The 56,540-nt window shown below is 34.3% G+C and overlaps 7 protein-coding genes, 1 non-coding gene and 1 pseudogene across 12 annotated transcripts; 6 read left to right on the plus strand and 3 right to left on the minus strand.

Moving 5' to 3' along the window:
* The first annotated feature begins 7,884 nt into the window (after positions 1-7,884).
* On the plus strand, positions 7,885-11,594 carry LOC105802779 (mitochondrial adenine nucleotide transporter ADNT1). Its single transcript, XM_012634629.2, has 8 exons — positions 7,885-8,314; positions 8,465-8,513; positions 8,623-8,786; positions 9,104-9,141; positions 9,365-9,477; positions 9,768-9,881; positions 10,303-10,647; positions 11,222-11,594. The coding sequence occupies exons 1-8, from the start codon at positions 8,157-8,159 to the stop codon at positions 11,303-11,305; spliced, it is 1,065 nt and encodes a 354-aa protein (XP_012490083.1). The 5' UTR covers positions 7,885-8,156; the 3' UTR covers positions 11,306-11,594.
* Positions 11,595-15,664: 4,070 nt separating this feature from the next.
* LOC105802777 (protein SUPPRESSOR OF PHYA-105 1) lies at positions 15,665-22,618 on the plus strand. Of its 2 annotated transcripts, none has more exons than XM_012634624.2 (9): positions 15,665-15,827; positions 15,929-16,239; positions 16,815-18,042; positions 18,905-19,062; positions 19,430-20,282; positions 20,663-20,809; positions 20,954-21,274; positions 21,357-21,416; positions 21,590-22,618. In XM_012634624.2, exons 3-9 carry the CDS (start codon positions 16,816-16,818, stop codon positions 21,779-21,781), a joined length of 2,958 nt encoding a protein of 985 aa, XP_012490078.1. In that variant the 5' UTR covers positions 15,665-15,827; positions 15,929-16,239; position 16,815; the 3' UTR covers positions 21,782-22,618. The 2 variants fall into 2 exon arrangements, with proteins under 2 accessions (XP_012490078.1, XP_052479837.1); XM_052623877.1 differs by having other exon boundaries at positions 15,666-15,827; positions 20,957-21,274.
* Positions 22,619-22,899: 281 nt separating this feature from the next.
* LOC128034881 (serine/threonine-protein kinase HSL1-like) lies at positions 22,900-25,401 on the minus strand (annotated as a pseudogene).
* Positions 25,402-26,434: 1,033 nt separating this feature from the next.
* LOC105802778 (cytokinesis protein sepH) lies at positions 26,435-29,493 on the minus strand. The gene is given in 5 exon segments (XM_052623878.1): positions 26,435-26,775; positions 26,914-27,189; positions 27,192-27,233; positions 27,236-27,286; positions 27,289-29,493. Coding segments are annotated over 5 exon segments (2,022 nt in total). The 5' UTR covers positions 28,796-29,493; the 3' UTR covers positions 26,435-26,629.
* A 1,808-nt stretch (positions 29,494-31,301) lies between these two features.
* On the plus strand, positions 31,302-35,292 carry LOC105802775 (CMP-sialic acid transporter 1). The gene is made up of 8 exons (XR_008190568.1): positions 31,302-31,374; positions 31,537-31,620; positions 31,708-31,922; positions 32,031-32,109; positions 32,701-32,870; positions 33,075-33,261; positions 33,503-33,580; positions 34,750-35,292. It is a non-coding gene; the product is annotated as a CMP-sialic acid transporter 1 (transcript).
* A 76-nt stretch (positions 35,293-35,368) lies between these two features.
* On the plus strand, positions 35,369-37,887 carry LOC128034840 (CMP-sialic acid transporter 1-like). The gene is made up of 5 exons (XM_052623699.1): positions 35,369-35,506; positions 35,697-35,866; positions 36,071-36,257; positions 36,500-36,577; positions 37,630-37,887. The coding sequence occupies exons 1-5, from the start codon at positions 35,369-35,371 to the stop codon at positions 37,885-37,887; spliced, it is 831 nt and encodes a 276-aa protein (XP_052479659.1).
* Positions 37,888-39,707: 1,820 nt separating this feature from the next.
* Positions 39,708-45,241, plus strand: LOC105802774 (tubulin gamma-1 chain). Its single transcript, XM_052624279.1, has 12 exons — positions 39,708-40,007; positions 40,335-40,535; positions 40,977-41,088; positions 41,323-41,723; positions 42,049-42,102; positions 42,170-42,274; positions 43,210-43,284; positions 43,388-43,432; positions 43,612-43,740; positions 44,092-44,196; positions 44,273-44,371; positions 44,748-45,241. The coding sequence occupies exons 1-11, from the start codon at positions 39,879-39,881 to the stop codon at positions 44,336-44,338; spliced, it is 1,422 nt and encodes a 473-aa protein (XP_052480239.1). The 5' UTR covers positions 39,708-39,878; the 3' UTR covers positions 44,339-44,371; positions 44,748-45,241.
* Positions 45,242-46,768: 1,527 nt separating this feature from the next.
* On the plus strand, positions 46,769-47,552 carry LOC105802773 (arabinogalactan protein 20). Its single transcript, XM_012634614.2, has 2 exons — positions 46,769-47,012; positions 47,268-47,552. The coding sequence occupies exons 1-2, from the start codon at positions 46,889-46,891 to the stop codon at positions 47,369-47,371; spliced, it is 228 nt and encodes a 75-aa protein (XP_012490068.1). The 5' UTR covers positions 46,769-46,888; the 3' UTR covers positions 47,372-47,552.
* A 193-nt stretch (positions 47,553-47,745) lies between these two features.
* Positions 47,746-51,383, minus strand: LOC105802771 (mitochondrial carrier protein MTM1). Of its 4 annotated transcripts, none has more exons than XM_012634611.2 (10): positions 50,897-51,379; positions 50,698-50,757; positions 50,475-50,600; positions 50,040-50,099; positions 49,732-49,902; positions 49,515-49,614; positions 49,283-49,374; positions 49,033-49,182; positions 48,713-48,771; positions 47,746-48,229 (listed from the first exon to the last, which is right to left on the minus strand). In XM_012634611.2, the coding sequence occupies exons 1-10, from the start codon at positions 51,125-51,127 to the stop codon at positions 48,094-48,096; spliced, it is 1,185 nt and encodes a 394-aa protein (XP_012490065.1). In that variant the 5' UTR covers positions 51,128-51,379; the 3' UTR covers positions 47,746-48,093. The 4 variants fall into 4 exon arrangements, with proteins under 4 accessions (XP_012490065.1, XP_052480047.1, XP_012490066.1 ...); XM_052624087.1 differs by having other exon boundaries at positions 50,475-50,590; positions 50,897-50,986; XM_052624086.1 differs by lacking the exon at positions 47,746-48,229 and adding an exon at positions 48,276-48,592 and having other exon boundaries at positions 50,897-51,383.
* Between the last annotated feature and the right edge of the window lie 5,157 nt (positions 51,384-56,540).

The raw sequence follows: 56,540 nt of genomic DNA on the forward strand, positions 1-56,540 counted from the left end.
ATTTGAACTGGATAGATCAATCAAACTGGCAACCTAGTGGCTTGATTAGTTTGACCACCAGTTCGGTTCTAAAAATATTTATTAGAATATTTCATTCTGACATATGCTAATAGTTGGATAATGAAATTTTGGTCTGATAAAAATATTTAAAAAATAAAAAATCAGTTTAATTGACCAGTTCTCAGGTCAATCGATCTAATGGCTTTCCTCGGACCGATACCCTTGTTAATTTCGAGCTAATTGGCCCAGCTCAAGTTTTTATGACCTTTTTTTTTGTTTTTATAAGTTTTTATCAATTTTAATATTTTTTAATATTTTTAAAAAAATTCTAATATGTTTTTTAAATTTTTAAATATTTTAAATAAGTTTTATTAATTTATATTTTTTTATAAATAAGTATAATTTATTAGATTTTTTGTATTTTTATAATATTTATAAGTTTTATAGTTTCAATAAGTTTATATCAATTTTAATATTTTTAATATGTTTTGTTTTTTTCTAATTTTAAATTATTTTATGAGAAAAATATTAGATTAAATTAAAAGTTGTCACGTGTCACCATCCGATTAGTCTATTAATTTATTTTAATAATTAAAGTGATTAATGATGAAAACCATCAACCGAAGGGATAATTCATTATTTTAGTTAACAATAGAAACTTAATTAGTAATACATATATTTAATTCATTTTTTACATATAAGCCTAAAAGAAAATTCCAGCACTACTGCACTAGCCTAGCTGATTTACTCAATTTGGACTTTTTTTTAATGAAAATTAATTATTTCTATTTAATTTATAAATTATTTTAAAAATAAAAAATAAGAAAATAATTTTTTAATGTTCAATTATTAATTAATTTTTTAACAAAAATACAATACGAATATAATACTCGATCAAATAGTCACTTAACGTAAAATAAAATTATTACAAGATAAATATACTATAATTAAAATAAATGAACTAAAAACTCACAATTATATATTTTCGCCTTTTACGGACATAATCAATTCTTTGCTGAAAAGTAAAAAGAAGAAGAAGAAGAAACTATGGACATCTTAATACTATAATTATTACACATTGAATTCCGTTCTATTTATTTTTCAATTTTTAATCTCTGGTCCCTACCCCAGGGCTCTCGCTTTAATTAACCCCTCAATGATTGGGACACAAAATTGAGACGGATCATAAACACGCGTGCATGTGAGGTAAAGGATAAAAAGAAAATCTTCAAATTTTTTTGGTAAATTATATCAATATTCGTCTAATTATTATTGTACTTTTTGTTATCAAATTATAAAAATTGTCAATTTCGTCATTAATGTTTTACATTGTTTGCATTTCGGTTACTCTCTATTAAATAGTTAACAAAATGATGATATGACATTTTTTAACATGTATAATAATACTTACACATTTTATTAATTTGATTCTAATTTTAAATAATTTAATAAATTTAACCCTTCACCTTTATAAATTCTATCAATTTTATCCTTAAATATATATATATATATATTTTATTATTGATAATTCTATAAGAATTAAATAGTAAAATGTACTCACCCTTAACTCGACTTCACACACCGGCTGTTCCATTCATTTAATTCAATCTTAATAAAATTAAAATTAATGCATTTGCTTAAAAGAAAATAATGCAATATATAAATTTTGGTATCAACGAGTATTGGGTTTAATAGTAAGACACGATTCACACCTACAAATAATATTTAAGTTCAAACGCCAACATCGTTAAAAAATAATTACAAATTTTAAAAAATATATTTTTATAATGATGACGGCAATGTTAAAAAAATAAAAATAATCTAAAAAATATCGATAAAATAAATTTTATATACATCAGAGAGAAACAACAATTATTTTTTATATTTAAGATGGCACCAAAGTCATTGTCAGATATATTCATTCCCACCGGCCGATGCACCTTTCAATCTCGTTTTCAAGTTTCTAACCGAAACTTATTTAAGCACATGGTTTTTTCAAGTAGAGAAACAAGATTTTTTTTGATAGCTCAATCGTCCTGTGATTCAAAATTAGTTTTATATTTCTTTTGGATTTGAATTTAAATAGAAATAGTGTTATTGAATATCGTGTGATAGCTTAATGGTTAGGGTGTTTATTACTTCAAGTGTAGGTTAGATTCGAGTTACGCTAATTGCATTGTTAATAGGACTTTGTTCTTCTCTTATAATTCAAAAAAAAATCCGTTATTTATTGAATAATAATCTAGGTTACTGTAAAAGATCATATTCCAAATATAATTCTATAAGATGGATGGTCCGATAATTAGAAATGTCCATCCAATAAAAGACTTTTTTTTTTGAAAAAAAATCGATCGATGCATTGATTGGAACGGCTACAAATCCATCTGTAACGAGCAGTCTCAAAACTATTTACCATGAAGGCGGGTCTCAGCTAACTTAATAAAATAAAATTAAAGCTCCACCAAAGCTATTCCTAAAGAGAACCAAAGGATTAAACCCTAAAAAACCTAATCTAAACAAAACAAGCAAGACAAAAAGAAAGATCCGGTGGGTAACCAAATCGTCAATCTTCTTCCTTTTCCACCTTCGTCACTTCATGAGTGCCTGTAGCAAGAGTGGATCTACCTCAATTCTGATAAGTATGTTTCTTGTAATTTGGATCTAATCCTTCCCTCCTTGTTTTCTGAGTTTAACGCACCTAACCTCACAATTTCATCATTTTCATCAAATACCTCTTTTTTAATACTCAAAACATTTGATATAGTAAAATAAAATTTTCATATTTCAACATCAACAAACAATTATTTGTGGTTTTAGCTCACATTTATTATTTTTGTATTTATTATTATCCTATACAAATTTAATCATCCTTTAAAAATATAATTTTACAGATTGGTGATTATTAATATATAATAAAAACATAAAAACCAATTTACCTGGCAATGATTAGACCTTTGAACAATAAAGTAGACGTAAATGACACTTGTGTTCTACTAAAAATAAAATAACCCAAGACATTTTTATTAAAAGATTGATTGGGTAGGACCAGTGACTACCACTTGTTAGTCAAATGTGCAATAACAAGTAGGTTTTCAGTCAAAAAAGTAATGCAATAAACAAAGAAGAAAGCAACAATGGCTACTCGCGTGGATGGGCATAGTAAAATCACACAACAAGACCGACTCACCTTAAAACTTATAATCTTTGCTAAAATAATAGCACTTTTTTTTCCCTTATTCCTCACGTGTTAAACGTTTGCCTTTCTCTTTGCTTGGTTTGCTAATGCTCGAAAACATAACTGCCTGCCGCACTTGGAGGCTTTTGTCCTATAGCAGTGTAACCGACCAAAATGGCTGCTGAACATTAGCCATTCATAAAAATAACATATGCCAAAAGGCTTAAACCATACGTCTACTACGATCGTGGATCTGAACTCTCTCCACGTATTTGTTTTTCCTGCATGTCAACATTGGGAAAAGCTGTCAAACCAGACAAGTCCAAATTTGTTGGTGCACGAATGCTACATGCACATGCACATGCATACAGCTATACTAATTGAATTCTTAGCAGTTACAGTGATAGGATTTATTTTCCATGCAAAAACTACTGCATATTTAAAAGGAATGAGGGTAAATAAGATTAATGTTAATTTTATATATTACTATTAATATTTTAACAATACAACAACCATATTTTATCTATATTTTACTCATTTAGATCATGTCAAGTTTTAAGTAATTTTAAAATAGGCATAATGACTTGTTTGGCCCTCCAAACTCTACAAAAAAAAATCATTTTAGCCTTCCATTTAATTTTTCGTCTCTTTTAGCCATTGAATTTGCATTGTTTGTCAAATCACTAAAAAATGGATAAAAAAGTTAACACCTATTAACTTTGCTGATGTAGCATACACGTGAATTGCAACGTGAATGTCACGTCAACAATTATTTAAGTTTTCAAAGTTAACATACATATGTAATGGCAATTAACTTTAATGGTTAAAGGGCTTAATTAATTGTTCAAAGGCTCAAGTGAGTGTGAAAAAAAAAGCAGGGCTTTTAAGGCCCTTTAGCCTTAATATTTTTATACAAGTCAATGTTATTGTACAAATTGTTTCATCCACATTGTTTGTGTATGTGTGTATATATATACTATTATTTAAGTGTGTGACTAAGTTGGCTTATTAATTATGTTGTCGTTAACGAGTTAGTATCATAAGTCAATTTGATATTAACTCAAGAAAATGGCAATATCATGATAAACCCTTGAAGTGTGTTTGATATTCTTAATTTGATGTATTTACCTATTTTAATTTCTTTTAACTCACGATCTAAACTAATTTTTATCTTAATTGCATACAAATTGCATATGTGCTATTATTAATTTCAAACTTTATGCTTCATTATTTATTATATATTATTTTAAACGCATAATTAAATTCTAGATAAATCATTTTCACACATATGCCGATAATTTGCATGATGCGACAGTCAAAGAGAAGCAAAGTTGACAATATATTTTATTAATTACTTTAATAATTTAAATGATTTGGTTAGCAGGTTGATTTACAATTTAGTAAATAAATATTTTATTTCTAAAATTATTATTATTAATCCCTCTTAAAAGTAATATAATAAACTAAGTATTTAAAATGATTAATGCAAGTATTAACTTATAAATCGATTATCAATTATGTCATTGGCTTAATAATAAATTTGTGTGGGTTTCAAGTTGATTGGACTGAGACGCAAGATTCGATCACTGTGTTTGTAAACCCTTTCTCCCTTCCCATTGTAATTTCACTTGTATAAAGAAAAGCTTAGGAATTGATTTAAAAATTAACCTTGAAATATTATAGTTAAAATAAATTTTAAATATAAGTAATATTAATGTTATTAAAATGTAAAAAATATTAAATATTTTTTCAACTTAAAATTTCATGGCCCAAAAGAAATTAAGATTTCTTAAAACCTTGGGCGGATGCTGAGAGTAATTTTAGCATAATCAAAAGCTAGTGTTGATTAGAGAAATTAAAATGGAAGGGTTGCCCAAAGTACAAGATAACTTAAAGAAGGATACAAAACCTAAAAATGAACTTGGGGAAAAACTTGCATCCGTTTTTTATTGGGACGGAGCTTTAGGCCCAGATGTATAGAACTCTAAACCCTAGTTTTACCTAAACCCAAACCCTAATAAATTAAAGCCTAGCTCCAACCCTAACGAACTCTAAAGATTAATTAATTGTACATAGAAATTATTAAATCTCATTTGTCTTTATTGATATCTTTTGCTTTAGCTTTTCCTTATAAATATAAGGGTTAGTGCCTAGTGGACTAAATTGCAAATAAAGGTTAGAGAAACTGACCATCTACGTTACTCCTCCTCCCTGGAGTGTAGGGTTTTATGTCTTGAATTGAATCAACAAATTCCAAGCTTCTCCTGTGCTGGGGGACTTTCCAATACAACCAAACTTGACTCCAATGTTAAGAAATATTTTAAGGTTAGGGTTTGGATTCTTAAGCGGTGCAGTGAAGGCAAACTAATTAAGGGTGTATTTGAAAATTTGAAAAATATATAATTTATTTTAATCTTTTAATAAAATAAAATCGATTTAATATTTTTTACCTGCCTATCTACTTATTATTGGAAACTTTATATTAAGTAAAAATAAAATAATTATCAAACACAATTAAAATATTAAATCATTTTCAATCATTTATAAACACACCCTCAACTAGAAATTAGATGCTTTTCTGGGCTTTGAGAAATGGTTTTTTATGGATTCAAGAAATAAAAATGAAAAAACCCTTTAAGCTTTAAGGCTGTTGTTTGAAAATTTGAAGTTAGTCACAAGGCCCAATGTTGTTGCTTCTTTTGGGCTGACCTGACAACCTTAATCTGCTTTTTGTTTGATTCGAACAAGCCTATGAAAGTTGTTCATAATAATAACACTTGGGTTGGAATTAGAGGGTATTTGGATTGAGTGGTGACATGAAATGGTTGATGTGTTATGGGAATCCAAGAATGAAAATGGAGGTGGGCAAGTGGATGGAATGATGTTGAAGATGGTTCATTTGGTGTGTTAGCATCGACATGTGTGACTCCATTCCTTGTCTATTCCATAAATGCCTTTATATTGGTGAACGCTACCCTTATCCTCCTATATCAAAGTATTTGGAAATATTATATATATATATATATAAGCACTGCCTAAAACTTAATAAGGATATTTTTAACTATCTTTTAATTTTTTTATAATTTTTTAAATAAATATTACCTAATAACATTTAAATTCAAAAATGTATTTTTAAAGTTTCAACTCAATCATTTTAACCATAGTCTATTCTGATATATATATATATATATATATTTATCCACATTTTATAATCTAAGATTATTATATACCCTTTGTTTACAATTAATAAAAAACATTTTAAAAGTCGTATTATTTTAATAAAAAATAACATTTTAATTAGTACTCCATTGAATTCAATCACATCAAATAAACATATAGTCGTATCATAAGTTTCATGTGTTGTGGTATAATATTGACATTTAATATATTTATGTTTGTTTCATAATATATATCCAAAAACAGTGACCACATAATAAAGCAAATTTAAAATTAATGCAATTTAAGTTTTTTTTTTTTTTGGTAAGAAAAAAAATCCAAGGATGAAATCATAGATGCTAAACAGTAACTTGGTGGCATTTGGTGCAACTGCTCTCCTAATCCTCTTCCTCGTGCCAATGACGCCATACAGTCTGCAATCGCATTTCCTTCTCTGTAGACATGCTGCGCTGAAACCTTCCAATGCTGGCTAAGCATTTGCTGTAGTTCGCGCACCACTACTGCATTATGGTGCAGTTCTCCGTCATCGCCTTTTGGTAAGGTTGTCAACTTCCAAAATAACCTTCGTTAATCCGAGATTCCATGCAAGACGCAAACCAGCTTCAAGCACCGAGCAGTACCCAACAGCTATTTTAAATTAAATATTATCAGCAATAAAATATTTATAATGACAATTTAAAAATAAATAGAAAGTAATAAGTTTATTTTTTGAATTTATATATTATAAGTTAATTATTTTAAATTTATAACAATACATTTTATTTCATCTTTTTTATAGTTATTATTTTATAATAAATTTAGATAATTTATTTAATTTTAACCTAATTTTATTTTAAAATTAATAAATTGAATTTTATTGAGTTTAGTAGTGAAACCTAAAATATAAAAATAATTTAAAATCTAAAATGATCTGGTTCAACATAATATTAAATTAAACTCAAAAGAATAATTAAATACGAAATGATTGTAACAAAAAATGATTCAACCAAAAATTCAACTTTCAAAACTTAAATAATCCGAATCTAAAATTATTTGAACTTAAAATAACTCAATTTAAATTGACTCGACTAGATATCAATTCGACATCAACTAATAGATCTAATACATTAAGAAAATCTAATATCAAAATCACATTTAATTTTTATCTCAAATATTTTCATAGAATGGCGCTGAAATATAGTAAAACAATAAACCATTTTGAGACTCCTAAATTACCAATAACCAAAACCAACAATTTAGTGGGCTTGAATTTTAAAGGACTTAGAACCGTTTTGGAGAGATATTTATCTTTAGTGTTGTGCGTTTAATCTTTTTTACCTTCTCATCTTCATAATTATTTTTATACTAATCACGTCTATTCCATTATAAAAATGTGACTTTAACACGGTTAACCCGTTTCTATTTAACCCAAACGCACCCATTAGTCTTGCACGAATCTCACCTAACAAAAAGCACTATGTATGAGCTGCCTCCACGTGACACACCAAATGCCTTTCTCCTTCCGCATAATAAAACTTCACCAAACCCACGCGCTGTTAATGCAACATTCCCACACGCTCTCTAATAGTTGAGGTCTCACTTCCTCCAGCCGTCACCACCACACCTCTCTCACAAACTAACCAACACAAGCACTAGGATACAAGGGCAACTGTGGAATGCGGAGCCTCTTTTTACTGTAAATCGCTTCACAGATCTGATTCTCTTGACCGCCGGATAATCCTTCTCGACTTTCCGATATACTTCGTCGGGTTTTTGTGGCGAGAGACGGACTTTCAAAGTTTTCTTCCCCCGTTTTTGTTTTTCCATGGCTTCAGAGGATGTGAAGACTAGCGAATCGGCGGTGTCCACGATCGTGAATCTGGCCGAGGAAGCAAAGCTCGCGAGAGAGGGTGTTAAGGCCCCTAGCTATGCTATTCTTAGCATCTGCAAGTCTCTCGCGGCTGGCGGCGTCGCCGGTGGAGTGTGAGCTCTCTCTATTTCTTTGACTCTTTGGACTTTTGGTTTGTGTCGGTGGAAAATGTCTCCCAAAACACTGATTTCACAACTTTTGGAGGAAAGTGAAAATGGAGAATGGAAATGGATCGCTTGTTTAATTTGTCTTTTTACATGCAGGTCACGAACTGCTGTTGCTCCTTTGGAACGTTTAAAAATCTTACTTCAGGTTTTTAAAAAAAAAAAATTATTTTCATTTTATTTAGATCAATGAAACTAAAATTTGGAATTTCTTAATTGATTAACTTCTTTTTTTTTTTTTTGAAAAAAAAATGCAGGTTCAAAATCCACATAGTATTAAATACAATGGAACAATTCAAGGCTTGAAGTACATTTGGAGAACAGAAGGTTTTCGCGGATTATTCAAAGGCAATGGTACTAATTGTGCACGCATTGTTCCAAACTCGGCGGTCAAGTTCTTCAGCTACGAGCAAGCTTCAAAGTAGGGCTCCTGAAAACTGTTCAATTTAACTTTATTTATTGTTGTTGTTGGTCGACTAATTTGATTTTATTTGGAATCAGTCTGTTAATAGGTTATTGTTTTTAAGAACAATGTTACTTATTCCCAGCAATGTTGATGATCAGTGCATGCATGACTTTGGGAAAAAAGCATATCTACTAATACTATGCTTTAGGTTCCTTGAGGGTGCAAAGTGTTCTTTCCTTTGCACTGCTCCTACCACACATTTTCAAGTTGTGAACTGAAGAAAACGTGTCTATTTCTCTTGACTGATTGTTCCTTGTTATTGTTTGTGACAGGGGAATCCTATATCTGTATCAACGGCAAACTGGCAATGGTATGATCAATATTGCCATCGTCTTTTTGCTGAGCAACCATCTCATGTTTGCTTTACACTGATAACATATGGAATTCAGTTATCTTTTAGGTTCATCGATTGATGCCTGCATACATGGGAATGCTCTAGCTCAGATATTATCATGCCTGTTATGAAATTTATGTTAAGATGTCCTTAAAATAGCTCATATTATTCTTTTCTGTTATTGCTATTAATTCTGCAGAAGATGCTCAACTCACTCCTCTTTTACGCCTTGGAGCTGGAGCATGTGCTGGAATAATTGCCATGTCTGCAACTTACCCTATGGACATGGTACGAGGCAGGATCACCGTACAGGTATTGTCTCTTAAATATCGTTTACTTGGCAGATGTATGATCATTTACTTCCTGGTTTAATTCATCTCTCTGTTATCAAGATGGAGCTTTGGAAGATTCTATTTTTTAATAATAATCTTTGACATAGCTTTACTATTTATTTCATTTTAATAATAATCTCTGTTATATGATTCTTCACAGCAAATGTTGATTTCATTTTAAACTGCAACATTTTCCTTATTTGATGTCACAAATTGTTCTTCATAGGTTGGCTACATGAGCATTTAATCATTTAGTTGTGTATATTGCAGACAGAGAGTTCTCCTTATCAGTATAGAGGAATGTTCCATGCTCTATCCACTGTGTTGCGGGAAGAAGGTCCACGAGCATTGTATAAGGGTTGGCTTCCTTCAGTCATTGGAGTTGTGAGTCATTTAGTTTCTTTTCTTTGGAGTTTCATTGTGAAATAGTTTTGAATGTTGTGGATGTGATGAGTGCATGCCTTGGCCAAAGATAAGGGCTTAGAAGAGAGAAATGGAGAGGGATGATTTCTTTCTAAGGGTCAATAATTTTAAGATCCACAACTCATAAAAAAATCAGCTTCTCCCCTATATTTGCTGGGAAATTTATTATGGACCTTTCTGCGGTTGTTTTTTCCATTTATAATTTACTTACTTGATCTTTACTCTGTGCTAATGTGTTCCTATGAATTTTGCACTTGCATCCCATTTTTGATGTTCAAAAGTGGTTGCTAGCTTATTTTTGGTGAATTTATTATCTAACCTGACAAAGAGAATACTATGCTTTGTATTCTGTAGTTGATTTGAACTCATTTTACATTTGCAGATACCATACGTGGGTCTGAACTTTTCTGTGTATGAATCTCTAAAAGATTGGTTAATCAAAAGTAGACCATTTGGATTGGTTGAAGACTCTGAGTTGAGTGTGACGACCAGGCTTGCTTGTGGTGCTGCTGCTGGAACTGTAGGCCAAACTGTTGCTTACCCTCTTGATGTGATTCGCAGAAGAATGCAAATGGTAGGATGGAAAGATGCGGCGTCAGTTGTATCTGGTGATGGGAGGAACAAGGCCTCTCTTGAATATACTGGCATGATTGATGCTTTCAGGAAAACTGTTAGGCATGAAGGCTTTGGAGCATTGTACAAGGGTCTGGTCCCTAATTCCGTGAAGGTCAGTGTCTTTTGATTCATTGACGTTGAATTGTTGATAAATGCAGGAATGTAATTTTTCCATTTAGTTGGTACTCTCTAAAATGAAATTTTAGTTTAGGTTTAGACTCTGGTCAAAGAGATGGCTTTTAGACAAGGTTGCATGGGGAATATTTTCATCTCTAATCTTTTGTTTTCTTGAGCTATCAGAAAAATAAGGATCCTTAGTTTAGATTTGGGCACGAATGTAGGCAAGATTGACTTCTACTTTAAAGTAAGAGTATTAAATCTGTGTTAGCTGAATGCATGGAATTGTTATTTTGCTTATTCCCTTAAAAGTTTGCCCCATTGAACTTTTTGCATAACTGATACGAATACCTCTGTCTTCCTGTGAGTGGCTTTTGAATCTTATAATCAGTTACATCTCTATCCTTTCTCGGTTGTACAACTGCACTACTTGACTACAAGTTGTTTTATGTATTGCAATGAACCTACCTTATAACTTGTTTATATATATTCTTTTGTAGAATTGAATATACAATGATATCTTGTCTTAAAATGGTCGTTTAATATTTTGTTTTTTCTTTTTTTTCCAGGTTGTACCATCAATAGCTATTGCATTTGTGTCATACGAGGTGGTGAAGGACATTTTAGGAGTTGAGATTAGAATATCAGACTGAAACGGTGCCAATTCAACTTAATGTTTATGAGGTGTGTGGTATTTTTGTAGGCAAGGGGATAGAGAGAAAGGTAAAGTAGGGATGATCTTCTTAACCTTTTTGTCTGGGAAACGGGCTTAGAAACTCACACAAGCCTGTCCATAGTTCCTTCCCATGTTATCCTAGGGAACGCTGTAGCTTTAAACTCATTCATGTTCTGTGTCAATAAAGATGAAGGAACGGTCCAAATAACATGATTTATGTACTTCTGCATAAAAGTTGAGAAGCAATTTCTAAGCCTTTTCTGCGATATTGATTGCGTTATTTCTGTGGTGTTGTAGAACATTTTGATCTCAATAAGTTGTTTGATTGAGCTTCAGCATGAAATGAAACTCAGCTTTAGTAGTTAAAGAAAGGGTCACGTTAGTTGATAGATTTCCTACTACGTTATGGATCAGCATGCATCTGGTTGTTCATCTGCCGCTCCAATTCAACTTGTTTGCATTTGATGTTTGGGATGATGTATGTGCTGCTTCTAGTCTAGGTCATATCTATAATCTTTCCCCATTTTTAGTAATGGTGTCATTGTCTCTTATTTCATTCCCTTAAAATTTGTCTTGCACTGGTGGTTATAGTGCTATGATAACAAAAGGTGTTAAAATGGAATCTCAGACCCCAATATTTTCTTTTTATTGATGATTAGATTTTGACAATTAGATATGATAATGTAATGGGTTTGGTTTTGAGTGTTTTTAGGTTTAACTTGGTTGATAATATTTGGACGATGTCAAATTGATAATATATTTGCTACTTCAGAACATATATATTTATATTTAGTACACTATTCATTGGAGTGATTTTATACAAGTCGAGTTGAAAAAGTCGCCTACTTTCTAGAATGCAGTAAAAAAAAAATCTAGTTTTTTTTGTGCTTTCTAACTCTGTAGTATTGAAAAAAATTCAGTCGCATGTCAAATATTAACAAAAAAAAAAACAGGGTTTGTTTTTGTAGGCTGTTAAAAGGTCACGTCAACATGTTAAATAATTATCTATAATTTTATGCTTAATTTTATTATACATCCTAAGAGACTAAATATCATTTAATAAAACATTGTATTAATAGTATATTGAATCATTTCTGAAAAAGAATATACTAAATAACTTCTTTTTAAATATTAATTCTGAAAACTTAAACAATATCGTGTTCTGTATTAGGAAAACTTTCTGAATAACGAACATTCTACAAACACTATACTAAATGATTACTTTTGTCGTGCTATGTACTTAGAAAACAGAGACGTCTACTGAGAACAGAATGTTTAATGGGATAAAGAAAATCATTGATTTTTCTCTTTTAGAGGAAATATTTGAGTACGAGCATTCATGTGACCTGCCAAACCCGTACCTCCTTTTTGTTCACCAAACCTAAAAGCCACAAGAATCAAATTGGAGTTAATGGCAAAATTAGTAATAAATATGTAATTATATAGATAATATAATATATATTTTTTGAAAATGAATATGTAACTATACAGTTTCACAAATAATTTTAAAATATTCTTATGTGTATTTATTTTTTAATATTTTACCGTACTTTTTGTAAGACATGTGTCAATCCTTGACCTTATTTGTGAAGTCTAAAAACTCTATTGACAATGCACCAAATAAAGTTGTTTTCTGTTTTCATGTTTTTACAAATTTACTTTCTTAAAACAAATCATGGGTATAAAATTTAGATATTAACAATTCCAACATGGATGCAATTTTTAAAAAAGTTATGTTGATCAAATAAAATATTCTTGTTTGTGATTTCTATTCCAATGAGAAAATTGCTAATTTAAGTTTACTAAATTTGATTTTTATAAAAATCAAGAGATATGTTTATTTCTTATTTTTAGTTCTTTTAATATAGCTGAAGCTTTGACAAAACAGCGCACAAAGTTTTAAAATTCTCCTATCGGTCTATTATTTTGGGAGGAGATTTACTATACTAGATGAGGGTGAAATTCTCAATATGATTATCCAACATGTAAAGAGGTATGAGAAAGAGGCAACAAATGCACTTGCCAATGAAATAAAAATGAGGAGAATATTCTTATGCAATTCATCAGATCTTTATGAATGATGTTATGAACTTAAAATAGTTTCATCTGATGGTTAGAAATTTGTGTAAAATTAATGAGGTTTACATCATGTTTTGCATATATTAATAGAGTTTTGGTTGCAAGCTAGCTACTATTAAAATTATGGACCAGAAATATCTTCATTTGGGAAGCTTTCAACATATAATTCTATTAAGTTATTATTCTTGTTTGCGAGTGCTCTCTTTGTTCGTTATGAGACTTGTTCTATCAAGTTATCAAGAATATGCAAATAAACTACTCCAACAAGTCACCTATATACTTTTCAGTTTCATCATTTCACATTGTATTAGCTTATCAAAAAGCGTCACGTAGAGGACTCAACTCAGCTCTCCTACCCCTTAGCAAGAGGACTCTCTGCCACTCAAGATACCAACTTATTCCTTCAATCTACGCTTTCCTTAGTATCCCTTTTTCCTTCCTACTTGACCAATCTTTTCCTTCATCACCATTATCTCCACGTTCTGCCTCTCCACCCCTATTAAATGAACTACCCCAGCCTTCACGTCTATTTCTTGATAAAAAAATAATCACAATATTACCACTAACAAGACAATATATTAAAATATTATAATCATATAAATAATATTCAGTAACAATATCTCAAAACCTTATTATACTTCTTATTACTAGTGCTTTTCAGAGAGATAAACAGTTAACCATAAAATATATTCTATTTTTACGAGTGGAGATAGAATCCCTAATCATATGATTAAGGATAATGTGAACAACCACCCTATGATACTTCATGATTATTTAAACTCTTAATACCGTTAACATAAAAGAATGAAGGAGAATACAACACTTCCAACTTGGTCACTCGGAGGAGAATGTCGTATTCCACATTCTTCGATTATTGGCCACAAGGCTGTCCACAGTTTTCACCACCTCACCTAATTGAGGAAGTATCACCATTAATCTTGATAACATGAATGGGGGATTCCAACTATTTTTTCTAATTCAAGATGTTTTTTTTTATGTTGATTTTAAAATGGTTAAATTTTAAAATTATATGTAAATTTTATTTTAATGTGTAATATTATATAAGAAATTTAATTTTGTATGTTTTATATATGAAATTTTAATTTAATTTAATTTAATTTTCACAAATTACTAATATATTTATCGATATAACATCATTTTAAGTTTATATATTATATACACAAATAGTTATATTTATTTAATATAAAATAATATTATGTATTTATTTATTTAAATGTGTCCAATTGAATCAAGATTAATGTTTCACGGATACATTTGAATCACCATACAAAATTCATGTATGTAATTGTACCAATTTGATGTTAATTTATCAAATTACACTAAAATCAAAATTCATATATATTTTCAAGAATTATCCTTTTAAAATCATGAAAACTAATTATTTTCAAATTCCTAGTTAGAGGTGTTCATGGGCCGGGTCGGGTTAGGACCGGGCCTAAGCATGATATTAATATAATTTATGTTTGCCCAAGGCCGGCTCGACTTGAGATGTGTGCTTAAAATTTTGCCTAAACCTGTCCATATTTGTAAAAGACTAACCCAAGCCCATTTTAGGCCCGCCCATATTATTTTTAATTTTTTTAAAATATTTATTTATATTATATTATTATTTAATAATTTTATACATTTTTTATTTATTGAAAATTTTTATATAGTCATTTTAACATTATTTTTAATGTTTATATTAGAGTAGTATTATATATTTTGTATAAGTTTTATTTTTTTAATGTGTTCTAAATTACATAATGTATAAAAACAACATAATATAAAGTATTATAAATTTAAAAATAGATTGGGCCGGGTTCGAGCCTTGAATGTTCAAGCTCGAGCTCGACTCAAATTTTAAGCATATCTAATTTTTTTACCCAAACTCATTTTTTAAGACCTAAAATTCTTACCTAAACTCTTCTAAATTTTCGACGGACCTTCATGCCGGATGGATAGCTCGACCCATAAGAATTCTATTCCTAAACATAAACTAACTAAATATGATTGGCGGGACTTTTTCCAAAAAGAAGATGATTGGCCCATGGTTGTCCATAAAACTTTAGGCCCAATGGTATAGTCAAGTTGTATTGCTACACGTGCCAGCCGCCAGAGGAGGGCCTACAATCTACGTGGTTCGTTAAGAACAACTCGTTCCTGTGTTGCCCGACAGTGCATCGCGAAATTCGCAAATAAACAACCGCCATTGGATTGTAACAGAATTACAGAAGCACCCCTACAACGGTTTTGCAGCATAAAGTATCCAACGCTTTGTGAGGCTATCCACAAACTAGCCGTGTCTCCATCGCCTTTGTTCGGATGTGTGTCAAACGCCTGCATGTTCGCCACGTGTTCCGTCTTCTCTCGTCACTGTGCTTTAACAGCGCCGACAATGGGGGAGCCTTCGATGGCAGGTTTGCTAATAATTAACAAAACCAGTGGCATTTACATTTCTAAGAGATTCCAAACCCTTTATTATTTATTATCTTTTATTTTGACTAAAAGATTTTTGCAGGGAAAAATATCGTGGCTGCTGTTTCATCCTTACATTTGAGACGGCTCTGAGCTCAGCGAAGTCGTTGAAGCAACCCAGTTGTCTTTAATTTTTCCCATAGAAAAAGAGAACCGATCCAATAAATTTCACCTTTTTTTTTCTTTCTAAAAAGAATAATTAAAATAAAAAATCTTGAAAATTCGCGGACCAAACAAAATTGAATCATTTTAATTTTGATTAACTTCAAAATTAAAAAAACTTAAAAAGGAAAAAAAATAAAGAATATCTAGGAGACACCGAAAAGACGTTGTTCTGTTTCCGACTCAGCTTTGGTATGTCTAATAACTGAGAAGATATTATTAATATTATTATTCTTTTACATACCCCAAATTATAATTTTTTATAATATTTCTTGTTTCCATTTCTGGCAAGTTTTTCTTTTATTTTCTTTTCTTGGTTGGATTTGAGAGTAACTGTTAACTGCTCTCTGCTAAAAAGCTGAATTGCCCTTGGTCCTAGATGTGTAAGTTACTTCTTCTGGTTTTTCAATTTCGACTTTGATAGTTTGGGAAGAGATTTTCATGTGATAAAGGTGGTTTTTATTTTAATTTTTTAGACACCCAATTTCCTTTTTTGTTTGTTTGTTTGTTTGTTGAAGTTGAAATTGAATTTATTTGCTTCAGTATTGAGATTTGAAATGATGCATTGAATAGAAGATAACTTGTTTTAATATATGATTCAACATCCAATTGTTTTTTCTTTTTGTGTAGATACAATAAATTTCTAGCTTTTGGCAGCCCTTTATCTTTCATTATATGTGTTGTTTGTAGTTCTTATAATAATGTGTAGAGTAAAAACAAAAACAAAACAGAAATGATTGAATTGGGTTTTATTTGGAATTGGATAGTATGGAACGAGATGGGCAAGAAATGGCGGCCAATGAATTACCAGAGACTGCTGAATTCAAAAGAAAGGACTTAATTTTTCCTTTGAAATCAGAAGGTCACATTTTGATGGAATCGCTAATGAATGGTTTGAGTCGCTTTGCACCTCAATATCCTGGGACTTCTATGAATGAGACCGAGACCGAGACTGGTATAATAGTCGAAGAATTGACTGTGGAAAACTATAAGAGCTCAACTTTAAGTTTAACCAAGAACTGGAACAACTTAAGGCAGGGTCAGAGGGAACGAATGTATCATAATCAAAGGCTGGAACACGAGTTTTTAGATGATGAAAACGCAAACCATGTCTTGTTGAGAGCAAAAGAGCAACTTGCAAGAATGTCTTATGAGAACCATAAGAGCAAGGATATTGACCAGACGACAGGGGGAATGGCTCTGCATTTGAAGGCTACTGATGACCACTTGGGTACCTCGAGCAATTCATTGTCAGTTGCAGCTGCTCGGTTGAAAATGTCATCTAGGCCTAGCTTTTCTCAGTTATTTGTCAAGAAAGGTATGAAAGGAAAGGACATTATCAGAAGAGACCCACATGACCAGCCTTGTTTACTTGGGATTGATAGGTCTACTACTGACCCTTGCCCCAATGCGATTAGTTTGAGGGAATGGCTAAAACTAGGGAGTCGAAAAGAGGATAAAGTTGAAAGCCTGATTATATTCAGGCAGATTGTGGAGCTGGTGGATTCAGCACATTTGCAAGGAGTTGTCTTGCAAGACTTACGACCATCCTGTTTCTGTTTATTACCACCTAATAGGGTAATCTATACTGGTCAGTCTGTCAAGCAAGGACTAGAGTCTGCAGTAAATAATGATTTGAAGAGGAAAAGGGACCTGGAACAAGGTATGAATGCTTCCAATTGCAGACGAGGTACAAAGAAGCTAAAGCACAATGAGAACATGCAACCTCCTGGATACAAAACAGAATTCGCCTCTCCTCATGGATCCAAGACCGAGATGCAAAAAAATATTGGCTTTTATACATCTATTAAGCAACATTCTACCTCATTTCTCAACCAGCCTCCAACTTTCCACTATGCTACACCATCTGTTGTGCAGTCTATTTCTGCAGCTATACAAATGGAGGAGAGGTGGTATGCTTGCCCCGGGGAGCTCAATGGAAGAAGCCTTACATTTTCATCAAATATATATAGCCTTGGGGTTTTCCTTTTTGAGGTGAGGAGCTTTATTAGTCTTTCATATTTGTTAATACTTCCGGTTTCCTTCTTTGCTTTTCTCTGCATAGAATATGATGCATTTTAACCCTGTATTAGCTATTAGGTCAACCATACTAAGAGTATAAGTCTTGTTTTTGCGTCTTTGAACCATAGATTTTATTGATCTGAGATATTAGGGTGAATCATTTAAGACCGTAACATTAAAGTATGTGAAAAAACTCCAATCCCTGAATCCTTGCACATCTTGATTTTTCATCACTTCAGGGGTAGGTATTATGTTGTAATGGCTTATCCATTGTTATATTAATTGATGATTGAAACTGAACCAATAAAAAGGGCACTGAATGTAGTACTGCAATTTGTGCCTATTAGGGAAAAGGGGGAAAGGAAAAATGTGATTCACAAAAATTTGGGACAATATAGATTGTACTCTCTCACTAATGGGCGAGACATTCTTCCTCACATGATCTGGTGCCCTTTTTGTGTATTTGTCTCTTTGCACGTGTCATTGAGAGAGTAACCTTAAAACCGCTAATCACATGAATCTTGACTTTTACAGTATAGAGTAAGTTGGAACAAATTAATGCTTCCTAGTACTGATGCTTCCTTTGAGATAGGGTCCAATACTTGAATCTTTATAATCTAAAAGTTATGTTTATTACAACCCGATGCTGTGTATTTCCCCAGTACCTGAGCATGCTTTCAACCCATAACTTCTCTAGAATGCATCTGAAAAGGTTTTCCATTAAACACATCTGGTTTGCCATTAAGCATCTGGTTCGAATATATCTCAGTTGCTATACTTTTCACTGTAGAGTTGATAGGCTATCGTTTCTACTAATGCGGGCTGTTTCTATCAGTTGCTATATTGTTTTGAATCAATGGAGCAGCATTCTGCAATGATGTCAGACTTGAGCCAGCGGATTCTTCCACCAAATTTCCTTTCAGAAAGTCCCAAGGAAGCTGCCTTTTGTCTTTGGCTTCTTCATCCTGGACCTCTCTCTCGTCCAACAACTAGGTATCCATGAATCTTTTATTACCGGTCATCAGCTGCAATAACTACTAGTTATATAGCAGTTTTGTTTACTATAAGCTGTCATTTTATATTTTGAATTGCAAGAAAAACAATTCAGATAGAAGTTAGTATATGTTGTAAAATTCACTACTCGGGTCTATCCTTTTCTAGCCTGCACATTAGTAATTGTTTTTTTACTTTACTGTCATTTCCTGACTCGCTAAATAAAATGACGTCATTACAATTCCAAGTGCTTCTACTTCATTTTGTTGGTATGTAGATTATGTACTCTACTGCAATGCATTAAGATTTAATGTAGATTCTTTTTGTTTTAGTCCTTTAAGAACATTTAAATTCTGTACAAAAACAGGGAAATCTTGCAGTCTGATTTATTTTGTGGATCCCAAGAAAAGATTAGCGGGAATAATTTATCAGAATCTCCTGGTAATGATGTTGCTGTATCAGAGATATTACTACATTTTCTAACTAAACTAGAAGAACAAAAGCAGAAGCGTGCCTCCAAATTGATGGAAGAGATTAGGTTCTTAGAAGAAGATATTAAGGAAGCTAAGAGAAGGCAAGCATTAAGGACATCCTCAGTTTTCCCTCAAATACAAAATGGATTTCCTGATGCAGGAAAAAAGTGGATGCATTCTGAAAATCCTGGAACTTCAGTTGCTCATTGTGTACCAAATTTGAAGTCAGATGTAAATGATGGATGGTTGTCGAAAAATATCTGGCAACTCGAGCATGCCTACTTCTCCATGAGATCCCAAATCCACTCTTCTGAAACTGCTGCTGCAGCAGTCTCTGACAAAGACTTACTGAAGAAACGAGGCAAGTTGTCTGAGTCACAAAGTGAGAATGGAAAGCTGAGAATGAATCAGAAATCTATTGATCCCCTTGGGAGCTTTTTCAAAGGTTTGTGCAAGTTTGCTTGCTATAGCAAGTTTGAAGCCTGTGGAACAATAAGAAATAGAGACCTTCTAAACTCTGCAAATGTGATATGCACTCTTAGTTTTGACCGTAATGAGGATTATATTGCTACTGCTGGCATATCAAAGAGAATCAAGATTTTCGAGTTCGATGCATTCATGAATGATTCTATTGATATCCACTATCCCGTTGTTGAGATGTCAAACAAGTCAAAGATTAGCTGTGTGTGCTGGAACAACTACGTAAAGAATTATTTGGCTTCAACTGATTATGATGGCGTTGTCCAGGTAAATACTTGAAAGATACCTTGATGTGCATGTTGGTCAAATAAGGCATTCAGGTGTTATCCCAACAACATTATATATAGCAATATATTTGTTAGATGTATATGATCTATCATCGGTTTGGTACTGTTCCAGTAGACTGGTAAATTCTTTTCATGATCAATGTTGTAGTTATTTTTTATGCATTTTATTGACATCTATACCATTTGCCTCAACGTTGGATTATGTTTGGCTCTATTGCATCGAAGAGTAATTGCAACTACTGAACTTCTGTCTAAGCATTCAATTTTCCTTCTGGTTTGTGTTGGAATATGGTATTTTTATTTTTGAATGAAGGTTGTTGCCATGTATTTAATTGATAAAACGGTGTCTTATGTGTACAGACATGGGATGCGGGAACTGGTCAAGGACTCTGTCAATACAATGAACACCAAAAGAGGGCGTGGTCTGTCGACTTTTCTCAAGCTGACCCAACAAAGTTTGCCAGTGGAAGTGATGACTGCTCTGTGAAGCTTTGGAGCATTAACGAGGTATGCTTTCCTGCCTCACTTATCACGTAGCATGTGAAAGTTTTGGTGTTTTCACAAACACCTACATGCTTGCATGCACATGTAAGAGTTTTGGAACAGCAGCTCGTATGTTTTCAGTGAAGCTTATGAAGAAAACTTTGATAGCAGAAAAGTTCGCTTGGAACCTTGTGGAGCCCTGCAAATGTCTGCTGTGTTCAGTTCTCTAGTTTCTCTCCGCATCTGTTGGCATTTGGATCGGCTGACTACAAAGTCTATTGCTACGATCTCCGTCATTCTAGAATCCCCTTGTGCACACTGGCTGCCCATGAAAAAGCTGTTAGCTATGTCAAATTCTTGGATTCCAACACCCTTCTCTCTGCATCCACTGACAACACCCTGAAGTCATGGGATCTCAAGAAAACTTGCTCGGATGGATCGACCACCAATACTTGCTGCTTAACCTTTAGTGGCCATAAAAATGAGAAGGTTAGATATTTTCTCTACATCTCTACAAATTTTGAGCATCTGCAATATTTCTGTGTTAACTATTTGTTTTTTGCTTCATCAGAACTTTGTGGGTTTAACTGTCTTGGATGGATATATAGCATGTGGTTCAGAAACGAATGAGGTAAATATGTTTAATCACAAAAAACAGGTGCTGAAATCCATGGCTCAATTCTGGATTTTCTCTGTTCTTTTTGTTTATGATCATTGACATTACACATGGTTTGCATGCATATATAACTGAGCCAACACAGCTGATATCCAAATCTTCTTCTTTTTTTTTTTTTACTTTTGTAGGTCTATTGTTATTATAGATCTCTGCCAATGCCCATCACTTCGTATAAGTTCGGGTCTGTTGATCCTATTTCTGGGCATCAAACCGGTGATGAAAATGGGCAGTTCGTTTCAAGTGTCTGTTGGAGACAAAAGTCAAACATGCTTGTTGCTGCCAACTCAACTGGAAGTATAGAATTACTGAAACTAGTGTGATGAAAACCTTTCCCCAAAATCAGTTCTGCTCAATAACCTGTAATTAGCTTGGTCGTCCTAAAGATAGATTACATTTACTTTGAGAAACCCATGATTTGGTTCAATTGCAGAGGCTGAAGGGTAAAAATGAGAGCAAAAACTTGTGCACCAACTTTGAGTCTGCCTTCAATTGAGTGTGCCCATGCACGCAGTCATATTACTCTCTGGTTTCCTACTAAAACTGCTATGGCCGTTGGAGTATGGCATCTTTACAAGTGCATGACCATAAGCCTTAACCACTTGGAATTGGAAGTTAAAGATGACAATACTCTTCTCAGTTGTTGGCGGCCTGCAGATTTATCTCGACTGCTCCTTGTGAACAGCGTTGCATTTAACTTTAATGGCAACCTTGATGAGGGGTGGCACCAAAAATTTTCTTGGGTTGCAATAGTTCATGAGCAAAAACATTACTGATAGACTTAGTAGCAGAAGAAGTATGTGCCCCCCCAAGACTTTTGTGTTTAAGAAACATTCAACAATGCTTCTTAGTTCTTAAAGAGTTAGGAGGCATTTTGCTTATTGGTTTGTAGATATTAGTTCCTTTATGATTAATTCCATAAAGTTTCTCGCTATTGCGAACAAATAGAAAACTAGCCTTTCTGATTGAGAAGTAGTTTGTAGATCTCTATGGATGTGAGGGACCTTCCCACCATTACAAAATGGAAATCCCTTGAGATTTTAACTGTTATATATGTTTCTATTTGCTGACTATAGTATTGTTGTAAAGGCCCTTAGACAGCACCTATATACAGTTTGTATGTATTTAATAGCGTCATTAGGATTTGATTATCTTACTTACATGGTTCCTTCTTATTGTATGGAAACAAGAATAACCATATAGATTAATTGAGTACAATTATTATATAATTAAAGGTATCCAAAGGAGAAGGTAAAAAACAAAATTGAACTGCTTATTGAACTGGCTTAAAGAATTTGTATGCTATGTGTTGAGCATTAATGAATTGTTTCTGCTAAAGTTGTAGCAAAAAATGTCTTTGTCTTTCATAAATCAAAGATTATGATTGTTCAGTACAATTACCAAATTTACAGATGTAAGGTGCAGCCAGTGTAAGCTGACATGTTCCCGCCCTTAAAACTTTGAAAACTCGATTAGCTCTGAGCACTTGTTCCGAGGATTGTCTGTTTGAATACTATTTTTCCACTCTGTTTCATCTTCAGTTGAACTTTTCTTTCCCTGTAATTGTTGATCTGGCAAAGCATTTCATCACTGCAAACTAGATCAAACATTGTTTCTGTGTCTAAGCAATCAACATGTTGAGAAAGGCTAGGAGAGCTCAGAGTCTGAGACATGGCCGGATGATGATCTCCGTAGTCTGGGGCTCACTAGGAGCAGCTGGCTTTCTGAACTCATTCTGAAACTGCGGACACGCTGATTCATTGGAGGTCTTGTTGATCTTGCTTTAGGTGTCACTGGAAAAGAAGACACAGGCTGTCAGCATGAATTCCAATGTTTAAATTTTGACATGAAACGATAATTTGGTGTTGTGCCTTATTGTTTCAAGAGGAAATGCATGAATGAAAAGAAAATTCGAGAATGTGGTTGATTACCTGGATGTTTTGTTCTAATATCTGCAGATTTCTTCATTGTAGTATTTATCCTAGGCAGTGGTTCAGGTGAAGGCATGGACCTGTCAGTTGCTGATGTGTATAGCTCATCAGTAGTGACATTTTCATCGCCACTAGCCGAATTTCTGTCGCTTCCCGATTCCGAAGTGTCTTTGAGAGGAACTCCTGTTTTGTCCTTTTCCAATACTCTATAAACAAACATCTGAAAAGGGATTTGTGATGTGGATAATGAATTGGGAGTTTCCCATGTGGGGAATATCCGTTGAAGCCTCATATCAATGTCACAGTAATCCACAAGCGGCTGCGGTAACTCCGACTGACTGTTATAATCAGGGTTCATTAGAAGTGACCGTTTTATATACCGAAGAATTCTGCAGATGGATAGGAAGCTAGGCCTTAGATCCGGATCAGCATGCCAACATCTCTTGATCAAGCTTGTTATAGATTTTGGTGGCTTGAAAGGAAACAGTGGCCTCTCCCCTGCTCTTATGTTTCGGCTCATTTTGTCCCCTTGAAGATGGCCATCTTCGAATGGGACTTTTCCAGTAAGAAGCTGAAAGCAAATCATTCCAAAGCTATACACATCTGCTTTTCCAGTGAACTTTAATTTCACTTTACTTCCTGACTGTTCTTGCTCCTCTAGAACCTCTGGTGCATGCCAAATGAATGACTGTGTTTCATTCTGGTTCGCTGCTCCCCTCTGAGGTATTGAAGACAAGCCAAATCCTGAAACTTTCACCTGCATGTACCCTTCCGAAGATGTTCCTCTCAGCTTAACATAAATGCTGGAAGGATTTAAGTCACCATGGTAGATTTTATTTGAGTGTAGATATTCCATTCCCCTTGCAATCTGAAGCATTAGATCAACAGTGACCGGAAGACAAAACGATGTTCGCTTTCTTGGGCCGCAAGTTTCTTTTATGCAGTCGCAGAGGCTTTTATGCGCTAGTTCCATGACCAAAAGGCATTCCTTCTTTTCTTCATCAGTGAATCCACAAAGGAAATGCAGTATGTTTGGGTGGGAAAGAGATAATAATGAAGAAATATCAGAAGCTACTGCTTCTACATCTCCAATTATGTGTCTCAGAATAAAGCTTTCACCTAACCAGTAAACCTCCTTGTATTGACTCCCATTACCGAGCCGCCGTCTAACCTGATAGTCCTTCCACCCCAATAGAATCGAACTCGGTAAAAGCTTATCTTTTAAAGATTTTGAACTATCTAAGTTTCTCAAAAGCAAATCTGCAAGTTTTCTCCTGCTTTCTCAACCTTGAGTTTTCCTTTTCTTGGATTTTGTTTTAAGGATCCATCTATCTTCTTTCCAGACATTGTCAATCCTATTGCAAAAATCTTGAGTAACAAGATACTGCTTTGCAAATTTCCATTGGAAAAGTTCAGGATCAATCCATTCTTTATGGTACTTATTGGAGTACACCCGTTTTTTCTTTTGCATTTCATCTTGTTCCCAACCGGACAGTTGGGCTGCAGATTCGATTGCTTCAATGACAACCGGAATGCAGGAAAGCAAGTTACTGATATGCAACTCGACGCAGTCAGTATTCTGATAGAGAGTTATGGCTTTAACCCACCAGTCTTTAGATTCCAAGCTTTCCTTGATGTAGGCTTCCCCTTCTTTGAAAATCCTGTGGAGCTCTCTCAATGGCATTTCAAGAACTTTCCATTTCAAGTTCCTCTCTTCGAATTTCAGGTTATCTTTCATTTCATCTGCTATCGATTTGTATGCAGAATAAAAAATATCTAGCAACAAAATGCATTGCCTCTGGTTAATTTGGATGTTGTCACGAAAAACCATTAATGCCTTCAAACTTCCTAAAGCCTCCCCTATCTGCCGAAATTGCTCCATTTTGGTCTAAGACTAGAACAAGGAGGCTCTATCAAAACGGCATATGTAAACAATAGTGCTCATCTTATATACGAATTAAAAAGAAGAGGAATCAAATGAAAAACAAGTGAATATTACAGAAACATGATATTGCTTACCATAGAAAAACAGGCCAAACTTGCTTAAAATGAGAGCAAAAACTTGTGCACCAACTTTGAGTCTGCCTTCAATTGAGTGTGCCCATGCACGCAGTCATATTACTCTCTGGTTTCCTACTAAAACTGCTATGGCCGTTGGAGTATGGCATCTTTACAAGTGCATGACCATAAGCCTTAACCACTTGGAATTGGAAGTTAAAGATGACAATACTCTTCTCAGTTGTTGGCGGCCTGCAGATTTATCTCGACTGCTCCTTGTGAACAGCGTTGCATTTAACTTTAATGGCAACCTTGATGAGGGGTGGCACCAAAAATTTTCTTGGGTTGCAATAGTTCATGAGCAAAAACATTACTGATAGACTTAGTAGCAGAAGAAGTATGTGCCCCCCAAGACTTTTGTGTTTAAGAAACATTCAACAATGCTTCTTAGTTCTTAAAGAGTTAGGAGGCATTTTGCTTATTGGTTTGTAGATATTAGTTCCTTTATGATTAATTCCATAAAGTTTCTCGCTATTAGAACAAATAGAAAACTAGCCTTTCTGATTGAGAAGTAGTTTGTAGATCTCTATGGATGTGAGGGACCTTCCCACCATTACAAAATGGAAATCCTTGAGATTTTAACTGTTATATATGTTTCTATTTGCTGACTATAGTATTGTTGTAAAGGCCCTTAGACAGCACCTATATACAGTTTGTATGTATTTAATAGCGTCATTAGGATTTGATTATCTTACTTACATGGTTCCTTCTTATTGTATGGAAACAAGAATAACCATATAGATTAATTGAGTACAATTATTATATAATTAAAGGTATCCAAAGGAGAAGGTAAAAACAAAATTGAACTGCTTATTGAACTGGCTTAAAGAATTTGTATGCTATGTGTTGAGCATTAATGAATTGTTTCTGCTAAAGTTGTAGCAAAAATGTCTTTGTCTTTCATAAATCAAAGATTATGATTGTTCAGTACAATTACCAAATTTACAGATGTAAGGTGCAGCCAGTGTAAGCTGACATGTTCCGCCCTTAAAACTTTGAAAACTCGATTAGCTCTGAGCACTTGTTCCGAGGATTGTCTGTTTGAATACTATTTTTCCACTCTGTTTCATCTTCAGTTGAACTTTTCTTTCCCTGTAATTGTTGATCTGGCAAAGCATTTCATCACTGCAAACTAGATCAAACATTGTTTCTGTGTCTAAGCAATCAACATGTTGAGAAAGGCTAGGAGAGCTCAGAGTCTGAGACATGGCCGGATGATGATCTCCGTAGTCTGGGGCTCACTAGGAGCAGCTGGCTTTCTGAACTCATTCTGAAACTGCGGACACGCTGATTCATTGGAGGTCTTGTTGATCTTGCTTTAGGTGTCACTGGAAAAGAAGACACAGGCTGTCAGCATGAATTCCAATGTTTAAATTTTGACATGAAACGATAATTTGGTGTTGTGCCTTATTGTTTCAAGAGGAAATGCATGAATGAAAAGAAAATTCGAGAATGTGGTTGATTACCTGGATGTTTTGTTCTAATATCTGCAGATTTCTTCATTGTAGTATTTATCCTAGGCAGTGGTTCAGGTGAAGGCATGGACCTGTCAGTTGCTGATGTGTATAGCTCATCAGTAGTGACATTTTCATCGCCACTAGCCGAATTTCTGTCGCTTCCCGATTCCGAAGTGTCTTTGAGAGGAACTCCTGTTTTGTCCTTTTCCAATACTCTATAAACAAACATCTGAAAAGGGATTTGTGATGTGGATAATGAATTGGGAGTTTCCCATGTGGGAATATCCGTTGAAGCCTCATATCAATGTCACAGTAATCCAAAGCTGCCGCGGTAACTCCGACTGACTGTTATAATCAGGGTTCATTAGAAGTGACCGTTTATATACCGAAGAATTCTGCAGATGGATAGGAAGCTAGGCCTTAGATCCGGATCAGCATGCCAACATCTCTTGATCAAGCTTGTTATAGATTTTGGTGGCTTGAAAGGAAACAGTGGCCTCTCCCCTGCTCTTATGTTTCGGCTCATTTTGTCCCCTTGAAGATGGCCATCTTCGAATGGGACTTTTCCAGTAAGAAGCTGAAAGCAAATCATTCCAAAGCTATACACATCTGCTTTTCCAGTGAACTTTAATTTCACTTTACTTCCTGACTGTTCTTGCTCCTCTAGAACCTCTGGTGCATGCCAAATGAATGACTGTGTTTCATTCTGGTTCGCTGCTCCCCTCTGAGGTATTGAAGACAAGCCAAATCCTGAAACTTTCACCTGCATGTACCCTTCCGAAGATGTTCCTCTCAGCTTAACATAAATGCTGGAAGGATTTAAGTCACCATGGTAGATTTTATTTGAGTGTAGATATTCCATTCCCCTTGCAATCTGAAGCATTAGATCAACAGTGACCGGAAGACAAAACGATGTTCGCTTTCTTGGGCCGCAAGTTTCTTTTATGCAGTCGCAGAGGCTTTTATGCGCTAGTTCCATGACCAAAAGGCATTCCTTCTTTTCTTCATCAGTGAATCCACAAAGGAAATGCAGTATGTTTGGGTGGGAAAGAGATAATAATGAAGAAATATCAGAAGCTACTGCTTCTACATCTCCAATTATGTGTCTCAGAATAAAGCTTTCACCTAACCAGTAAACCTCCTTGTATTGACTCCCATTACCGAGCCGCCGTCTAACCTGATAGTCCTTCCACCCCAATAGAATCGAACTCGGTAAAAGCTTATCTTTTAAAGATTTTGAACTATCTAAGTTTCTCAAAAGCAAATCTGCAAGTTTTCTCTCCTGCTTTCTCAACCTTGAGTTTTCCTTTTCTTGGATTTTGTTTTTAAGGATCCATCTATCTTCTTTCCAGACATTGTCAATCCTATTGCAAAAATCTTGAGTAACAAGATACTGCTTTGCAAATTTCCATTGGAAAAGTTCAGGATCAATCCATTCTTTATGGTACTTATTGGAGTACACCCGTTTTTTCTTTTGCATTTCATCTTGTTCCCAACCGGACAGTTGGGCTGCAGATTCGATTGCTTCAATGACAACCGGAATGCAGGAAAGCAAGTTACTGATATGCAACTCGACGCAGTCAGTATTCTGATAGAGAGTTATGGCTTTAACCCACCAGTCTTTAGATTCCAAGCTTTCCTTGATGTAGGCTTCCCCTTCTTTGAAAATCCTGTGGAGCTCTCTCAATGGCATTTCAAGAACTTTCCATTTCAAGTTCCTCTCTTCGAATTTCAGGTTATCTTTCATTTCATCTGCTATCGATTTGTATGCAGAATAAAAAATATCTAGCAACAAAATGCATTGCCTCTGGTTAATTTGGATGTTGTCACGAAAAACCATTAATGCCTTCAAACTTCCTAAAGCCTCCCCTATCTGCCGAAATTGCTCCATTTTGGTCTAAGACTAGAACAAGGAGGCTCTATCAAAACGGCATATGTAAACAATAGTGCTCATCTTATATACGAATTAAAAAGAAGAGGAATCAAATGAAAAACAAGTGAATATTACAGAAACATGATATTGCTTACCATAGAAAAACAGGCCAAACTTGCTTCCTTTCGGATCAATGAAGGTGATAGGAACTTACAGAAGCTTTTTTTAATTCCTCCCCGATCCCAATATAAAAGAATTCAAAGCCTCCTTCAAAAATCGGGAATATAGCAGCAAAACTAAGAATCGATAGATTCCGCCATTTATGAATCGAACTTCAGCAAAAAACAGGAAAATTCAGAACTCCAGAATCGAAACCATGTACATGATAATGAAAAGGGATGTCAAAGAAGTGAATGGAATTTAGTATTACAAGGAGTATTGTGTTGGGCGGGGAAATTGTGTGTGTAATGGCGGTGATTGGTGTGTCTGATTGAAGGCAAAGTTTGTTTTTGACGAGGCACTGACGTGACCAAACACTTGTCAGATTGGGTGGCAATGGCATGGTGTTCCCGCGAGTTTCGATGTTCATGGCTTTTAGATCGCATTGTTCGGCCATTTCTAATGCATTATTTTCCTGTATTTTTCTTACTTCTCCAATTTCTGCTCTCGTAGATTGACTACGTATTTCCAGGGCTGTGAAGGCTTAATCCTAGGGGTAAAATAAATTGGGGGGGGGCCCCCCCCCCCCCCCCCCCCTAATTACACACTAATCATCAATCATTGGCTTAATTGTTTTTTTTTTTAAAAAAAAAAAAAAAAAAACTATGTGTTGGTGTAAATTGTAACATAAAAACGATTCATTCCACATTAAATCGAGTTTCACAATTATTAAAAAATATTTTAATATTTATATTTGAGTAAATCATTTTAATTTTAAATATAACTTTATATTGTATATCGTAAGTTTTATGAAATGATTATTTTGGATTAGCATCTATAATTGAATAAATTTATTCCTATAAGTAAGCATGTTTTTTTTTATACTTAATTTGTCCCATGTGTTGATAGTCAAAGTATTCAACCACTTGTGGACATTGTTTGAGTGCTAATACATGTCATTGTTAGTTGAGTTTTGCCTCCTCTTCTAATTCAGGTATGAATGAGAGAGAGTATATATCAATTTTTAAATCCTACTTATGCGGTTTGGAATTTCTAATGTAATACTTATATTTAAACATTTTATTGAGTTACGTCATCCTTACTCGAGACACTAACTCAATTATAAAATTACAAAAGTATACATTCTTTTAAATTATAATTAATATTACTATCACTCTTTTATTTTTTCATACTTTTATATCATCTTTAAATAAAATAATTAAAAACAACTTTTTCAAGAATCAAACATATGTTTAATAGTATTTTAAGTACATGCTTATCTTGTAATTGAGTTTTGACTCTTTGTAAGTCTTTGGGCTTTTGTAATTAGACTTATCATGAGTTGGCTTAAAGTAAAATTCTAGATTTTACTAAAAAATAGACTTAAAATTTTACCCAAACTCGACCCAAAGACTTACAAAGGGGGATGCCTTGGGCAAGATTTTTTTGGTTCAAACTTAGTTTGGTTCAAATATATTATGTTATAAGAAATAATTATATTAATTATATATATTAAATAATAATTATATATTTATATTAAATCACTAACTCAATAACAATTAAATCTTTCACCCAATACCTAAAAATATAAAAATCTATCCAACTAAATAACCCAACTAAAATATAAAAATTTAAAAATGACGTTTAATAGAATAAAACATTGATTTTATTTATTTATCGAACCCAATTTTATCTTTATTAAATTGGTGAGCTTAGGAAGAAAAGTAAGCTCATTTTCTAGACGAGATAAATCTAAACTTAAAAATTAATCTAAATATCTTATATGGCCCAAACTCAATTCATCCCATCGTGAGTAAAGAGTTTGATTATTTTTAATAGCTCAAAATTATTATTAATCCCTATTCACTATGTAATATGTAAGTTATAGATTTTATCCTTATATTTAAATTTAATAAATAACAATAATTAAATCTATTTAATTAAATTCTAATATTAATTATGTATTATGTATAAAATTGTATATTATCCGATCAATATTCTTAATTTGAAGTATAAAATTAAATATAACAAAATCTAAACACACATTTTAAGCGTGGTACAAAGAATAACAGAAGAATTTAAATTTTTAAAAATGTTATTTATTTTATTAAATAAATTTTATTTAATTTATATTAATTTTTTTCCATTAAAAAAAGGGCCATGGCCCCACAAGAAATGACATATGATCTCAGCCTCTATCAAGTGTTTTAACTCACAAAAAGGAAACGACGCGAAAACGGGGCGGCGTAAATACGACGACGTGTCGGTTGTATTAACTGATCGTTGCTTCCAATGGTGGTAGCTCTTTCACTGTCGCAGTACTGGTTGCTCTCTTGCAGCAGATGACAATGCTTCTACTTCAGTACGCGGATTGTAAGAAATGAAAGATGAAGTGGTACATAGCAGCTTTTCTCCTCACCGTCCTCACCAGTTCTCAGGTCACTGTTTTCTTCTCTTTTACTTCAAACTCTAATTCTCAATTCTCCTTCTTCATTCCGCTTTTCCCACTCCCATGAATTTCCTTCGTCTCCTCCCTCAAATCCTTAACCCTAATAACTTAATATAACTATTAGATCTAAATTCATTTTAATGTTTGGCAGGGGATATTAACAACTCTATCGCAAAGCAATGGCAAATATAAATATGATTACGCCACCGTTCCTTTCCTTGCAGAGGTTTTTAAGGTACTTTTTCAAATTTCCATTGTACTTTCTTAATTTTATATCTGAAAAAGGATTGTTTATTTTTGAGTAATTTGTTTTTGTTTACAGCTTATTATATCGAGTGTTTTTCTATGGAGAGAGTGTAAGAAATTGCCTCCTCCAAAAATGACAACGGATTGGAAAACTGTTCGATTGTTCCCCATTCCGTCTGTCATTTACTTAATCCATAATAATGTCCAGTTTGCTACTCTTATGTATCTCGATACTTCGACGTATCAGATTATGGGCAATTTGAAGATTGTCACTACTGGAATTCTATTCAGGTGATACTCTCAGTATTCTGTATATGAACTATCTTTTTATGTCCTCAAAAGTGTACAATCTCGATATTGTTCTCATAAATGAATAGATGAGTTTGTTGCTTGATTTAGGTTATTTCTTAAGAAGAAGCTATCTAATCTGCAGTGGATGGCGATCATTCTATTGGCGGTTGGAACAACCATGAGCCAGGTACTTGAGATGTCTAACTAAATTATTATGTTCTCTACTGTTATTTATGTTAAATTGACTTGTGGTACAAGAAAAGTTTATGAATGCTTGAAGTTATATGCACTTTGAGGCCAGATCAATATGTTTTGACTGTTGGAAAAAATTAATGTATTTTGGCTGGTCAAACTTGATTCTCACGTGAGAAATGAGAAATCAAGCAATGGTTTTACCTTTTATGAAACAAGTTTAGAGAGATCCAATAAAAAATAAGTTGGAAGAACTAGTTGATAATTTTCTTTGCAAGTAATAATTGGAATAAACGCTTTAATAATTTAATTGCATTCTGAAAATTTAAGAAAGGACAGATAAAAGGAGAGTGAGGTTTAGGAGGAGTGGCAAGGAGCAACAGCTTAGTTAAGAGTGTAACATCTCTGCATAGGAAGCTGTTGTATCTCATTAGGACCTATCACTTATGCTCTTGAAGTAGGCTATCTGCTATAAAATTTTAGAATTTGTTTTACTTTTGCTGCATCTCTTTTCTATTTATAATTTAGTGAAGTATAAGTATAGGTTTCACAATTCAAATCATCCTTCTGTCTTCTCTTTATTAAGGTCCAAGGTTGTGGAGAGGCTTCATGTGATTCCCTCTTCTCAGCACCAATTCAAGGATACATGTTAGGAGTTTTATCTGCTTGTCTTTCCGCATTGGCTGGCGTGTATACGGAGTTCTTGATGAAGCAAAACAATGATAGCTTATACTGGCAGAATGTACAGTTGTACACGTAGGTTCCTTTCTTTATCTTTTTTTATTGTAAAGTGTTCATTGCCTCATTATTTGAGGAATATTACTATGCATTTAAAGTATTTTTTGTTTCTCTAATCTTATATGTAACCAACCAATGTGTATTAGTATATTGTCAAGTTCAAGCCATTCAAAGTAATGAACATGATTGTTGGTTGATTTATTCTCATTTATGTTCTTCCAGGTTTGGTGCAATCTTGAACATGGCACGGCTTGTAGTTGATGATTTTAGAGCTGGATATGAGAAAGGACCTTGGTGGCAACGGCTGTTTAATGGATACAGCGTCACCACTTGGATGGTTGTGTTAAATCTAGGTTCTACTGGGCTTTTGGTTTCATGGTTAATGAAATATGCTGACAATATAGTCAAGGTATCTTCTTTGTAGCTATTCTTGATTCTGTGTGTGATTTCTATCCGTAGGCCGGTGAATGTTTTATTGTCATAGATTCTTTTCATGTTTTCATGTTCGAACCTGGAGATTTCCCCTTGATTTGTTTCATGCTACTAAACTTCTTAACTGCTTCGTGACAATCTGAAATTTTGGGTAGAATTCGCTCTTCTTTTTTTTTTCAAGTTCTTTAACAACTAGTTGTTTATGCTTATTCATTCAGGTATATTCCACATCGATGGCCATGCTATTGACAATGGTTCTCTCTGTGTTCCTCTTCAGTTTCAAGCCAACACTTCAGGTAGGCTTCATTGCTGTGGTCTAAACGAGATATCCAACTTAAATGGCAGGCTATACTTGGATAGGTTTTTTTCAATTCAAGCTGTCCCAGCCCAAATTAATAGTTAATAATTAGAAACATATTTTATTTAAATTTAATTATTAATGTATAAATAATATTAATATATAAAAACCGTGTTTAATACTCTACTATTTAACAATCGTAATATGGACTTTTGGGCTGGGCCTGGGTAAGGAAGTAAAAATATCTGTCTCGATTCTGCAGCCCATGGGCAAGTCTACCTGGATATAGCTATTCAATTCATTTTCTTTTCAGGGTTGAGTTTCATGGTTAATGAAAAATGCTCTCACACATAGTCCTGAATATGTTATCAATTGTGGTCTGAACTGGATATCCATCCCCTAATTCAGTCTCTAAGGCTTTGCTTGGTAAGTTGAAAAGAAAATCGGAAAGATGGAGAAAGGAGGAGAAAAAGAGAAGGATAAAATATATATTTTTCTTTCCATTGGTTTAACTTGGTATGAAAAATGAAAGGAAAAGTAATTTCCTTTCCATTCATTGCTTTGTAGAGTTAAAACATAAGAGGAAGGAAAATAAAAATTTTAGAAAATACAGAATCTTGTAAATATGCACATTTAACTTACATCTCTCTCATTTCTCCCCTCTTAGCATTCCAATTCAGAATGACTTGTTTTTATGCACGATGAGAAATTGTTTATCCTTCCTTTATTTTTTCTTCTCACTTTTTCTTTCTTATCAAATGCACTTAAAATTTATTTTCTTTCCACTTTTCCACTCTCTCTTTTCGTCCTTCAGAATTTTCACTTAACCAAGCACACACTAAGTCTCTAAGTGTGTTATTGTAGCTGTGTTCCAAACCTGGATGATGGTGTTAAATTTATATTTCGTTGGGCTTTTAGTTTTAGTTTCATGGTTAACAAGAAATTCTCACACGAAGAGACACATATACACACATATGGTCTGGAATTTTATATCCACTTGTCAGGTGATCTGTGAGTTATCCTGTCTGTTTTGGTCATTTTATGTGAATATAGTTCTTGAAACATACAGAAACTTTTTGGGGCTCCTCTGACGGTTATGCTGCTAGTTTTGTTTGGCAATTGTTGAACATTGGATTGCTTATTTTGCTCTTCTTGGCATTTTTTCAGCTTTTCTTGGGAATCATTATTTGCATGATGTCTCTACATATGTATTTTGCTCCTCCAAGTATGCTTGTAGGCCTGCCTCCAACAGTTAGATCAGATCCAGATAGCCTTGTCATTGTTTCAGATGACCATAAAGCAGAGTCATGACCATCAACATCTTTTCTGAAGTATGTAATTCTGTTGCAATTCTCCTATTAAAGGAAATTAAATTTATTAAAAGTTTCACCGCCTACCAATTGAAATTCATCAATTAGGTATTTAGTTAGAATTTTTATTTTTTACAGCTGAACATGGGACATGAAAATGAGTCCCACTAACAAGGTAACGTGGTCATGTTTGATTACTTGGAATGGTCATTTTCTCATTTGAGTTATGAGAAAAAACCTTGTTTCCTACATATTCATACAAATGAAGGTTAATTCCCTTTGTTTTATGGAGTTGTCTTCTGTTTCTTGATGAGACGTTAACAGATAGTTGGAAAGAGAACTATGCATTATTGTAATGGATTAATGAAAGCGAGCAGTACTCAAAGCAACTGTTTCTTGACCGAGTCTGGCTTATATTGTTTTGCTTTTATAGATATCGACAACTATGGTACAAATCAAACCATCATAAGTGGCTGATGTTTTTCCTTTACAAGATTTTAGATTTTAGCTGCAGCTTTGTTAACAATGCAGTGACCACAGACCGCCGCAATGAATTGCTTAAAGGTTGTTCTGTTGGATTGGTGGGACAAATGCCTGCTATTTTAGTTAAGAGTGTAACATCTCTGCATAGGAAGCTGTTGTATCTCATTAGGACCTATCACTTATGCTCTTGAAGTAGGCTATCTGCTATAAAATTTTAGAATTTGTTTTACTTTTGCTGCATCTCTTTTCTATTTATAATTTAGTGAAGTATAAGTATAGGTTTCACAATTCAAATCATCCTTCTGTCTTCTCTTTATTAAGGTCCAAGGTTGTGGAGAGGCTTCATGTGATTCCCTCTTCTCAGCACCAATTCAAGGATACATGTTAGGAGTTTTATCTGCTTGTCTTTCCGCATTGGCTGGCGTGTATACGGAGTTCTTGATGAAGCAAAACAATGATAGCTTATACTGGCAGAATGTACAGTTGTACACGTAGGTTCCTTTCTTTATCTTTTTTTATTGTAAAGTGTTCATTGCCTCATTATTTGAGGAATATTACTATGCATTTAAAGTATTTTTTGTTTCTCTAATCTTATATGTAACCAACCAATGTGTATTAGTATATTGTCAAGTTCAAGCCATTCAAAGTAATGAACATGATTGTTGGTTGATTTATTCTCATTTATGTTCTTCCAGGTTTGGTGCAATCTTGAACATGGCACGGCTTGTAGTTGATGATTTTAGAGCTGGATATGAGAAAGGACCTTGGTGGCAACGGCTGTTTAATGGATACAGCGTCACCACTTGGATGGTTGTGTTAAATCTAGGTTCTACTGGGCTTTTGGTTTCATGGTTAATGAAATATGCTGACAATATAGTCAAGGTATCTTCTTTGTAGCTATTCTTGATTCTGTGTGTGATTTCTATCCGTAGGCCGGTGAATGTTTTATTGTCATAGATTCTTTTCATGTTTTCATGTTCGAACCTGGAGATTTCCCCTTGATTTGTTTCATGCTACTAAACTTCTTAACTGCTTCGTGACAATCTGAAATTTTGGGTAGAATTCGTCTCTTCTTTTTTTTTTCAAGTTCTTTAACAACTAGTTGTTTATGCTTATTCATTCAGGTATATTCCACATCGATGGCCATGCTATTGACAATGGTTCTCTCTGTGTTCCTCTTCAGTTTCAAGCCAACACTTCAGGTAGGCTTCATTGCTGTGGTCTAAACGAGATATCCAACTTAAATGGCAGGCTATACTTGGATAGGTTTTTTTCAATTCAAGCTGTCCCAGCCCAAATTAATAGTTAATAATTAGAAACATATTTTATTTAAATTTAATTATTAATGTATAAATAATATTAATATATAAAAACCGTGTTTAATACTCTACTATTTAACAATCGTAATATGGACTTTTGGGCTGGGCCTGGGTAAGGGAAGTAAAAAATATCTGCTCCGATTCTGCGCAGCCCATGGGCAAGTCTACCTGGATATAGCTATTCAATTCATTTTCTTTTCAGGGTTGAGTTTCATGGTTAATGAAAAATGCTCTCACACATAGTCCTGAATATGTTATCAATTGTGGTCTGAACTGGATATCCATCCCCTAATTCAGTCTCTAAGGCTTTGCTTGGTAAGTTGAAAAGAAAATCGGAAAGATGGAGAAAGGAGGAGAAAAGAGAAGGATAAAATATATATTTTCTTTCCATTGGTTTAACTTGGTATGAAAATGAAAGGAAAAGTAATTTCCTTTCCATTCATTGCTTTGTAGAGTTAAAACATAAGAGGAAGGAAAATAAAATTTTAGAAAATACAGAATCTTGTAAATATGCACATTTAACTTACATCTCTCTCATTTCTCCCTCTTAGCATTCCAATTCAGAATGACTTGTTTTTATGCACGATGAGAAATTGTTTATCCTTCCTTTATTTTTCTTCTCACTTTTCTTTCTTATCAAATGCACTTAAAATTTATTTTCTTTCCACTTTTCCACTCTCTCTTTTCGTCCTTCAGAATTTTCACTTAACCAAGCACACACTAAGTCTCTAAGTGTGTTATTGTAGCTGTGTTCCAAACCTGGATGATGGTGTTAAATTTATATTTCGTTGGGCTTTTAGTTTTAGTTTCATGGTTAACAAGAAATTCTCACACGAAGAGACACATATACACACATATGGTCTGGAATTTTATATCCACTTGTCAGGTGATCTGTGAGTTATCCTGTCTGTTTTGGTCATTTTATGTGAATATAGTTCTTGAAACATACAGAAACTTTTTGGGGCTCCTCTGACGGTTATGCTGCTAGTTTTGTTTGGCAATTGTTGAACATTGGATTGCTTATTTTGCTCTTCTTGGCATTTTTTCAGCTTTTCTTGGGAATCATTATTTGCATGATGTCTCTACATATGTATTTTGCTCCTCCAAGTATGCTTGTAGGCCTGCCTCCAACAGTTAGATCAGATCCAGATAGCCTTGTCATTGTTTCAGATGACCATAAAGCAGAGTCATGACCATCAACATCTTTTCTGAAGTATGTAATTCTGTTGCAATTCTCCTATTAAAGGAAATTAAATTTATTAAAAGTTTCACCGCCTACCAATTGAAATTCATCAATTAGGTATTTAGTTAGAATTTTATTTTTACAGCTGAACATGGGACATGAAAATGAGTCCCACTAACAAGGTAACGTGGTCATGTTTGATTACTTGAATGGTCATTTTCTCATTTGAGTTATGAGAAAAACCTTGTTTCCTACATATTCATACAAATGAAGGTTAATTCCTTTGTTTTATGGAGTTGTCTTCTGTTTCTTGATGAGACGTTAACAGATAGTTGGAAAGAGAACTATGCATTATTGTAATGGATTAATGAAAGCGAGCAGTACTCAAAGCAACTGTTTCTTGACCGAGTCTGGCTTATATTGTTTTGCTTTTATAGATATCGACAACTATGGTACAAATCAAACCATCATAAGTGGCTGATGTTTTTCCTTTACAAGATTTTAGATTTTAGCTGCAGCTTTGTTAACAATGCAGTGACCACAGACCGCCGCAATGAATTGCTTAAAGGTTGTTCTGTTGGATTGGTGGGACAAATGCCTGCTATTGATGTTCTAAGTCAGTCATTACTTTTGTTTAGATGATATTAAATGAAAAGTCTAAATATGTAGATCCAATTATGTTGCATTGTTGCCAATGCCCGAAGGTTTTGAGGCCCTGAAGAAGCCAAAACCAAGGATATGGCTGACCCTATTTTAAAAGCTGGCAGGTCTGGCAAAATACTGGCCCGCTATGGCAAATCGAATTATTATGGTTACTACCATTTATTAGTATGAAATTATAAATGGGTAGATGGTAGGAAACCACCTTGATTTTGAGAAGTTTTGTTTTCTTAGTTACGTCTAATTTGGAATATCGCATCACCTCCTCGACAATGCTTGCTCCAATACATACCCCTACAGTAGTTCATCTATAAAAAGGCCAGTAGGCCACAACCAAATAACCACACGGTTTAGGTGTTTCAGAAATGGGTGTCAAACCAGTAGCCAGTGCAGTGGGCCAAATGGTCAGCAAGCTAGGAACTGGTGCAGCCACTTCTAGATGTCACTGTACTACCAAGGTACAACAAAGCTGACTACGAGGTCATGCTAGAGTGGAAGCTTACCCATTTCCGGAGATGTTGAGCACAAGAGAAAGTTCGCCATGGGAGCTTTTGTCTGGGCTCGCTAGATTTGTATTTCTGTTGATCCCTCCACGTTACAATTATTGAAGCTACAAGACTGTTATTTTCTTGGTATGCTTTCGATAGTTCCAATTTGATCTGGTTTTGTTTACGTGATCAAGAAATGACTTGAAAAAAATATTTTGAAGAACGATAAAAAATAATCAAAGGAAATAAATCTATATGAAATGCAAACAATAAATAGGACAACGCTAAATGATTAAGAATATGGTAACTGGAGCTATCTATTTTAGTTAGTTAATACTGTAGTAATACATTCTATAGACTATCGTTTCCCTGTTATACTGAAACGAATATTTTCTGACATCGGCCTCCAGTTCTGAATTTGTTCAGGTCCGTCCAAGAACTAGTTAGTGGTTAGCCTTGGGAGCCTGCTGAGCCCAAATAATCAAGTAAAAAGTACAGAGTAAGAGTAACCTGGGTAGACCTTGGATGGGAACGCATTAAATGAAGCCCAATTTTATAAACAAACCCATGAGAGAGGGAGGGACGGAGGAGTAGGATGGGAAGGTCGGGTTAAGCTAAAGCGCAAATTAGCATTTATTATTAGGCAAGAGCAAGCCGGCGCATAATATAAATTATACACTGTTTGTACCGGTCAGTGTCACTGGCATATAAAAAAGCCGAAAGGCTCTTCTCAATCTCATCATTTCTGTTTTTTTTCCCCCTTCAAAAAGCGTCGGGCGCCAGGCCTTCTTTTGCGCCTACCGATCTAAAGTCTAAACCCTAGTTTCAAGCGAAAGGAAAAAAGAAAGAAGAAATGCCGAGAGAAATCATAACACTGCAGGTGGGACAATGCGGGAACCAGATTGGAATGGAGTTTTGGAAACAGCTCTGCCTCGAACACGGCATCAGCAAAGAAGGCATTCTTGAAGATTTCGCTACTCAGGTTCTCTTTTTCTTTTGAGGTTTTCTCTTCGTATTGTTACTTTTTGTACTTTAAAGCTTCACTTTCCAGTTAATTATGGGAATTCATATTGAATTTTTTTTCCATTTATTTGCAGTTTTACTAATAATTAAATGTCTATGATGATTTTAAAAAAAGTACTTGATATTTAAGCTGTCAGATTAGGTCCCCATTAGGGATACATAGCCCGTAATTTGTTGATATTGAGATGATTTTATGTGAGATATAAAAGAATAAGGAGTGAGTTGGTTCTTGCGATTTAAACATCGGTATCTCTATGTCTTGATTTTCTCGGCACGGATGATGCAGGGAGGTGACAGGAAAGATGTCTTTTTCTACCAAGCTGACGATCAGCACTATATACCACGTGCTTTACTCATAGATTTGGAACCTAGAGTAATTAATGGAATTCAAAATAGTGAATACAAAAATCTATACAATCACGAAAACATCTTTGTTTCTGATCATGGTGGAGGTGCTGGAAACAACTGGGCCAGTGGATATCATCAGGTAGCATGTTTTGGTGGATCCTATTCGAGTAATGTTTCAACTTTTGTTTTTTATCACTTTTATCTCCCTTCTCCATCATTATAGTATGTTTCAAGTAACAGTCAGAAACAATTATGGTCTTCTGCACATTATTTTAAGTTAACATGTTCAGATCATCTTGTTGATTAGGAAAAAAATGATCAGAATTTCAAGTATCAGTAATTTTTTATTGATGGCAGAATAGAATCAATAGATATATGCTTTCATGAAATGTTGAGGATATCAGTTTTTCTTTTTTAATCTTAGAATCATTTTTCCTTGTTTATAGAAATCATTAAGCATATTGCAACTTTTTTATGAAAAAATCTGACATGAGTTTCATGACTTGTACGTGTTATGTATTAATAATCTTTTATCAAAATCCAGCTCCTTGATCATTAATAATACATTATTTTCAAACAGGGAAAGGGTGTTGAAGAGGATATAATGGACATGATTGACAGAGAAGCTGATGGAAGTGATAGTCTTGAGGGTTTTGTTCTCTGTCATTCAATTGCTGGAGGGACAGGCTCAGGTTTCTTCTCGTCTTCTTATTTGTGTTTTTAACTCTCTGTTCTGGCCTATGTAATATTTGTAATTATTTATTTTAAGCTTTTTTTCTCTTTTGGTTTATATGTCCACACGTGTTTGTTTCTTTTGGTTGCAAAAATTAGGATCCCAGCAGTAGTAGTGTCTTCCACTAAGGTACTGAAATTTTCTTGAAGACTTTGTTTTGGTTACAACTTGATTGCTTTCATCTACAATGAAGGTATGGGTTCCTATCTGTTGGAGGCTCTGAATGACCGCTACAGCAAGAAGCTGGTTCAGACTTATAGTGTATTTCCTAACCAGATGGAGACAAGCGATGTGGTGGTCCAGCCGTACAACTCACTTTTGACACTCAAACGACTAACGTTAAATGCTGATTGTGTTGTTGTTCTTGACAATACTGCACTCAATAGAATTGCTGTAGAACGTTTACATCTAAGTAATCCTACGTTTGCTCAAACAAATTCTTTGGTTTCCACTGTGATGTCTGCAAGCACAACTACATTGCGGTATCCAGGGTATATGAACAACGATTTGGTTGGTCTTCTTGCCTCTTTAATTCCAACCCCAAGATGTCATTTTCTTATGACAGGTTACACACCACTTACAGTGGAGCGCCAGGTACTTCAAATACTTGTTTTTTATATTTATGACTTTGTAGTTGATTGTGGTTCCTGATCAATTGCTCCTTGTGTGATTTTTAGAGTTAAGTAGAGCCTTTACACAATTTGTCTATAATCGATTCACTTACTCATTTCATAATTGGGGGTAAAAAAGAGGTTGGGGTGAAAAATGGATCTGAAGCTTTAAAATTCCATATATTTTATTTTTATTAAATCGATCATCTCAGTATGTCTCATCAGTCCTAAATTATTGTTTTTAGTCTTGTTATTCATGGAAAGATCTTTTTGGTGTAGTGTGATGCCTGTGTTTCTCTTCCTGGCAGGCCAATGTGATTCGCAAAACTACTGTCCTTGATGTTATGAGAAGACTTCTCCAGGTGAGATATGTAGGTTGTACTTATTTCAAAATGGGTTGCATTTTTCTAACCCTATGCTTCCTGGCAGACAAAAAATATTATGGTTTCCTCTTATGCACGCACAAAAGAAGCTAGCCAAGCAAAGTATATTTCCATACTGAATATCATTCAAGGGGAAGTAGATCCTACTCAGGTATGTTGAACTTTTTTTTTTTTGGAAATGCTATAGCTTTTACAGGAAATGTATCTCCAAAGTCTCACATTTATATTATGGATAAGAAAATTATATGCATCATTCTTTATTCTTGGGCAAGTCGTTGATTACCTTTTTGTTGACTTTGGCCAGTAGAACAACATGTGCATTCTTTAGCGGTTTTAGTTATTTCTATCTTAAGGGTGGTAATTGGTCTAAGATTTTGCATGTGAATGCATGCAAATATATATATTGTCTAGGGTATTGAACATCTTATTCTTCCTTCTGTTGACTGTTGTCCAAAAGTTTACAACGGTTTGCTTTATCTTTTCTTTAAAATGATATTGGACATTTGATAGATTCTCATGTCCTTTTTTTTCTCTACCTCTGTTTTATCCTTTCTCTTTTCAGAAACGTCTCTTTTCTTTAGACTTATTGTGTTAATTTTCTTCACAGAAGATAGTTTGAGTTTTGTGGTCATAGCCAGTGCTTCTCTCCCCTTGAAAATTTAGAGCATTGATATTGATAAGATGGTTGCAATGATGCTCCTAGGCACACGTCAACTTAAAATATTCTAGTTTAAACCGTGAGAAAAGGGCGCATTTCAGAGAAATCCAACCTTGATTTCTTGTGGCTAGTAACTATATATTTTCTCCCTTGAAAGAGAAGAAAGTATTTGGCGTGTTGCAATTTGAAATCATTTGAAAGTTTAACAAAGCCTAATCCAACTATGTGAGATCAACTATATTACTAATGTACACTTTGTTAGTATTTATTGAATGGAAGAGTAACTTAACTCGATTGCTTGTTAGTTGTTAATGGTTATGTGTGTTTGAAAATCAACTTAAATAATTTCATGGAATGGTTTTTGTATTGTCTATTCTTACTGGTTTGAGCTTTTAATGTTTGCTGAATAATTTCCCCTGTTTTATCAGGTGCATGAAAGTCTACAGAGGATTCGTGAAAGAAAGCTAGTAAATTTTATTGAATGGGGCCCTGCAAGTATTCAGGTCTCTTGATAGTTGAAGCAGTTGTCCTCACTTTGGGTAATTATTTTTTCTTATGATACCTGGACTTACATCATCTCTTTTTGTTCTTTTTGCGTTTTTGTAGGTTGCTCTTTCTAGAAAGTCCCCATATGTCCAGACTGCCCATAGGGTACAACTCTAGTTCTTGTCTTTTGGACTTTAGATCTCTTATTTTGCCTGCATTATAGAACAATTCACAATATTTAATCTGAATAAACAAGGGTAACAACTTTGAGCATGATTTTGCTCTCCTTAAAAGGGACCCTTTTGCTGGAGAAAAAATAAACAAGGGCATATTGCATTCTTCAGGTGAGTGGTCTTATGCTAGCAAGTCATACCAGTATCCGACACCTCTTCAGCAAATGTTTGAGCCAGTATGAGAAGTTGAGAAAGAAGCAAGCATTTCTTGACAATTATCGGAAGTTCCCAATGTTTGCTGTGAGTTACCAGCTTTCTGCCCACTTTCTAATTTACGATTGCTGTCACTATGCTTTTTGTGTGTTCATATGAATTGCAAAGATCTGCGTGCATGAGTTTTATGCGAATAGATGGAAGTTGTAACATGTATTTATATGCAACCACACATATTTGTAAGCCTGTCCTAAGGGCATGTTACTTCTTTAGATCGGTTAAGAGATTCAAATCCATGACTGAAATCATCAGTGTGATTTGTTTGTTAATTCTGCTACATGTCATTTGCTTCCAAATCATATAATATTTTTCGATTGGGTACCTAAAAAGTGCACATCACATTGGTATTTTTATCCTAATCTCATTCAACATTAACAGGACAATGACCTTTCTGAGTTTGATGAATCAAGGGACATAATTGAAAGTTTGGTTGACGAATACAAGGCTTGTGAGTCACCAGATTATATCAAATGGGGAATGGAGGTAAATGCCTAGCTGGCCCCAACTTCTCCAATTTTGAGAACCTCTTGGCTTTAATTGATAATAATGTTATATGCAGGATCCTGACAATTTAACTGGAGAAGGAAATGCCTCAGGAACACTGGATCCGAAATTGGCTGTGTGAACAGAATAAGGCTCAATTGCGAGTTCTTCTCAGGTAAGGAACTGTAGGTGGTTTCATTTTTTGCAAAAGTACTACTATTAAGTTATTCAACTCTTGTGGTGGAATTGAGACACTAAAGTTGATTTAGAATCTGCAGTCATTTTCAGTCATTGCCTTAGGTTTTGATGTGGTTCTGAAATGAAAATTGAAGAAAATAGCGCTTTTTCTTTTTCTTATTAATTTGGTTTTTTCCCTTGGCATCTGACATATACATTGTCTTTTGGTAAGGCCATTAATGTCCTTATATGCATTAGTTTCTTCATGCGTCTGTTACTACCTTATGTGTGTGCACTCTCCCGTGCAATTTTGTTAATTTTTTTACTACAATTATGAGGGTCACTTGGTTTGAATTGGAATTTGTTTCTTACAGGATACCGCATAAATATTAGGACCATTTTGGGGAGTGGAATGCAATTTTAGTTTTTCTTTTTAATATCCTTGTGTATCCGGTTTTGTGTATTTAACAGAAGAAAAGTTGATTTTAGGATGATAGCATCATGGCTTGTAATTGGGTAATTGTTTTGAGTTTGATTTTAGGATCTCACTGATACTTCTTGAGAAAGACCTGCGCCTGGTTTGAGTTGGATGTATATTTTTGCGTAGGATTTGTTAGGTGTTGTGTGCCGTGGTAGTTAAAAGTTTTATCCTAACAGATCTGTTTTTGGAGTGGAGCTAAAAGGATTAGAATTGGTAACCATTTAAAATGGTTTGAGTGGGAATATCATTCTAATTCAAAACAAAAGGTATCATCGGCACGGGATCGACATAGCATGTGCTGTCATATCATTTGTGTGAATATATGCTTATATCATGGTCTGGTCCCATCCCGTACCGTACATAATTTGAATGACGTTTTTTCTCGCCTATGCTGCAATTTTTAATTGTTCATTTGAATTTCTCAAAGTAATAACCAGTAGGATAAATACAACTATACATGTATAAAATAATAATATCATGCAGAACTTCTGTAGCGACGGCTACTGCCAAATAACGTTGGCAGCTGGAGGGTATCCGAGGCCATAGGGTGGTTAGTTTTTGTGTTCTACTTGCAGCTCCGTGTTCTTTATATTCGTTAAAACTTAAAAGACTATTCGAATTTCTTTTTCATTTCAAAGTTGAAAAAACCATGCATCAATCATTAAATTATATCATTTGGATGCTTGGGCTGGATGGGAGCTGATGTGAAACTCTAGACTATGTTAATTTAGATTATCGGCATCGCTTATCTCATTCAGTTCCTGGAATTAACTGTTGATATAGAAACCTTTGATAGACAAATGTTGAAAGGGTTGTTAATTGAATGGGAGTCAACAATCACTCAGTCTGCAGTCTATTTGACCAATTGACAGCAAAGTTGATAATGATGGTCAGGCGACAGTGGCCCAGAACAAGAAAACAAAGACCGAATAAGAGAGGCTGCAAGTTGTATCTGCAAATGGCGATTGACATCTAACCTCGTTTAGGGTTGAATTATAGTAAGTTTAAAATATATTTGAAGTTAAAATTAAACGAACACAAAAATTACTGATTAAGGTTCGGCCAAAAAAACGTTATTATTAAAGAATATATCCTATCGTACTTGAACTTCTCCTAGTCTAATTGAGATGAAATTTCATTACATTATGCGAAATTAATTGATTTATTTTTAAGGGTGTGCTTGGATATGAGTAATGGTAAGTGTAATTATTAATATAGTAATTATATGTTTGTAACTACAAAGAATTTTTTGAAGGCAGAATGTAAATACATCTAAATTTAAATAAAAATAAAAATTCGAATATAATCATGACTACCTATATATATTTGAATTACACTCAAGAGATTAATTAATTACCATAATTACTCAAATGTATTACATGGGTGCAATTACACATAGTATCCAAATCCAAAACAAATTATAGTTATGGGTGAAGCGCAGGTATCTCTCATCCTAAGTTGTAAATCTAAACTGAAATAAGAAGTTGATGTTAAATTCATATGAAATATATCTACTAAATAACCACCGAATTTGCATTTAGCAATCTAATTTAAAATGGGGAAAGTATATTCTTGTTTGAATTTAAATTCAAATTAATTTTGGATAAAAGAATATTATTAATTGAAATGATAGCAGCAACACTTAATTGTCAACCTAGTAAAGGAACTAATAGCGGTTTAATCCAATATCGAGAATAACGTTAAGAAAACAAGAGTTTGGTATGAAAGGAGAAAACAACAACTAAGCAACAACCCATGAACAGTCTGTCTCAACAACAATACAGAAAAAAAGGCTTGACCCACACCCACACTCCCCCAAGTCTCATTTCCCCCCATTTTTACTGCTTACAAATTACAAAATTAAAATACAAACTCATTTTTAACTCCCTATAATACAATCTCAACCTCTTTATTTAAACCCAAGTTTTCTCTCTTCTGCATTAGTCCTTGGGGTTTTCAACTTTGTGTTTTTCTTCAGCGCTCTCTCTCATATTGCTCCCTGCTGATAATTTTAGAAAGGGTTTCTGCGCAAACATGGCAGTCATTTCTTTCAGGGTTCTTATGAGAGTTGTGACCATCTTTGCTCTTGTTTTTGCTATTGTCTCACCCAATGTTGAAGCTCAGTCTGCTGCACCAGCTCCTTCTCCTACAAGTGATGGTAACTAATCCATATCTTTAACATGCTGTTTTTGGACCTTTAGATCTTTTCAATACTGCCTTCCTTATAACACTATTCAGGCATTGCCAAAATCTACTCTCTCTTTTTTTTTCTTTTCTTTTCACTCTGAAACGGTTCTCATTTTTTCTTAAAGGCATTGTTTTTCTCACAGTTAAAATAAATACAGTGGGCTTTTTCCCCCAAAATCAAATGCATTAAATAATTAATTACTTATATCCATTTGATTTTGGGCAGGAACTTCAATTGACCAAGGGATTGCTTACGTTCTGATGCTTGTGGCACTGGTGCTTACATACCTTATCCACCCTCTAGACGCGTCCTCCTACACCTTCTTTTAAATTATATTATTCATTTTGGTAACAGAGTACTATGTGGATAAATCTATCTAAATCTATCAAGTTCCTTTTTTTTTCCCTTTCTTTTTGGGTGATGGATGTAGTGGTTAATGGTTTGCATTGGTTTTGAGAGATTGATTGATTAATGTGATTCCTGAAATGATAGCCTACTGTGTTGCCTCCACTACTTGATTCTTTTGCTTTCAATAACATTTGGAATCCTCCTTTCGTCCCTGCTAATCTTTTAGCTTCCTTCTTTCTAAAGGAGGATAACTAAAAAGTAAAAAGAACTGCAAATGAGTACTAATGTTTCTCTCCAATCTCAAACAATGGGGCAGGTTTTGAGCACATTTTGCGCTTTCTATCTATTCAAGTACTTGAAACAAACCATCAAAACAAACTTTATTCCAAATATATTCTTAACAGAAAAAAAGAAAAAGGGTTTCTGTAATTCTGTTTCAACTTGCAACATTAGGCTTGCATTATGTGAAAAAAGAAAAAAAGAATAGGAAATATACAGCCTGGAATTTCCAGATCCTGGAATCATTTGAGTCATGAGCATGGGTATCCACTGAAAAAAGCTTTGCCAAAGTGGTTTGAAGCGACATGATGGAATTTTTTATGGGGGACCAGAAGTGTGTTAATTCTTTTATTTACATCATTGAGTCGGGTGACTATACTTGAATCATTAAATCAACCATAGTTGTGGCACAAATCCAAGTCTTTCACTCATGATCTTCGTGTCTGTAATGTAAAGCGAACTTGACAACTTCATAAAATGAAACAACAATCCCCACAGACGGACCAGTGCGACCAACACGAGGACCAAGTCCAGCAAACAGTCCCTTCATCCCTCCATCCCTGCACCAAATAACAGCTTGGTACAGTAAGCTAATTAAAGTGAATACGCATATAACCTTGAATGAGCTAACCTAATATATTAGGCAGCTTGACTACAAGATAGAGCAATTGTATTTCCTAAAATTGGCCTCAAGCACACACACTTCTGCTATAAAATAAAAGATTAAAGTGAATACGCATATAACCTTGAATGAGCTAACCTAATATATTAGGCAGCTTGACTACAAGATAGAGCAATTGTATTTCCTAAAATTGGCCTCAAGCACACACACTTCTGCTATAAAATAAAAGTCAGCATTCGCCTCCTATTGCTGCTCCTTGTCCTTTGTGTTACCCCATTGGAGTGTTTAAAACTATGTTGTTCTAGTTAGGACATAAGAGATGCATTCATTTAGTCATTTACTAGAAGATCTGCTACTATGCACTTGACTGCAACTAGAACAAAGATGCAATATTATCTCAAGGAAAAGGAATATTGCGTACCTCCAAATTTCACGTAGAGTTTGTCTTGTAGTCATCTTTAATGACTTGACAGGATCTTTCTGAAAATCATGAAAGAAAGTTTCAGAACGAAATGCACCAATCCATAGCATATATCTGAATAAAAAAACTAGTTAAATCTTTTCCTCAGAAATAGTTGCTCTCCTATGGTCACATATGTGTAGAGCAAGTGATGCTCTGAATATAATCCTTGGATAATCAGTTAGATCACTTTACCGTGTTTGTGTGTGTGACTGTGTGTGTGGGTTCCTGCTTTCATCCTATCTAAACCGAAATGAAATTCATATGAAGAAACTAAAGACCTCTATCTGCCGTCGGGTCTTTGCAACATCTAGGGGACAGGTAACAGCTGCTGCGATGCTTCCTGCCACAAAACCAGCAGCAAAGTTTGCCCCAAGGATGCTACCTGCACCAGCTTCATCACCCATTGACACAAGCAGTTCTCTCCTGATCTGAAAAGGTCGAAAGAAACAAGAATTATGTTGAATGCATAAGGTAGCATTAAACATTTTTTTTGGGGGGAGGAGGGGGGGACACTTAGCTTTATCTCACCGGCTCAAGTGTTGCCCAACAGATTGCAGAGAAAGGAACATCACGAGCAAGTTGTGAACTAAGGCCAGTCCATAGGATGCGGTAGTTTTGTACTGTTATGAAGAATATGTCAGCAATAATGAACATCTTGCTTAGTTTAATCAAACTTTCTCAATTGAGATAAAATTTCTCATTCAATGCCAAAATTATACTTTTTCAGGCAGAGAGTAACTCACTCCAATAGTTAACTTACAGTTTTGAATGCAATTTGTGCTTGTCACTGGGTTGATTACTCCAACTAATGTCTTCCATACGCCTGCAGGCTTGATACCGCTTTTAGTTTCTTTAAATGCCTGGTAATAAATTAAATATTCATAAAGTTGAACTTCATTCATTTCTGCAGAATAGCAAATTGAGGATTATTATAGTAATTCCTGGTTATATTAGATGAAGCACAGATGATTTTATACCTGCATGCGGGTCCTGGCCAGTTCAATAGGATAACAAGATATGCAAGCTAAAGAACGTGCAAATACGCCTGCTACCAATGGGACATATGGGGTCAAAGTTGGAGCATTATTAGTTGTGAATTCCTCCATTGAATCGCGGAAAATGTCATAGCAGGGCATGTAAATGCCAACCTGAATGACAAGAAAAGAACAGAGCCCACGAGGAGCCAAAAAAATATAAGCACATAAAAATGCTTCCTCGCACTAATGCAAGGGATAAAAACATGCAATGGAGGCCTGGAGGGAAGCCATTAAAATGAAAGACTTACAGTCGGCACAGCCAATGCTAAACTTGCATTTGTTCCTCTCCACAGTCTGGCAAAACCTTCCTGCAAAAATTCACTCCCGTGAACCTCCAAAAATAAGCAATAATCTGTGCATCGAAATATGAAGGTGATAATACAAATGTATATATATAAAGAGATTATAATGCATATATAATGAATGTTTGGATGATTATGCTTAGATGGATTAAAAATTGCTTTCACAAAAGTGTAAAACATCTACCACTAAGTTAGCCATCAGCTGTGTTTCACCGAGATTCTTTTACCTGTGTGTACCGAAGAAATACAACATCCCATTTATTTAACAAAAAAAGAAAAGAAAGAAAAGAACTTATTTATTAAACAGAAGTGCCATTACAGCATCAAGCACTTGAAGAACAAGCCTAAGATAGTAATTAGCAAGTGCAGAAAACAACCAACCTGACGAATGACTTTGTAGAAAACATCAAGTGTTCCAGTGTACCTATGACACTCAGGGGGACATAGTGGTTCAGAGCCAACAACCAAACGCGAACATGATTGAGAGCTTCTCATATCTGGGAACATCTAAAAAGGAAGAGCAACGGAGGAAAACACCAAAATATTCACCAAGGGAGTAAATTGAGATGCTGAAAACAAGGAAACTAATGAAATTGATAAGTACCGTATTTGTTTCAAAGCAAGTCTTGTAAGGAACTCCAGCAGCCTGTGCTTGCAACCTTGTCTGGATCAAAAAACAAATCATTTTACGATTTTGAACACATCTTCTGAGAGAATTTTGATTAATTCTAGGAATTGGGTTTCTTTTTTACGTTGAAAAAACAAAAAAGGCTAATTATTTAGAAGAAAGGAAAATTAGATACCTTGGCGACATCGAGAGGATTAACGATGATGGCGGAAATAAAAGCGGCACCGGCGGCAGAGAAAGCCCTCTCTTCGAAGCTCAAATTGACGTCGGCTACAGCTTTAGGCTTTTGGGTTGTAGAATCGTCGTGGGCAGTTTTCAACATGTTATCAGCGTTTCCTTCAAAATCAATTCTGGTGCCGGAGGCAGCGCTTATCCATGAAGGAAACCCCTGCCTCGAGCTTACCATCTCTCTCTCGTTCTTGCAGCCAATCAAATTTTCATCGAAAGAAATAAAGAGAAACGTCAAATGAAGAGTGAGGACCGAGAAGTTCAAGTTGAACAAATTATTGGAAGATTTTAGATTAGCTAGTTACAAAAGTTTCTTCCAGGGCTTTCCTTCTTTTATTAGTATTATTATAATAACAGAAAGAGGCAGATTTCTGCATGCGGAAGGGAAAACTGAAGAGGAGGCGAGGCAATGTGATTCGTGGCGTGGAATTAAGGGCGCCAAGCGACTCAGCGTTGCATAGGCAAAGGCCAATCGGTCCTTCCACTTTCCTTTTTCCTTTCAGGAAACCCAAAACTCTCGTTGGCCCAATATAGAGCTGCTGCTTCAGCCCTATTAAACTCTCGGATTTTTCTTTATCGAAAGATTTCTAAGATTGGGCTAATTATCAAATTAAGCCCCATAGAAGTCTGGATTACTGTATACTGTATGATTTTTATTTTATTTTGGTAGAATTAAAGTATTCTTCATGTTTGATTAATTTTTTTTCGAAGTTTAATATTCTTTTCAATAATTTTGTTTTTAATTCTCGAACTTGACTTATCTCCTTACAAATACAATGCACCTTACAATTGATGATTTTTATTTAGCGTAAATAATGGACAGCATACATTAAAAAATCATAATATATAACCAAATTTGAAGAAAAGTCTGATATTGAAACAATGAAAAGTTCATAGTCACATAAATTAGCTGAATATTGATTATGATTCTATGCATGTATCGAGAAAGGAGGTTGAGCTACTTCAGTTTGCAGTATAAATACAGCCGAGTTTGATTTGCAATCCCATCAAACAAGTATTTCCATGATATTGCATGTGTTGAATATGTATGTACGTATGTATGATAAAAAATTAATAAGAGTCATCACCAGCGAAAAATGACATGCAAAGGCATCTTTTGAATACGTAACTGAATTTCTTGGTGAATTACATGATAAAATCATAAATAATTTTACTGCATAATTTCCAACAGCATTGTGCCATTTCAAGTGGTTGAATAAAAAATTCTAGTGCTTGAAACGAGAAACCTGGAAACTCCTTCAATTTTCTTCACACTTTCTTCCTCATCCATTTCAATGCCATGCTTAGTACAACCCTCAGTTTGGTCTGCATGGGTTAAACGACATACGCAGACCAAATTAAGGCCAAAACCTATAATACCTCTAATGTTCTATTTCTAATCATCCATTAAAAAGATAACAATGAATAAATAACTTGGGAGTCATTTGTTATTCTTAGCATAAATATATATTAGTTCAGTCCACTAAGAACATAGGCCAAAAATGAGAGCCTTTGAAACATGTAATCTGATTTGTTTATCATCTTTGGATTACAGGAACCAACCAAAGATTGAGAACCATATTATAATAATATATATATATAAGAGATTAAAGGATTAGGTGACTACTACGATGACGATTCAGCATTTCAACCTATGGTAAATGGCATATCTGATACTGTATTTGTGGAAAACTTGCAGTTTCCCAGGATTTTCCAAGACTGAATAATAGCTAATAGAAGTGGCGACATTGATTTACCTACAAATGCAAAAGCAAGCTCTCATCAATTACTCTCTGGTGGCTCCCTCTCCTCAAATGTCACTATGACGGCCATATTGTTCTCAACAATTCATGCAGAAGCTGATACTGTTTTTGATTTTATCGTTCCATGAGAGTTTGCAGTTTGTTTTCATTCCACTCCATCGATGGAAAACATAGCCCACACATCAAAATACTACTGTATTACTACTTTTAAACTCCATGCATGGCTTTATCTTTTCTTTTAACAAGTTACTATCAATTATTTTAACATTTTTCGGCTCCAGCGTTTTTTATCTCTTGGCTGTGGTGGAAAGCTTGAGGAACAATATGGAATATTAAAGAATGGAAGGGTAGGGCTTTAGTGAGGCTCTACTTTATAATGGTTTTTGCCATCAGGTGTTTGGACAAAATCATTTTTGATTGCTAATTATTTTATTTTGCTTTTTCTATTGGGTACCGTTTATTGTTTAAAGGGAAAGTTTTGTTTGGAACTAGTAAGAAGCTTAGCAGTTTGTACCGCCACAGTCCCCCACTCTCATCGCAATCACATGCAATCATGTATATATGCCCTCCTTTTCATTTCATATATTAGCATCATTATGCTGCTCAATCTCATCAAATCAACCCTCTCATGGATCCAGAATCCCCCAATGGACCATGTATATGAGCAATAATAACATTCCATTGCACGAAATAGCATGCCATCATCACTCATTATACAAGATGTTATTAACCATCCATCACAAGGTCCCGTCATACACATCAGTTGTAGCAACTTAATTTGTGGGGTTCAAAAAGTCAAGGCCGGCCCCCTTGGTGGTTCTTTAAGTAGACACATGATGATCATGGGCCAGGGTCTAATGGGCTACTACTAATCCTCAGACATGTTTCACTGGGTCGTCTCATCTACCACAAAATAGGAAAACCATGAAACTCTATTGTTGATTTAGACAGATAAGAAACAGCACACCAATATCCTATTCAAAATTTTTATTCAAAAATGAATGACTTAGATTTGACCTAAAACAAACATAGAATAAATTTAAAAATAATAAAAACAAAAATAAGAATCAAAGAGTAAATATTCAAAATAATAAATAAATAAAAATTAAATGTGGAAGATGGATCAAATATCGCGATGGATATGGAGGATGAAGAATGAATTCTCATAACTCCTTAAAGAAAAATGAGAAGAAATCTATTTCTAAAATTATAAAAATAAATATTTCTCAAAAAATTAACCAATTGTGTATCAATTGATCCAAATAAAACTCAAGTATACAAATTCTAATTAATCTAAACAATAAGTAGATTTAAACTAAACTTTTTCTTGATTGCAAACATAAAATTCCTAAATAATTTAAAATATTTAAAAATCTAAAATTGAAATAAATAAATAATAAATACAATATTTGGCTAATATATAGTAAAAATTAAAACTAAAAATCGAACCCAATATAATTTAAACTCAAATTAAAGCCTCGAAATATAATTTTCATAATAATCTCATTCAGAAATTTTACTCGCGCAGTCTTCACTAAAACGATCATAACTTGAGCTCCTAAACTCGAAATCAAGTGATTCAAAGTGTGTTTTGAAACTAAGAGATATATCTTCAAACTCTATAAAGACATTTCAACATTAAAATGTCTGAATCCCGTCCAAATATTTGTTGGAAGTCTAACTTAAAAATTAACAAAAATGAATCATCGAGTAATTTGGCTCTTTGTAGACGTAAAAGGGCATGCAATCACTGTGGAGGAGCCGCCTTTATATGATAATCATCAGTTTCACTATTCAACTGGCCCTAAAGCACATCATCCACAATCAACAGATCTAAAAACCCGTTACAGCTTAGATTTTGAAATCCCATATCCAATTTACACTTGACTCTTTCTTCTCATTTACTTTTTTCGACATTGGACCAAAATATGTGATTTCATTGGTCAGCCATCAAAATTAGCGGAAAGCAACTATCATTTAAAGAGGAAAATAATGAGGTAAGAGTAGTACCTGGAAGACGGGGAAAATTGAATGCAATGTGGCCACAATGCACAACCATAACATGGGCTCAAGATCAAGAGCTTATCAATACACTTGAGTTCCCTTAACCCTAAATTTTCCCAATCAAATTTCCTAATAATTAATCGTATGGGAAAATAAATCCAGGACCCAATGGTAGTTCCTTTCCGCTAAAAAGGCTCTAATTTGATATTGAAAAAATGAAAACAGTAGATGAAATGGGTCCTACTTGTTTGGATTCAACTTTCAACGTGATGAGTGGATGAGATTTAACCCGACCTCCACTTTTTACGAGGTATAATATCAGACTAGATTTCCTTTGATCTCACTGCATTCTTTTTTTTCTTCCTCCTCATGTGATGCAACAGAGATTTTGTGGGCCATCCTGTTTTCCTAAACAACACTGTACCCTTAAATTACAGCAAATGTTCAGGTGGGCTTAAGCCCAGTAAGCTTGAGACTGAAATGGCTGACACCACGTGCCGTTCACGTGATCATCCGAGTCAAAAAAGGCATTCAGTTCGGTCTCTCTCTCCCTCCAAGTTTTAATTTCGATATACTACAATTTCTTCTTTTCTTTTATTTTTGTCACTTTACGTTCCCATCCCATCTTTTTCCTTTTTTACTTTTTCGAGAGCTGTTTGTTTTCTTTTGAATGCAAAGACAGTGCCTCTCAAAACTGCGTCGTCGTACGTTGCATGAAGACCATATATTTAAACAGCAAGTCTGAATTTATTGCACCGAACCCATTTTAAGTTGTAAATAAAAGACCAATTATACATATTTATAAGTTAAAGATTGAGGATAAGTCAGACTGTCAGAGCATATTTAACAGGGGTGATCAAGAAGCTGGATCCAAACTATAGCTTTGCCTTGGATTTGAATCATTGCATGCAGCTATATGTTACCTGCATTGGCTCCACCATAGTACAGTTTTCTCACTGATCTCTTTATTATTAGTTATTGCCGGATTGAATTCTGACGACTGCTTGTGCTATGCTACGGGTCGTCGCATGAAACATAGACAGACAATATCAGAGGTAGGTCAGCTGAAGCCGACAAAAAGCTACAACTTGTTGTAGCCTATAAGACCAATGACCAAACCCTTTTTCTTTTGGGTTTTTTTTTTTTTTCTGCTTCCTTATTATTTGCAATTTATTAATATATGGATTCGGCTTCCTTGGCTCGTTTGGCTTTGCAATCCAAAACATGATAATTAGTACTTCAACTTTACATAATAAAGTATGCTTAAACGTTAACCGCTAATGTGCTCTAATTCCGCGGCAATAGAAGGTATTGGCCATACTTTGATTTTTGAAACAATTCCAAAATAGTGACGAATCACTGGATAAAACCCAACAACCTTTGCATGTGGAAGTGATGTGAGAATTCATAATTATTTGCTTTACTATGTGTCTTATATTAAAAGTGTCATGTCATAAGTTTCCTCCTCATTTTGCAGTGTGGTTTTTGGGTTTTCAGTTCACAACCCCTTTTCCAGTCATGATCATAATCAAAACATGTGCATCACAATAAACGGAGTTGGATTGGAATAGTTCTCCTAATTCAGCTTACCTGACAAATATGAAGCCTACAAATGCCAAAATATGTCTTAATTTGGTATTACATATAATGGAACGTTGCGTGAGTGCCTCAGGAGTTTGACCAATTTTCAAATGCTTTTGTTATTGCCCCCCAGAAAATTGCCTAGTTTTAGAAAAAGTGGTTTGTCCTTGTCACAATGCATTTAATTTAAACCAGAAGGAAAAGGAATTGCAGATCAAGATTCAAGAACGTCTTATGCTGCTA

The sequence above is a fragment of the Gossypium raimondii genome, chromosome 11, assembly GCF_025698545.1.
Source record: "Gossypium raimondii isolate GPD5lz chromosome 11, ASM2569854v1, whole genome shotgun sequence".
NCBI classification, from domain to species: domain Eukaryota; kingdom Viridiplantae; phylum Streptophyta; class Magnoliopsida; order Malvales; family Malvaceae; genus Gossypium; species Gossypium raimondii.

Bases quoted from the DNA above. Each gene is read 5' to 3' on its own strand.
- LOC105802779 (XM_012634629.2), top strand. From the start codon at position 8,157: ATGGCTTCAGAGGATGTGAAGACTAGCGAATCGGCGGTGTCCACGATC. The intron at 9,142-9,364 runs GTATGATCAATA...TTAATTCTGCAG, and splicing joins TCAACGGCAAACTGGCAATG to AAGATGCTCAACTCACTCCT. The intron at 9,478-9,767 runs GTATTGTCTCTT...TGTATATTGCAG, and splicing joins GAGGCAGGATCACCGTACAG to ACAGAGAGTTCTCCTTATCA.
- LOC105802777 (XM_012634624.2), top strand. From the start codon at position 16,816: ATGGAACGAGATGGGCAAGAAATGGCGGCCAATGAATTACCAGAGACT. The intron at 19,063-19,429 runs GTATCCATGAAT...GTACAAAAACAG, and splicing joins CTCTCTCGTCCAACAACTAG to GGAAATCTTGCAGTCTGATT. The intron at 21,275-21,356 runs GTTAGATATTTT...TTGCTTCATCAG, and splicing joins GTGGCCATAAAAATGAGAAG to AACTTTGTGGGTTTAACTGT.
- LOC128034840 (XM_052623699.1), top strand. From the start codon at position 35,369: ATGTTTTTCCTTTACAAGATTTTAGATTTTAGCTGCAGCTTTGTTAAC. The intron at 35,507-35,696 runs GTAACATCTCTG...CTCTTTATTAAG, and splicing joins CTGCTATTTTAGTTAAGAGT to GTCCAAGGTTGTGGAGAGGC. The intron at 36,578-37,629 runs GTAGGCTTCATT...ATGTGAATATAG, and splicing joins GTTTCAAGCCAACACTTCAG to TTCTTGAAACATACAGAAAC.
- LOC105802774 (XM_052624279.1), top strand. From the start codon at position 39,879: ATGCCGAGAGAAATCATAACACTGCAGGTGGGACAATGCGGGAACCAG. The intron at 40,008-40,334 runs GTTCTCTTTTTC...CGGATGATGCAG, and splicing joins TTGAAGATTTCGCTACTCAG to GGAGGTGACAGGAAAGATGT. The intron at 43,433-43,611 runs GTACAACTCTAG...TGCATTCTTCAG, and splicing joins ATGTCCAGACTGCCCATAGG to GTGAGTGGTCTTATGCTAGC.
- LOC105802773 (XM_012634614.2), top strand. From the start codon at position 46,889: ATGGCAGTCATTTCTTTCAGGGTTCTTATGAGAGTTGTGACCATCTTT. The intron at 47,013-47,267 runs GTAACTAATCCA...GATTTTGGGCAG, and splicing joins TCCTTCTCCTACAAGTGATG to GAACTTCAATTGACCAAGGG.
- LOC105802771 (XM_012634611.2), bottom strand. From the start codon at position 51,127: ATGGTAAGCTCGAGGCAGGGGTTTCCTTCATGGATAAGCGCTGCCTCC. The intron at 49,183-49,282 runs GTGAGATAAAGC...CGACCTTTTCAG, and splicing joins GTTGGGCAACACTTGAGCCG to ATCAGGAGAGAACTGCTTGT. The intron at 48,230-48,712 runs GTACGCAATATT...TATTTGGTGCAG, and splicing joins ACTCTACGTGAAATTTGGAG to GGATGGAGGGATGAAGGGAC.